General features: G+C 44.4%; 1 protein-coding gene, 4 non-coding genes and 1 pseudogene across 6 annotated transcripts; all 6 read left to right on the forward strand.

Annotated features, from left to right (window-relative positions):
* Positions 1 to 40,295: 40,295 nt before the first annotated feature.
* On the forward strand, positions 40,296 to 40,394 carry LOC125549725 (small nucleolar RNA R11/Z151). The gene has a single exon (XR_007301451.1). It is a non-coding gene; the product is annotated as a small nucleolar RNA R11/Z151 (small nucleolar RNA).
* A 55-nt stretch (positions 40,395 to 40,449) lies between these two features.
* On the forward strand, positions 40,450 to 40,543 carry LOC125549726 (small nucleolar RNA Z152/R70/R12). The gene has a single exon (XR_007301452.1). It is a non-coding gene; the product is annotated as a small nucleolar RNA Z152/R70/R12 (small nucleolar RNA).
* A 43-nt stretch (positions 40,544 to 40,586) lies between these two features.
* LOC125549717 (small nucleolar RNA Z112) lies at positions 40,587 to 40,766 on the forward strand. The gene has a single exon (XR_007301444.1). It is a non-coding gene; the product is annotated as a small nucleolar RNA Z112 (small nucleolar RNA).
* Positions 40,767 to 40,809: 43 nt separating this feature from the next.
* On the forward strand, positions 40,810 to 40,946 carry LOC125549773 (small nucleolar RNA snoR2/U65; annotated as a pseudogene).
* Positions 40,947 to 40,989: 43 nt separating this feature from the next.
* On the forward strand, positions 40,990 to 41,110 carry LOC125549800 (small nucleolar RNA SNORD14). The gene has a single exon (XR_007301514.2). It is a non-coding gene; the product is annotated as a small nucleolar RNA SNORD14 (small nucleolar RNA).
* Positions 41,111 to 50,617: 9,507 nt separating this feature from the next.
* On the forward strand, positions 50,618 to 54,029 carry LOC125542935 (uncharacterized). 2 transcript variants are annotated; one of them, XM_087546422.1, is made up of 4 exons: positions 50,618 to 50,979; positions 51,705 to 52,165; positions 52,275 to 52,401; positions 53,827 to 54,029. In XM_087546422.1, the coding sequence occupies exons 2-4, from the start codon at positions 52,087 to 52,089 to the stop codon at positions 54,020 to 54,022; spliced, it is 402 nt and encodes a 133-aa protein (XP_087402548.1). In that variant the 5' UTR covers positions 50,618 to 50,979; positions 51,705 to 52,086; the 3' UTR covers positions 54,023 to 54,029. The 2 variants fall into 2 exon arrangements, 1 of the variants encoding a protein (XP_087402548.1); XR_015618214.1 differs by lacking the exons at positions 52,275 to 52,401; positions 53,827 to 54,029 and having other exon boundaries at positions 51,705 to 51,869; positions 51,973 to 52,034.
* The last annotated feature ends 10,088 nt before the right edge of the window (positions 54,030 to 64,117 follow it).

Genomic DNA, 64,117 nt, shown 5'->3' on the forward strand with positions numbered 1-64,117 from the left:
CATCCGGCTGGTACATGCTGTTGGGGATCCATATCTTGCGCTTCTGCGAGGACGGGCCCGAAGATGAGCCCGTGTCACGGCTGCGCTTGTGAGAGCTCTGGTATTCCTGCAGACCAGTTTCGACGTTGATGGCTTTGTTCACCAAGGTGGCGAAATCAGTAAAGTCATGCACTAGAAGTGCGAGCTTGATGTCAGCTTGAAGGCCATCACGGAACTTCTCCTGTCTGCGTGCATCAGTTGCAATGTCCTCTTCAGCATAGCGGGACAAGTCCAGAAACTCCCGCTGATAAGCTTCCACAGTTTTGTTGCCTTGGGTGAGGTTGCGGAACTCACGCTTCTTCCGGTCCATAACTCCCTGAGGGATGAAGCGAGCACGGAAGGCAGCTTGGAAGTCTGGCCAGGTGATGATTGTTCCAGCTGGCAGAGTACGCCTGTGGCTGTCCCACCATTGAGCTGCGGGTCCCTTCAGGAAGAAGGAAGCAAAGGTGACATAGCTGGCAGGGGCTACATCAGCAGACTCCATCTCATAGGTGATGTCTCGGAGCCAGTCATCAGCATCCAGAGGCTGAGTTGAGCTGCGGTACACAGTTGGGTTCAGGCGCATGAAATCCTGCAGAGTTACTGGGGTTGGCTGCTGGTTCATATTGGGGCGAGGAAACTGAGCCATAATATTCTCCATGAACTGACGATTCAGCTCAAACTATTGCATCATCCCAGCCATGTACTCAGGTGGTGGTGGGGCGTTGCCACCACGACCACGACCACCTGGTCTAACCATCCTGCTAATATTTAACAGGGGTAGTTCAGCATTGAGGAATTGTAAAAACAAGAATCATTCATGACGAAACATGCACAACGAATGTAGCATGATAGATACTACATAGTAGTCGGCATATCTTACAAAAGAGATCAGCACAGAGTTCATTACACGGAGTTCGGTACATAGGCTAAGACATCATAGGCGGCACACAGGCTCGCGGCGAATGCAGCTAACACTAATAAGCAAGTCTACGTTAGTCCCATGCGGTACTGCGGAGGTAGGTGTAGCCCGACAGCTGGTAGTGACGCGAAGGGAAGACCTCCACGCGAGTAGCCTGGGGCCCACGGATACTCTGGTGCAGAACCTGACGCTCAAGTGTCAGAAGAGGACCAAGTGCGGGAGAGTAGCCTCCCACCTCTGGCCAACCGACACCCTGGGGCATCACGGTCCTGGCTGGGTAGATAGCAGAACACGACAGCTCCCCAGATCAGACGAAGGGGTGCAACATCGTCAGAACACGGTAGAGGTGCTGACGAGTGGTGTACAACTCGTGGCGAAGAGCTCGATTAGCTCGATCCAGCCCATCAGCATGCAGAACCAGGTTCTGATGGTAGAAGGGCTCTCGGGTGACAGTGGAGTAGGCAGCAGTGTAGTAACCCTCCGCACCAACATCGGATGCGATAGCAATGTGCCTGAAGGGGGAGGTGTCCAACTCCTGATACTCTCCACGAAGACGTGTCAGAGCAGCATAAGCAGCATCGTGGACCGCCATATCGATAGTCACTCCAACACCATGAGCAGTGTGCAGCACGGTAGTGGAGTCATACTCCCGAGAGTAGAGGTGGACGATGGCACGGTACTGCTCCTGGTTGAAGTCCTGATACTCCTCATAGACGGTGTACTCAGGGTGCCAGCGATAACCCAGATAGGTCATCATCTCAACCAACACAGCAGGTGATCCTGAGGCACCAATGGTCGTCGTGTGGCGCACGACCTGCCTCGTGGGTTCCATCTGAAAACAAAGATGTTTTCACAGGAGTCAAATGACAATGTGGATAATGTTCAATTACTACTCTAAAGAACAACTAGGGCTTATCCAACTTTGGGGTGAATGTCGTAACAGGACCCTAGTGTCAGAGTTAGTAAAATCGTTTAACCCGAGTAGGAGAGAGTTCATAGTCCCAGAGTAAAGGTCGAGGAGTAAATGATCCTAGTACCACCCGATGGCGACGTGGACCCGTAAGGTACACAGCCAAGTTAGTAAAACTTTTTACAATGTCTAGACTCGACTTCGGCCAAGGAGTGTGGAAGGGGAATTCCTACAGGCAGTCGGCTCTGATACCAACTTGTGACGCCCCCGATTTAATCGTACACTAATCATACACGCAAACGTGTACGATCAAGATCAGGGACTCACGGGAAGATATCACAACACAACTCTACAAATAAAATAAGTCATACGAGCATCATATTACAAGCCAGGGGCCTCGAGGGCTCGAATACAAGAGCTCGATCATAGACGAGTCAGCGGAAGCAACAATATCTGAGTACAGACATAAGTTAAACAAGTTTGCCTTAAGAAGGCTAGCACAAACTGGGATACAGATCGAAAGAGGCGCAGGCCTCCTGCCTGGGATCCTCCTAACTACTCCTGGTCGTCGTCAGCGGGCATCACGTAGTAGTAGGCACCTCCGGTGCAGTAGGAGTCGTCGTTGAAGGTGGCTTCTGGCTCCTGGGCTCCAACATCTGGTTGCGACAATCAGGTAGAAGGGATAGGGGGAAAAGAGGGAGAAAGCAACCGTGAGTACTCATCCAAAGTACTCGCAAGCAAGAAGCTACACTACATATGCATGGGTAAATGTGTAAAGGGCCATATCGGTGGACTGAACTGCAGAAAGCCAGAATAAGAGGGGGATAGCTAATCCTTTCGAAGACTACGCTTCTGGTAGCCTCCGTCTTGCAGCATGTAGAAGGGAGTAGACTGAAGTCCTCCAAGTATCATCGCATAGCATAATCCTAACCGATGATCCTCCCCTCGTCGCCCTGTGAGAGAGCGATCACCGGTTGTATCTGGCACTTGGAAGGGTGTGTTTTATTAAGTATCCGGTTCTAGTTGTCATAAGGTCAAGGTACAACTCCAAGTCGTCCTGTTACCGAAGATCACGGCTATTCGAATAGATTAACTTCCCTGCAGGGGTGCACCACATACCCCAACACGCTCGATCCCATTTGGCCGGACACACTTTCCTGGGTTATGCCCGGCCTCGGAAGATCAACACGTCGCAGCCCCACCTAGACCAACAGAGAGGTCAGCACGCCGGTCTAAACCTAAGCGCACAGGGGTCTGGGCCCATCGCCCTTAGCACACCTGCACGTTGCGTACGCGGCCGGAAGCAGAACTAGCCCCCTTAATACAAGAGCAGGCTTACGTTCCAATCCGGCGCGCGCCACTCAGTCGCTGACGTCACGAAGGCTTCGGCTGATACCACGACGCCGGGATACCCATAACTACTCCCGCGTAGATGGTTAGTGCGTATAGACCAAATGGCCAAACTCAGATCAAATACCCAGATCTCGTTAAGCGTGTTAAGTATCCGCGAACGTCGACCAGGGCCAGGCCCACCTCTCTCCTAGGTGGTCGGAACCTGCCCTGTCGCTCCGCCTCAAAGATCCACTCGCGGGTGCTCCTCAAGCCGACCCGTCTTTAGTCACCACATGTATTATGTATAAAGTATATAGTATATACCCGTGATCAACTCCCGAGTGATCACGGCCCGATAGTATAGCATGGCAGACGGACAAGGATGTAGGGCCACTGATGAAAAACTAGCATCCTATACTAAGCATTAGGATTGCAGGTAAGGTAACAACAGTAGTAGCAAGGACAGGCTATGCATCAGTATAGGATTAACGGGAAGCAGTAACATGCTACACTACTCTAATGCAAGCAGTATAGAGAAGAGTAGGCGATATCTGGTGATCAAAGGGGGGGCTTGCCTGGTTGCTCTGGCAAGAGAGAGGGATCGTCAACTCCGTAGTCGTACCGGGTAGCAGCGGCGTCGGTCTCGGTGTCTAGCGAGAGAAGAGGGGGAAGAAACAATAAATATTTAAGCAAACAGATGCATAGCGATGCATGACATGACAAGTAGCGGTGTTAGGGGTGCCCTATCGCGGTATGAGGTGATACCGGTGAAGGGGGGAAACATCCGGGAAAGTATCCCCGGTGTTTCGCGTTTTCGCATAGATGAAACAGAGGGGGAAAGTTGCGTGTTCGCTATGCTAGGGATGCGTGGCGGATAAACGGGCTGCGTATTCAAATTCGTCTCGTCGTTCTGAGCAACTTTCATGTACAAAGTTTTTCCATCCGAGCTACGGTTTATTTTATATTAATTTTAAAAGATTTAAATCATTTCTAGGATTTATTTATTTAATTTAATCAACGTTATCCAGAATAGTGTCTGCTGACGTCATCATGACGTCAGCATGACGTCAGCAGTTGACTTGGTCAACCTGACAGGTGGGTCCCGTTCGTCATACTCTGTTTTAATTAACTAACAGTTAATTAGGTTAATTAGTGATTAGGTTAATCTAATTATAATTAATTAACCTAATTAATTCCTTAATTAATTAATTAATTATTTTATTATTATATTTTTTAAAATTCTTTTTTTTTTATTAAAACGTTCTGGGGCGGTGGGGGCCCTCCTGTCAAAGGCCCATGGCCATAGTGGGTTCGGGCGATGGGTTACGGGCGCATTTTGAACGCCCGATAGGGCGTAGCGGGGCAAGGCCACCGCGGTGCAGCAGGGCGAGGCCAAAGGCGCATGCCGGCGGGAGGGCAGCTGCGGGCGCGGGCCCGGACTAGGGCGGATCCGAGCGCGGGCGGTGGCTGGCGATGCCGCACGGCGAGCAGCGGCTAACGGCGGACATGGGAGCCACCGGAGCCGTGTTGGGGCGGTGGCGCGCCAGCGGCGACGGGTTGGCCAGAGGAGGTTCGTGTCGATGACAACGACAAGCGGGGCGAGGCCCGGATCTCGGATGGGCGCGGGCGAGGTGCTGCGGTAGAGAGGCGACGCACGGGCGTGCGTGCGGCCATGTGAGCGCGTGCACGGGCACGGGACGGCGGTCACGGCGACGTCCAACACGGCGAGAGGGTAGAGGGAAGAGGCCGGAGCCTCACCGCGATTCGTAGGGACGGGGCAGCAGGGGTCGAGGAGGATGACGGAGACGACGCGTCGGGGAGGAGGCAGACCGGCAAGGAGGAGGAGGCACGCCGGCGAGGAGGTCCGGCGAGGTCCTCGGGCGACTGCGCGGGCTCCGGGCGGCGTCCGTGGAACTCCGGGCGGCGGTGAATCGAGGATGAGGCGGCGGCGAACGGCGGATCGGGCGCGGCGTCGGAGCTCCCGGATCGGGAGAGGGGGGAGGCGAGGAGGACGGCGGTGGGGGGGGTGCTGGCGGTGTTCGACGGGGGCGTGCGGCAGAGGGGTGGGATGGGGGCGCTCGTCGATGGGGGGAGGGGACGCTCGTCACTGATCCAGATCGGGACGAGGAGAGGAGAGATGTGGGAAGTGGGAGGAGTGGGTTAGGGTTCGGTGTCCCCTGGGGGGTTAGTAGGTGTGGTGGGGTGGGCCGGTCCGGCCGGGCCGGCCTGTAGCTAGCTGGGCCGAATGGCCCAGGGGGAGGTTTTGTTTCCTTTTTTTTATTTATTTGTTTTCTGTTTATTAGTTTTCTATTTATTTTCTAGATATTTTTGTTTTATAAAAAAATACAAGTAGTACCTAAATTAGTGTTACAAAATACCCCAATGCCACAAAAAGTCTGGTGACAAAATAAAATAGTTTAGTAATTTATTAATTGTAAAAGGCATTTAATTAATTGTTTTTGCTACTATTTAAATCCTTATAGTTCATTTAAGCATTTTATAAAAGCTTGGTTTCTCCACCATAATTGCTTACGATTTATTTGAAACAACCCGAACATTTTAGTTTTAATTTTAATTTTTTTTTTGAAAACTTTTGTTGTTTGCTTTTCTTTTGAATTTGAATTTGAATCGGTTTCGAACTAACGCAAGATTAGTAACCCAATAAGGTGACGTGGCATTATTAGCAGAGGTTACTGTAGCTTGATTATCCGGGCGTCACATCTCTTTACTCGTTCCGTAATACATCATGTCACAACTAACATATTAGTTGTAATGCTTGCAAGGCTTTATGTGATGTGCATTACCGAGAGGGCCCAGAGATACCTCTCCGACAATCGGAGTGACAAATCCTAATCTCGAAATACGCCAACCCAACATGTACCTTTGGAGACACCTGTAGTGCTCCTTTATAATCACCCAGTTACGTTGTGACGTTTGGTAGCACCCAAAGTGTTCCTCCGGTAAACGGGAGTTGCATAATCTCATAGTCATAGGAACATGTATAAGTCATGAAGAAAGCAATAGCAACATACTAAACGATCGGGTGCTAAGCTAATAGAATGGGTCATGTCAATCGGATCATTCAACTAATGATGTGACCTCGTTAATCAAATAACAACTCTTTTGTCCATGGTTAGGAAACATAACCATCTTTGATTAACGAGCTAGTCAAGTAGAGGCATACTAGTGACACTCTGTTTGTCTATGTATTCACACATGTATTATGTTTCCGGTTAATACAATTCTAGCATGAATAATAAACATTTATCATGATATAAGGAAATAAATAATAACTTTATTATTGCCTCTAGGGCATATTTCCTTCACCTCCATCACCAATTTCATGATGCTCACCGCCGTGCGTGAGTAATTCCATCGTAGGCTTGCTGGACGGTGATGATTTGGATGAGATTTATCATCTAATCGAGTTAGTTTTGTTAGGGTTTGATCCCTAGTATCCACTATGTTCTAAGTTTGATGTTGCTATGACTTTGCTATGCTTAATGCTTGTCACTAGGGCCCGAGTGCCATGATTTTAGATCTGAACCTATTATGTTTTCATCAATATATGAGAGTTCTTGGTCCTATCTTGCAAGTCTATAGTCACCTACTATGTGTTATGATCCGGCAACCCCGAAGTGACAATAATCAGGACCACTCCCGGTGATGACCGTAGTTTGAGGAGTTCACGTATTCACTATGTGTTAATGCTTTGGTCTGGTACTCTATTAAAAGGAGGCCTTAATATCCCTTAGTTTCTGCTAGGACCCCGCTGCCACGGGAGGGTAGGACAAAAGATGTCATGCAAGTTCTTTTCCATAAGCACGTATGACTATATTCGGAATACATGCCAACATTACATTGATGAATTGGAGCTAGTTCTGTGTCACCCTAGGTTATGATTGTTACATGATGAACCATATCCGGTATAATTATCTATCACCGATCCATTGCCTACGAGCTTTCCATATATTGTTCTCCGCTTATTTACTTTTCTGTTGCTACTGTTACAATCACTACAAAACACCAAAAAATATTACTTTTGCTATCGCTACCTTTTGCTACCATTACCACTACTATCATATTACTTTGCTACTAAATACTTTGCTACAGATATTAAGTTTCCAGTTGTGGTTGAATTGACAACTCAGCTACTAATACTTGAGAATATTCTTTGGCTCCCCTTGTGTCGAGTCAATAAATTTAGGTTGAATACTCTACCCTCGAAAACTGTTGCGATCCCCTATACTTGTGGGTTATCAAGACTATTTTCTGGCACCGTTGCCAGGGAGCATAGCTCTATTCTTTGAGTCACTTGGGATATATATCTGCTTATCATTATGAAGAACTTGAAAGATCCAAGAACCAAGATTTATCCCTCAACTACGAGGGGAGGTAAGGAACTGCCATCTAGCTCTGCACTTGATTCACCTTCTGTTTTGAGTAAGCTTGCGAGACCTAAACCTGCTTCTGCTATTAATTCTGATATGTTGCATATTATTGATGATGCCACTTCTGCTATGCATGATACTTATGATGAAACTACTTCTATGCTTGATACTACTGTGCCAATGGGTGAATTTCTTGATGAACAACTTGCTAGGGCTAGAGAGAATGAAATTATTGAAACTGATAATATTGATGAAAGTGATTATGAAGGCTCTCCTAATAAATATGAATTACCCGTTGTGCCTGAGGGCTATGTTATGGATGAAGAAACTAAAAGTGACTTTCTTGCTTGCAATGATAGGAGTGATCTTAAGAAATTATTAGCTAAGCTTAAACAAAAAACTCTGGATGCTAGAATGAAATATGATCCTGCTTATGATTACTGATAAGGATTATGAATTCTCTATTGATCCTGATATAATTACTTTGGTTGAATCTGATCCTTTTTATGGCTGTGAATCTGAAACTGTTGTGGCACATCTTACTAAATTAAATGATATAGCCACCCTGTTCACTAATGATGAAAGAACTCGCTACTTGTATATCCTTAAAATATTCCGTTCTCATTAAAGGGTGATGCTAAGATATGGTTTAATTCTCTTGATCATGGTTGTGTGCATAGTCCCCAGGATATGATTTATTACTTCTCTGCTAAATATTTCCCTGCTCATAAGAAACAAGCTGCCTTAAGGGATATATATAATTTTGTGCAAATTGAAGAAGAGAGTCTCACACAAGCTTGGGGGAGGCTTCTCCAATTACTTAATGCTTTGCCTGATCATCCTCTTAAGAAAAATGAAATACTCAATATCTTTTATAATGGACTAACCGATGCTTCCAGAGATTACCTGGATAGTTGTGCTTGTTCTGTTTTCAGGGAAAGAACACGGGATGAAGCTGAAATTATATTGAATAATATGTTGACAAATGAAAATAATTGGACACTTCTTGAGCCAGCTACTGAGCCTATTCCTAAACCAACTCCGAAGAAAAGAGGTGTTCTATTTCTCAGTCATGAAGATATGCAAGAGGCAAAGAAATCTATGAAAGAAAAAGGTATTAAAGCTGAAGATGTTAAGAATTTACCTCCTATTGAAGAAATACATGGTCTTAATTTACCGACTGTTGAAGAAATATATGGTCTTAATCCATCAACTATTGAAGAAACACATGGTCTTGATAATCCGACACAGGTAGTAAAGGTGAATTCTCTCTATAGATATGATAAAGCTTAAATCCCTCCAATTAAGTTTGCTAGCCAATGTTTGGATGAGCTTGATAACTTTATGGTCAAGCAAGAAGACTTCAATGCTTATTTTGGTAGACAATTAAAACGCAGTGTTGATATTCTTGATCACTTGGGTGATTATATGGCTAATGTTAAAGGTGAACTTAAACTTATTGGTAAGCATGCTTCTATGGTTACCACTCAAGTAGAACAAGTACTTAAAGCTCAAAATGATTTTCTCAATGAATTGAATAGTAAGAATAATGACTATGCTGTTAGAGTGGTTACTAGAACTGGTAGAATGACTCAGGAACCATTGTATCCTGAAGGCCACCCTAAGAGAATTGAGCAAGATTCTCAGAGAAATAATATAGATGCACCTAGTCCTTCTAAAAGGAAGAAAAAGAAAAATGATAGGACTTTGCATGCTTCTAGTGAACCTATTGCTGAAACACCTTAGAATCCCAATGATATTTCTATTTCTGATGCTGAAACACAATCTGGTAATGAACATGGACCTAATGAAAATATTAATGATAATGTTCATGTTGATGCTCAACCTAGTAATGATAATGATATAGAAATTGAACCTGTTGTTGATCTTGATAACCCACAATCAAAGAATCAATGTTATGATAAGAGTGACTTTGTTCAGAAACCCATGGCTTTTCCTCCCAAATCATCCCAGAAAAAGGATGATGAGGATTTTGAGCGCTTTGCTGAAATGATTAGACCTATCTTTTTGCGTATGCGATTAACTGTGAAGGAAATATGCCCTAGAGGCAATAATAAAGTTATTATTTATTTCCTTATTTCATGATAAATGTTTATTATTCATGCTAGAATTGTATTAACCGGAAACATAATACATGTGTGAATACATAGACAAATAGAGTGTCACTAGTATGCCTCTACTTGACTAGCTCGTAGATCAAAGATGGTTAAGTTTCCTAACCATAGACATGAGTTGTCATTTGATTAACGGGATCACATCATTAGGAGAATGATGTGATTGACTTGACCCATTCCGTTAGCTTAGCACTTGATCATTTAGTTTGTTGCTATTGCTTTCTTCATGACTTACACATGTTCCTATGACTATGAGATTATGCAACTCCCGTTTACCGGAGGAACACTTTGTTTGCCACCAAACGTCACAACGTAACTGGGTGATTATAAAGGTGCTCTACAGGTGTCTCCGAAGGTACTTGTTGGGTTGGCGTATTTCGAGATTAGGATTTGTCACTTCGACTGTCGGAGAGGTATCTCTAGGCCCACTCGGTAATGCACATCACTATAAGCCTTGCAAGCATTTCAACTAATGAGTTATTTGCGGGATGATGTATTACGGAACGAATAAAGAGACTTGGCGGTAACGAGATTGAACTAGGTATTGAGATACCCATAATCGAATCTCGGGCAAGTAACATACCGATGACAAAGGGAACGACGTATGTTGTTATGCGGTCTGACCGATAAAGATCTTCGTAGAATATGTAGGAGCCAATATGGGCATCCAGGTCCCGCTATTGGTTATTGACCAGAGAGGTGTCTCGGTCATGTCTACATAGTTCTCGAACCCATAGGGTCCGCACGCTTAAAGTTCGGTGACGATCGTAATTAGGGTTTTTGTGTTTTGATGTACCGAAGGTTGTTCGGAGACAGATATGGCCTCGGAACACTGAGACCGAAAGGTCAAGCGTGAATCATATAGTAGATATGATCAACATAGTGATGTTCACCATTGAAACTACTCCATCTCACGTGATGATCGGACATGGTTTAGTTGATATGGATCACGTGATCATTTAGAGGATTAGAGGGATGTCTATCTAAGTGGGAGTTCTTAAGTAATATGATTACTTGAACTTAAATTTATCATGAACTTAGTCCTGGTAGTATTAGCATATCTATGTTGTAGATCAATAGCTCGCGTTTAGCTCCTCTGCTTTATTTTTGATATGTTCCTAGAGAAAACTAAGTTGAAAGATGTTAGTAGCAATGACGCGGATTGGATTCGTGATCTGAGGATTATCCTCATTGCTGCACATAATAATTATGTCCTTGATGCACCGCTAGGTGACAGACCCATTGCAAGAGCAGATGCAGACGTTATGAACGTTTGGCTAGCTCAATATGATGACTACTTGATAGTTTAGTGCACCATGCTTAATAGCTTAGAATCGAGACTTCAAAGACATTTTGAACGTCATGGATCATATGAGATGTTCCAGGAGTTGAAGTTAATATTTCAAGCAAATACCCGAGTTGAGAGATATGAAGTCTCCAACAAGTTCTATAGCTAAAATATGGAGGAGAATAGCTCAAGCAGTGAGCATGTGCTCAGATTGTCTGGGTACTACAATCGCTTGAATCAAGTGGGAGTTAATCTTCTAGATAAAATAGTGATTAACATAATTCTCTACTCACCATCACCAAGTTAGTAGAACTTCGTGATGAACTATAGTATGCAAGGGATGACAAAAACGATTGATACGTCTCCAACGTATCTATAATTTTTTATCGTTCCATGCTATTATATTATCAACCTTCAATGTTTTATGTGCATTTATATGCTATTTTATATGATTTTTGGGACTAACCTATTAACCTAGATCCCAGTGCCAGTTTCTGTTTTTTTTGCCTATTTTAGGGTTTCGAAGAAAAGGAAAATCAAACGGAGTCCAATTGACCTGAAACTTCATGGAACTTATTTTTGGAAGGAAAGCAACCCGGGAGACTTGGAGTCCACGTCAAGGGAGCTTCGAGGAAGCCACGAGGTAGGGGGGCGCGCCCTCCACCCTCGTGGGCCCCTCGTGGCCCCCCTGATGTACTTCTTCCGCCTATATATCTCCATATACCCTAAAACTACCGGGGAACACAATAGATCGGGAGTTCCGCCGCCAGAAGCCTCTGTAGCCACCGAAAGCCAATCTAGACCCATTCCGGCACCCTGCCGGAGGGGGAATCCCTCTCCGGTGGCCATCTTCATCATCCCGGTGCTCTCCATGACGAGGAGGGAGTAGTTCTCCCTCGGGGCTGAGGGTATGTACCAGTAGCTATGTGTTTGATCTCTCTCTCTCTCGTGTTCTTGATTTGGCACGATCTTGATGTATCGCGAGCTTTGCTATTATAGTTGGATCTTATGTTTCTCCTCCCCCTCTACTCTCTTGTAATGGATTGAGTTTCCCCTTTGAAGTTATCTTATCGGATTGAGTCTTTAAAGATTTGAGAACACTTGATGTATGTCTTGCCGTGCGTATCTGTGGTGACAATGGGATATCACGTGATTCATTTGATGTATGTTTTGGTGATCAACTTGCGGGTTCCGCCCATGAACCTATGCATAGGGGTTGGCACACGTTTTCGTCGTGATTCTCCGGTAGAAACTTTGGGGCACTCTTTGAGGTTCTATGTGTTGGTTGAATAGATGAATCTGAGATTGTGTGATGCATATCGTATAATCATACCCACGGATACTTGAGGTGACATTGGAGTATCTAGGTGACATTAGGGTTTTGGTTGATTTGTGTCTTAAGGTGTTATTCTAGTACGAACTCTAGGGCTGTTTGTGACACTTATAGGAATAGCCCAACGGATTGATTGGAAAGAATAACTTTGAGGTGGTTTTGTACCCTACCATAATCTCTTCGTTCGTTCTCTGCTATTAGTTACTTTGGAGTGACTCTTTGTTGCATGTTGAGGGATAGTTATATGATCCAATTATGTTATTATTGTTGAGAGAACTTGCACCAGTGAAAGTATGAACCCTAGGCCTTGTTTCCTAGCATTGCAATACCGTTTGTGCTCACTTTTATCATTAGTTACCTTGCTGTTTTTATATTTTCATATTACAAAAACCATTATCTACTATCCATATTGCACTTGTATCAACATCTCTTCGCCGAACTAGTGCACCTATACAATTTACCATTGTATTGGGTGTGTTGGGGACACAAGAGACTCTTTGTTATTTGGTTGCAGGGTTCCTTGAGAGAGACCATTTTCATCCTGCGCCTCTTACGGATTGATAAACCTTAGGTCATCCACTTGGGGGAAATTTGCTACTGTCCTACAAACCTCTGCACTTGGAGGCCCAACAACGTCTACAAGAAGAAGGTTGTGTGGTAGACATCAACGATTCCCGAGCTTTTCATGATGATGAAATCGATGAAGGTAGAAATCAAGAAAAAGCATCAAGTGTTGATGGTTGACAAAACCACTAGTTTCAAGTAAAGGGACAAAGGGAAGAAAGGGGAACTTCAAGAAGAACGGCAAGCAAGTTGCTACTCAAGTGAAAAAACCCAAGTCTGGACCTAAGCCTGAAACTGAGTGCTTCTACTGCAAAGGGACTGGTCACTGGAAGCGGAACTACCCCAAGTAATTGGCGGATAAGAAGGATGGAAAAGTGAACATAGGTATATTTGATATACATGTTATTGATGTGTACTTTACTAGTGTTTATAGCAACCCCTCAGTATTTGATACTAGTTCAGTTGCTAAGAATAGTAACTCAAAACGGGAGTTGCAGAATGAACAGAGACTAGTTAAGGGTGAAGTGACGATGTGTATTGGAAATGGTTCCAAGATTGATATGATCATCATCGCACACTCCCTATACTTTCGGGATTAGTGTTAAACCTAAAATAAATGTTATATAGTGTTTGCGTTGAGCATGAATATGATTGGATCATGTTTATTGCAATACGGTTATTCATGTAAGTTAGAGAATAATTGTTGTTCTGTTTACATGAATAAAACCTTCTATGGTCATACACCCAATGAAAATGGTTTGTTGGATCTCGATCGTGGTGATACACATTTTCATAATATTGAAGCCAAAAGATGCAAAGTTGATAATGATAGTGCAACTTATTTGTGGCACTGCCGTTTAGGTCATATTGGTGTAAAGCGCATGAAGAAAATCCATGTTGATGGGCTTTTGGAATCACTTGATTATGAATCAGTTGATGCTTGCGAACCATGCCTCATGGGCAAGATGACTAAGATTCCGTTCTCCGGAACAATGGAGCGAGCAATAAATTTGTTGGAAATCATACATACTGATGTATGTGGTCCGATGAATATTGAAGCTCGCGGCAGGTATCATTATTTTCTGATCTTCACAGATGATTTGAGCAGATATGAGTATATCTACTTGATGAAACACAAATCTGAAACATTTAAAAAGTTCAAAGAATTTCAGAGTGAAGTGGAGAATCATCGTAACAAAAATAAAAGTTTCTACGATATGATCACAGAAGTAAAATATTTGAGTTACGAGTTTGGCCTTCAGTTAAAACAATGTGAAATAGTTTCACTACTCACGCCACCTGGAACACCACAGTGTAATGGTGTGTCCGAACGTCGTAACCGTACTTTATTAGATATGGTGCGACCTATGATGTCTCTTACCGATTTACCACTATCGTTTTGGGGTTATGCATTAGAGACAGCTACATTCACATTAAATAGGGCACCATCTAAATCCGTTGAGACGACACCGTATGAACTATGGTTTGGCAAGAAACCTAAGCTGTCGTTTCTTAAAGTTTGAGGTTGCAATGCTTATGTGAAAAAGTTTCAACCTGATCAGCTCAGACCCAAATCGGAGAAGTGCGTCTTCATAGGATACCCAAAAGAAAATGTTGGGTACACCTCCTATCACAGATCCGAAGGCAAGATATTCATTGCTGAGAATGGATCCTTTCTAGAGAAGGAGTTTCTCTCGAAAGAAGTGAGTGGGAGGAAAGTAGAACTTGATGAGGTAACTGTACCTGCTCCCTTATTGGAAAGTAGTTCATCACAGAAATCTGTTCCCGTGACTACTACACCAATTAGCGAGGAAGCTAATGATGATGATCATGTAACTTCAGATCAAGTTACCACCGAACCTCGTAGGTAAACCAGAGTGATCCGCACCAGAGTGGTATGGTAATCCTGTTCTGGAGGTCATGTTACTTGACCATGACGAACCTACGAACTATGAGGAAGCGACGATGAGCCCAGATTCCACGAAATGGCTTGAGGCCATGAAATCTGAGATGAGATCCATGTATGAGAACAAAGTATGGACTTTGATTGACTTTCCCAATGATCGGCGAGCCATTGAGATTAAATGGATCTTCAAGAGGAAGACGGACGATGATAGTAGTGTTACTATCTACAAAGCTAGAATTGTCGCAAAAAGGTTTTCGACAAGTTCAAGGTCTTGACTACGATGAGAGTTTCTCACTCGTATCTATGCTCAAGTCTGTCCGAATCATGTTAGCAATCGCCACATTTTATGAAATCTGGCAAATGGATAAACAAAATTGCATTCGTTAATGGATTTATTTAAGAAGAGTTGTATATGATGTGACCAGAAGGTTTTGTCAATCCTAAAGGTGCTAACAAAATATGCAAGCTCCAGCGATCCATCTATGGACTGGTGCAAGCATCTCGGAGTTGGAATATACGCTTTGATAAGTTGATCAAAGCATATAGTTTTATACAGACTTGCGGTGAAGCCTGTATTTACAAGAAAGTGAGTGGGAGCACTACAACATTTCTGATAAGTATATGTGAATGACATATTGTTGATCGGAGATAATGTAGAATTATTCTGCAAAGCATAAAGGAATGTTTGAAAGTAGTTTTTCAATGAAAGACCTCGGTGAAACTGCTTACATATTGAGCATCAAGATCTATAGAGATAGATCAAGACGCTTGATAAGTTTTCAATGAGTACATACCTTGACAAGATTTTGAAGTAGTTCAAAATGGAACAGTCAAAGAAAGAGTTCTTGCCTGTGTTACAAGGTGTGAAACCGAGTAAGACTCAAAGCCCGAACACGGCAGAACATAGAAAGAGAATGAAAGTCATTCCCTATGCCTTGGCCATAGGTTCTATAAAATATGCCATGTTATGTAGCAGATCTATTGTATACCCCACACTGATTTTGGCAAGGGAGTACAATAGTGATCTAGGAGTATATCACTGGACAGCGGTCAAAATTATCCTTAGTGAAATAAGGATATGTTTCTCGATTATGGAAGTGACAAAAAGGTTCGTCGTAAAAGGTTACGTCGATGCAAATTTTGACACTGATCCAGATGACTCTAAGTCTCAATCTGGATACATATTGAAAGTGGGAGCAATTAGCTAGAGTAGCTCCATGTAGAGCATTGTTGACATAGAAATTTGCAAAATACATACGGATCTGAATGTTGCAGACCCGTTAACTAAACTTCTCACACAATCAAAACATGATCACAGCTTACTACTCTTTGGGTGTTAATCACAGAGCGATGTGAACTAGATTATTGACTCTAGTAAACCCTTTGGGTGTTGGTCACATGACGATGTGAACTATGGGTGTTAATCACATGGTGATGTGAACTATTGATGTTAAATCACATGGCGATGTGATCTAGATTATTGACTCTAGTGCAAGTGGGAGACTGAAGGAAATATGCCCTAGAGGCAATAATAAAGTTATTATTTATTTCCTTATTTCATGATAAATGTTTATTATTCATGCTAGAATTGTATTAACCGGAAACATAATACATGTGTGAATACATAGACAAACAGAGTGTCACTAGTATGCCTCTACTTGACTAGCTCGTTGATCAAAGATGGTTAAGTTTCCTAACCATAGACATCAGTTGTCATTTGATTAACGGGACCACATCATTAGGAGAATGATGTGATTGACTTGACCCATTGCGTTAGCTTAGCACTTGATCGTTTAGTTAGTTGCTACTGCTTTCTTCATGACTTATACATGTTCCTATGACTATGAGATTATGCAACTCCCGTTTATTGGAGGAACACTTTGTGTGCCACCAAACGTCACAACGTAACTGGGTGATTATAAAGGTGCTCTACAGGTGTCTCCAAAGGTACTTGTTGTATTGGCGTATTTCGAGATTAGGATTTGTCACTCCGATTGTCGGAGAGGTATCTCTGGGCCCACTCGGTAATGCACATCACTATAAGCCTTGCAAGCATTGCAAATAATGAGTTAGTTTCGGGATGATGTATTACAGAACGAGTAAAGAGACTTGCCGGTAACGAGATTGAACTAGGTATTGAGATACCGACGATCGAATCTCGGGCAAGTAACATACTGATGACAAAGGGAACAACGTATGTTGTTATGCGGTCTGACCGATAAAGATCTTCGTAGAATATGTAGGAGCCAATATGGGCATCCAGGTCCCGCTATTGGTTACTGACCAGAGAGGTGTCTCGGTCATGTCTACATAGTTCTCGAACCCGCAGGGTCCGCACGCTTAACGTTCCTTGACGATATAGTACTATGAGTTATGTATGTTGGTGACCGAATGTTGTTCGGAGTTCCGGATAAGATCACGGACATGACGAGGAACTCCGGAATGGTCCGGAGTTAAAGATTGATATATGGGATAATAGTGTTTGGACTCCGGAAGGGTTCCGGAATTCACCGGAAGGGGTTCCGGATGTTTCCCGGAATGTTTGGGTACGAGAACACTTTATTTCTTCCAAAGGGGAAAGCCCACAGGGTTTTTGGAAAGCGCAAAAGGAAGTTTTGTGGAGTCCAGGGGCCAGACGCCAGGGTCCCTGGCGTCTGGGTCCAGACGCCGGGAACCCTGGCGTCTGGCCCTGGAGTCCGAGAAGGACTCTTGCCTTTCGGGTGAAACCGACTTTGTGGAGGCTTTTACTCCAAGTTTCGACCCCAATGCTCAACATATAAATAGAGGGGTAGGGCTAGCACCCAAGACAGATCAAGAAACACCAAGATGTGTGCCAGCTACCCCGTCCCCTCTAGCTTATCCTTCGTCATAGTTTTCGTAATGCTTAGGCGAAGCCCTACGGAGATTGTTCTTCACCAACACCGTCACCACGCTGTCGTGCTGCCGGAACTCATCTACTACTTCGCCCCTCTTGCTGGATCGAGAAGGAGAGGACATCATCGAGCTGAACGTGTGCTGAACGCGGAGGTGCCGTATGTTCGGTACTTGATCGGGACGGATCGTGAAGGTGTACGACTACATCAACCGCGTTGATAAACGCTTCCGCTTACGGTCTACGAGGGTATGTAGACAACACTCTCCTCTCTCGTTGCTATGCATCACCATGATCCTGCGTGTGCGTAGGAATTTTTTTGAAATTACTACGTTCCCCAACTAACTGATATGCTCAAAATGAATCCTTATGCTAAGTATATGAAAGAAATTGTTACAAATAAAAGAAAGATACCAGAAGCTGAAATTTCCACCATGCTTGCTAATTATACTTTTAAGGGTGAAATACCAAAGAAGTTAGGAGATCCAGGAGTACCCACTATACCATGCTCCATTGAAAGAAACTATGTTAAAACTGTTTTATGTGATCTTGGAGCCGGTGTTAGTGTTATGCCTCTCTCTTTATATCATAGACTTGACTTGAATAAGTTGACACCTACTGAAATATCTTTTTCAAATGGATGATAAATCAACTGCTACACCTATCGGTATTTGTGAGGATGTGCCTGTTGTGGTTGCAAATGTTACTATTTTAACGGACTTTGTTATTCTTGATATTCCCGAGGACGACAGTTTGTCTATTATTCTTGGAAGACCCTTTTTGAATACTGCAGGGGCTGTTATTGATTGCAACAAAGGCAATGTTACTTTTCATGTTAATGGTAATGAGCATACGGTACACTTTCCGAGGAAACAACCTCAAGTCCACATTATCAATTCTATTGGAAAAATTCCATCAATTATCCTTGGAGGCTTTGAATTTCCTCTACCTACTGTCAAGAAGAAATATGATATTCTTATTGTTGGGGATGTGCATATCCCCATTGAGGTAACATAGTGTTATTCGAAATTTCTCTGGTTCCATGTTATTCGAAATGAGTTTGTTAACAAGACTTGATCAACCTTGTTAGTGGATTCCTTTTGATGAGCATGATATGGATGAAGCTAGAAAGCACAACCTTCTATACCCTCCTTTTACTTTCTGTTATTTATATTAAATAAAGCAAAATATTAATTTATGTCTGTTTTCTCATTTATCCGTGCAATATAAAAAATACCCCGAAAATAGAAGTTCTCCAAATGCCCTGAAATTTAAATATGATTTTTTCTGTAATATTTGAGAATATTTGGCACTGAGAACACATCAGGGAGCTAGCACCTGCCCACGAGGGCCCAGGGTGCGCCCACCCCCTGGGCGCGCCCCTGCCTCATGGGCCCATAGTGGCTCCCCTCCACTTATTCCTGCACCCACACACTCCTTCTTCCTCCCACAAACACCATTAACCAGCTCAAGCACGAATTACTGGCATACACTTTCCTGTTCTATGTTACTTTGCTATATTTGCTAGTAAATGCTTAATTGGGCGCGGAAACTGTGGAAACCTGAGTGCCCCTGATGTTGTTATTTTGTGCCATGCCTTATTTCGTGATGATACATTCAGCATGGGTGCTATTATTGCAAAGCGGTTAAATCTTAACCGTACTAAGGGCCCCGTCTTTGGAGGCATCTTCGCCTCGCGCCTAGCTGCACATTTTAGCCTACCTATTAGGCATTATGAGAAGGAAGAAAGATTGTTGCCTCCTATTTATTTAGATTATAAGAGTATGGTAGCACATGATTTTATTGTTAAGAATAGGGAAAAGGCGCTTAAGTGCAAATTAACATTTGGTAAAAATCATCCTGAGATTATTACCTTGCCTGCTCCTTCCTTGTTTGATTTATTTGCAGGCAAGTGCCTTGTTCCATTGGAGACCATTCATGCCTACCAGAACCCTACAGCAGCTATAGAGCCAGAGCCGGAATCACAATTTGATCCTCCACGACAGTCTGATTGTCAGTGGGACCCAGAGGTGATTGCCAACCAGTGGCAATCCGAGGCTTCTTCGCAGTACGACCCCAGTTACAACTTTGGATATCCGCCAGGCCAGCCGTGGCAATAGACCAACTTAGGCCAAAAGCCTAAGCTTGGGGAGTACGTATTTCCCACTGACATTACATTTATGTTCACACACTCATTGCTAGATGTCGGTGCTCATACTTTTTCACTGTAATATCCATGCTTGTTTATTTCCTTTTTATGCTTTCTTCTTGTGTGCTTGATAAACCTTAAGAAAAACAAAAAAAATAGTTGTAGCTTTTAGCTAGTTTACTTTCCATGCTTGTAGTAGTAATTAAAAAGAAAACCCAAAAATATTTCCTATTCTTCTTTTGCTTGTTGGGAGCCTTCACGTGTAAATAGTTTCATTTCTTTCCTTTCCTTTGGGGGTCGATAGGAGAAGACCATAATTAAATTGTTAAAGTGGCTCTTATATGCATTGTTGTTGATCTGACAAAAGAGCCCATATAGCCTTGTCTTCTCCTGTTTATTGAATGCTTGCAGATTCCAGCTTAGTCCAATGCACGTGCACTATTATCATTATTCACATTGTTCGGTCGTGCAAGTGAAAGGCAATTATGACGATATATGATGGACTGATTGAGATGGGAGAAGCTGGTATGAACTCGACCTCTCTTGTTTTTGTAAATATGATTAGTTCATCATTCCTGATTCAGCCTATTATGAATAAACATGTTTGCAATGACAATTAGAGATCATAGTTTCTTATGCCATGCTTAATTAGCTAGGAGCTTATAATGATTTACCTTGCGTGCCAACATGTTATTAAAATGGTTGTGATGTGGTATGATAGGGTGGTATCCTCTTATGAATGATTTAAGTGACTTGACTTGGCACATGTTCACACATGTAGTTGAAACAAAATCAACATAGCCTTCACGATATTTATGTTCATGGTGGATTATACCCTACTCATGCTTGTTGTCGGTGTCAAACCGGCGGATCTCGGGTAGGGTGTCCCGAACTGTACGTCTAAGGCGGATGGTAACAGGAGGCAGGGGACACGATGTTTACCCAGGTTCGGGCCCTCTTGATGGAGGTAATACCGTACGTCCTGCTTGATTGTTCTTGATGATATGAGTATTACAAGAGTTGATCTACAACGAGATCGTAGAGGCTAAACCCTAGAAGCTAGCCTATGGTGTGATTCTATGTTGTCCTACGGACTAAAACCCTCCGGTTTATATAGACATCAGAGGGGGCTAGGGTTACACAAGGTCGGTTACAAGGGAGGAGATATACATATCCGTATTGCCTAGCTTGCCTTCCACGCCAAGGAGAGTCCCATCCAGACACGAGACGAAGTCTTCAATCTTGTATCTTCATAGTCCAACAGTCCGGCCAAAGGATATAGTCCGGCTATCCGGAGACCCCCTAATCCAGGACTCCCTCAGTAGCCCCTGAACCAGGCTTCAATGACGATGATTCTGGCGCGCAATATTGTCTTCGGCATTGCAAGGCGGGTTCCTCCTCCGAATACTCCATGGAAGAGCTTGAACACAAGGATAGTGTCCGGTCCTGCAAAACAAGTTCCACACACCACCGTAGAGAGAATAATATTTCCACAAATCTAATCCGCTGACACGTTTTGACAACATGACATCACGCCACGACCCGGTCATTATTCGAACCGTTTTTCTCAACCAGCACTGCACATAACGCGAGGTGGTTTTCTTGATACGTCTTGTCAAAGCACAGATCGTGTTCCCCTTATCACGGGATTCTCATCAATACGAACGTGGGTAACCCAACCGTGCCTGTTGGTATGACTCCTAGATCTTAGGTAAGTCCCAAACGGCCACAAGGAGGACGCTTGATATTCACCCTCTTTATAAAGGGGATGAGGCTTTTTCTTTTTTCCCTCCCGTGCTCAATCAAATCCTTCCCCCGCCTCGAGTTCTAACACCCAAAGCTCAGGTTAGGCGCTTCGGACCTTCAACTATGTCCGGATCCAACCTTCGAGGTCGGTGGATGCCTTCCTCTATCACAGAGGAGGACATCACGAAGTTGAGAGAGGCCAGATATCTGACCGCTGAAATTTCGCATAGGCTGCCTGCCCGAGGGCAGGTCATCCCTACTCCCGAACCCACCGAGAGTGTCATGTTCATCTCCCACTTCCTCCAAGGACTAGTCCTCGCTCTGGATCCCTTCGTTAGGGGTCTTATGTTCTATTATGGGCTGGATTTCCATGATCTGGCCCCGGATTCCCTTCTTCACATCTCGTCATTTATTGTCGTATGTGAGGCCTTCCTCCGCATTACCCCTCACTTTGGCTTGTGGCTCAAGACCTTCGATGTGAAGCCGAAGATGATCGAGGGGCGGCACGCAAAGTGCGGAGGTGCCTTAATAAGAAAAATCGCTGATGCTCCATGGCCAGAGGGTTCCTTCCCAGAGGTGTTCAGATTGTGGCAGCGGGAGTGGTTTTACATCATAGCTCCCCGAAGTGCCAAGTGGGTAGCCGCCCCCACCTTTTACTCGGGCCCCCCATCGCAACTGATGCCATGGATCAGCAGGGGGCTGAGCTAGAGCCCAGCAAAGGACGTGCCAATACTGCAGAGCCGTATCCGAGATCTCTTTGAGAGAGATTTTAGTCTGGTTATGGTAATGCAAGTTATGCTAGTTCGTCGAGTCCAGCCTTGCAAACGCCGGCCCCTCCGTATGTGGGAATTCAACCCGGAAGGACCGCGAGCTATTCAGCATTTCCTCGGCATGACGCTCAAAGAGATGTACAAATCGTTCTTAGGACCCCAAATAGAGTGTCCGGACACCACCGAGGACATGTGTTTGAGCTGCAACCGCCCTGCTGCCTAAGTAAGTAATTCCATGGCCGAACCCGCTGTCCTTTTATTTATCATGGCATCATTCTAAAAAGTCGCTCTTTGACCAGGACTGGATAACAAAGGCGAAGATGATCAGGTGTTCGGCCCCCCTTCCCGAGGGCTTGGGCAATCCGGTGCTGGACAAGATGCTCGAGTCGGCGCCTTATCTAGTGCCCTCAAAGGAAGATGAAGGGGGGAATAGAGAGGGCGAAAGCGGGCCTCACTCGCTACTTATTCCAACCGGGGGAATGAGCGCCTCCGCGAGGGAGGATAACCAAGGGGAAGAATCTGACATTCTCTCTCCCCGGGGAAGGAAGAGGACTACCTCTGAAGATCCGGAAACTAAGGTTTCCAAACGGGAGAAGAAATCTTCGTCAGAGGGTCCTGCCTCGGAGGGTATTCTTGCCGCACAATGTCCGCGCGGGGATCAGCCCTCTACCAAGCTGTAAGTAATTGAAAAGTACTCAATAGTGAAAATATCCTACCTTACTTCCAAAGACAATAACCGATGCTTATAAATTGTAGTCCGGATCGTAGCCCTTCTCGACAGAGTTCATCTTCGGGGGATCTCCTTCCGGAGATGATGGAGAGCGAAACTCCTCCCCCTGACACCCCGTCTCATGAGGCGGGCGACCTTGAAGTGTCGTCACGAAGGGTATCTCTGGATCCGCCAAGGCCAGAGGATAACCCTTTGGCTACCTGGAATCACCAGTATCCGGCTCCTAAGGAGAGCGGCAGCAAAGGTCTAGAACCGTACAGTATGCGATCGGACGCGCTGAAGGATCTTCTGGGGAAAGCGGCCGTCTCGGAAGCGCATCATACGCTAATGGGTACGGTAATTGAAAGGATTTCATCCGCTAAAAGCGGTTTGCACAAAGCCTTTATGAGTGTGCTGAAGGGCTTTGAGGTACGTGAAATAGTGTATGTTTTTGATAGTACCGCACATGTTAGGTGTGCCCTATGCAGATAGTAGCCCCTGAGACTCTGGTTGTCGTCGAGAACGGCGGCAACCCGAGGATCATATTCCCAGGTAATAACCCGACTGCCTTTATGTGCAGGTGGCTGAGGCAACGGTGGCTAGACGAACTGATGGGTTTACCGAGCTAAGGCGGCAACTTGATGCGGCCGATGCCGATATGGTGCTTGTCAACCAGCGGCTTGACGAGGCACAGGGTGAGTGATTTCTCTGGTGATCGTCACACAATAAGAGGAGCATGATGCCAGTATCTTTAATATGTTGTGACTGCGGATGGAGCTGCCACCGTGGAGACCCTTCGGGCGGAGCTTGCCCGAGCCAAGGAGCAAGCAAGGAGTAGCAATGCGGTCGCTTTAAAGGCGGCCGAAGAGTTGAGGGCCGAACAGGCCGCGCATTGCGAGAGCAAGGAAAGAATAGCCAAAATGGCTGTAGAGTTAAAAGATGCCGCTGACCGTTACCAACTTCTTGAAGAAGAAAACCGGGCGAAGGCGACGGACCTAGAGAAGGCCCTAGTGGCTGCCAAGGAAGCCCGCTCCAAAATTAGAGCGACGAAGGAGGAGCTGAATCAAGCTGCATATATCGTGTCTGGGAAGCCCTTCTTGTTGCGGACTAAGTTCGGAGATCCGAAGTATGCTCCTCTGGACCGACTATGGAGTTCTGCGGACGCCTACGTGGATTTGGCTGCAAGTGCTGCTGATGCGGCCGAGTAATTCAAGGATCAGAAAGGTCCCGAAGTGGAAAAGCTGTTCTGGTCACAGTTTCACGCTCCAGTCCGTCCGCTGCTGTTGAATGAGCGAATGGCCGAGTGGGTCGAGATCCATAGGTTGTCCGGACTTGCCATGAGGTCCGTTGTGGATCACCTGTGGCCGGGAGGGCCAAGGCCGAATAGCTACTTTAGTTTAGTGCAACAATTCCTTGGTGTTGTGCCATGCATCGATGCTGTAAAGAGATCGGCGTGCATAGAGGGTGCGCGGATGGCCTTTGCCCGTGTCAAGACATACTGGGCGGAGATGGAGGCCACCACTATTGCGACACAGGGTTCGGCCGTAGGCCGAGTGGCTGCCGAGCACTACTTTGAAGAAGTTCTTGAAGGCGCTCGTTCGATAGAGGCTCAGTGCTCGAAGAATATTATGTTCTAGTGACATGTATTCCCATTGTAAAAACAATGTTTTATTGAATTATCAAGGCTGTATTTATAATTTTGCCCGAAAGTACTATGATGCCTCATGTGCGGCCGTTTATGTATATATGTATATAACCTGAAAGTTTGCAGTCGTCGGCTTCCGCCCCCACGCATATAATGCGGGGGTGTTTGCAGAAAACGCATATCCATACTTGATCCAACGTCTTGGTCCGTTAAGGAGGTGATAGCGCAGCGAACGAGGCAATCGGACTATATTGCTTTAACACTTTCACTTAGCCATAGGAGTTTGACGGTGGGGCTACTATATAGCCCGTGGTACTTCTGCGCTCGCCCATATACGGGGCGCGTGCATACCTGACCGGGAAACGGCCCTTCGTTAATGCGGAGGAATCCCGAAGATTCCGCTGAGTCATCGAGTGGTTGACCAGTCTCTCGCTATATCATGACAGTCAGTTTTCGGCTTTCTCTACTGAGGTGCTCATCCGGATGAACCAGGCACAATCGCAGTAGTTCTCCCAGTGCTACCTTAGCCGATATAACGGAACATAAGGTACCAAAATGTGGGAGCCGGGCAAACCCAATATTTGACCAAAGACATGATTCGGAGCTGATGCATATAGGGCCAAACTCGCGACGCCGAACACTCCCTAAGGTGTTCGGTCTTTATAATATATACCGGGCTAAACAATGCCCTTAATAATAAACCTCATGTGTCCAGGTACGTGCAATATCCTGACGTGGCCACATGCCAATAACGCCAGCATCCTTCTCGGTTGTGTGGAGTATCCGGAGGATGTGAGCAACAAGATACAGTAAAAAAGGTTTACGCAGGGTCTTAATCTAAAAAGAAACCTTTGGGCGGGTCCCTGCTGCACGTCTGTGCCTATGTCTCCGTTGTGCCGTGTCCTGGACGGGTGTAGCACGATTGTCATCTGTAAAAGGAAAGAACTTAGGTGAAAGTTGTCGTGCCAAAAAGAATTGGTTATTATCAATGAACTATCAAATTTCAAGAGGAGTCAGCTTGAGCCGGGGTGGCCCTGATTACACGTGCGAAGCCTTGTCTAGGAGGGTTTGATCATCAAACCGATCTCATGTATATGTAATGGAACGCCGGACTCGTCTAACCGTGTCCGTGGTCTTGACGACCTGCCATTTTTTTTGGTTGGTGAGGTCGTCTAGTTCACGGCTGTTAGAGCCGCTGCATTCTCTTCCGTACGTAGAAAACGTTCGGTATTTCCGCTAACTGTGATGATGCCACGTGGACCGGGCATCTTGAGCTTGAGAAAAGCATAATGCAGTATTGCGTTAAAACGAGCGAAAGCCGTTCTTCCGAGTAGTGCTTGATAACCACTTCGGAATGGAGCGACGTGGAAAGTTAACCTTTCGCTTCGGAAGTTATCGGGAGAACCGAATACCACCTCTAGCAGTAGAGAGCCCGTACAGCGGGCCTCTTGGCCTGGTATTACTCCCTTGAAGGTAGCATTACTGTGGCTTATTTGTGTCGGGTCTATCCCCATTTTGCGGACTGTGTCCTGATATATCAGATTTAGATCGCTGCCGCCGTCCATGAGGACTCGTGTGAAATGGTACCCGTTTATTATTGGGTCTAACACCAAGGCCACCAATTCTTCGTGCCGGATATTTGTCACGTGATCCCTATGATCAAAAGTGATCGGGCAGGCCAACCAGGGGTTGAACCTAGGGGTGACGGGCTCTATGCCGCGTGTGTCTTGGAGTGCATGCTTGCTTCTCCTCTTCGTCACATGGATCACGTTTACCGTTTTAACTTCTGGTGGGAACTTTTTCTGTCCTCCGGTGCTTTGCTGGTGAGGTTCATCCTCGTCTTTGCTTGGTGTCTCTTCCCCTTTGTGTTCGGCGTTTAGCTTACCGGCTTGCTTGAAGACCCAACATTCTCTGTGGGTATGATTTGCAGGTTTGTCGGGGGTGCCGTGAATCTGACAGAGCTTGTCAAGAATTTTGTTTAGGCCAGATTGTCCTTCTCTGCTGCCTTTGAAAGGCTTTTTCTGCTGACCTGGTCGAGAGCCCCTGAATCCGGCGTTTACCGCCATGTTATCTGGGCTACCTTCTTTATTTCGACGCTTGTTTTTGTTGCGCCGTGGTTTTCCATTGCCATCCCTGACTTCGGATGTGCTTGGGTCGCTGGTGCTGCTACGGGCCAACCAGCTGTCCTCGCCCGCACAAAAGCGGGTCATGAGGCTTGTTAGGGCTGCCATTGTTCTCGGTTTTTCTTGACCGAGGTGTCTGGCGAGCCATTCGTCTCGGACGCTGTGTTTAAAAGCCGCTAAGGCTTCGGCGTTCGGATAGTTGATGATTTGGTTCTTCTTGGTGAGGAACCTGTTCCAAAGCTTTCGCGCGGACTCTCCGGACTATTGGATTATATGACTTAAATCATCTGCATCCGGAGGTCGGACATAAGTCCCTTGAAAATTAGCCCGAAAAGCGTCCTCGACCTCCTCCCAACTTCCAATTGAGTTTTCAGGGAGGCTTTTCAGTCAGTGCTGAGCTGGCCCTTTAAGCTTGAGGGGCAAGTATTTAATGGCATGGAGATCGTCTCCACGAGCCATATGAATATGGAGGATAAAGTCCTCGATCCGGACTCCAGGGTCGATGGTCCCGTCATACGCCTCTATGTTCACCGGTTTGAATCCTTCTGGGAATTCGTGATCCAGCACCTCATCAGTGAAACATAAGGGGTGTGTGGCACCCCTGTATTTGGATGTGCCATGGTGTTCGGATGGTTGTAGTATTCGGTTTTGGTTTTGTACCGGAGCGCGCTTCCTAGATCCATAGAAGGATCTGGTCGCGCCGGATTTTTGGCGCAAGTTCTCACATAGATCATGTGTTGACTTATGTGCAACTTCGTTAGCCGCTCTATCTCGTTCACAAGGTGGTGGATCCGGCCGGTTGGCCGTATCATTCTTCGGCTGTGTGGGCTCTAAGGCCTCATCGTAGAATTCCGGTAATAGCTTGCGCTTTGGATAGCTATTTGTGTGGTAACTTCCACCATAATTTGTTTCCTTGTCGAGCACTTTGTTCCACCTGCTGTTGAGCGTATCTTGTGCGGCCTTAAGCCTTTGCTTCTGTTTCTTCAGGCTCCTCGTTGTGGCAATAAGCCTTATGTGGAGGTTCTCTTGCTCTAAGTGCGTTTCCGGGATGATGTGTACATCTTTGTCCGGACTGTTTTCCTCCCCCGACGGGGTTTGATGAGGTTTATCCTTGGCGTCGCCGTGTTTGGACGTCGGATCCGTACTATGTTCGCAGTTTGCATCTTGATCGTGCTCTGCCACCGGGGTGGTGCAGTCGTCGTTTCTTCTAGAGTTGACTGGACTATTGCCATTTTTGCTATGGCGGGACTTAGAGCGGCGCCGCTGACGTCGGCGCTTGGGTTGCTTGGAGGGGGCATCCTCCGCTGTCTCTTCACCATTGCCCTCTTTGGGTGTATCCACCATGTATGTCATGTGATGAAGTGGTGGTCCGGTGCCCTATGGGTGGTGGTTCCTATTCATCTCCTGCATCGTCGTCCATACCGTCGATGTCTTCAAAGTTGAAGTCGAGCATGTCGGTTAAGTCGTCGACAGTGGCTACTAAGTGGGTGGTGGGTGGGCAGCGAAATTCTTCGTCGTCCGCATCCCATTCTAGCCGGACATAGTTCGGCCAAGGTTCTCCTGACAGGGAGAGAGACCTTAATGAATTTAGCACATCTACTAAAGGTGAGTGCTGAAAGATATCCGCGGAGGTGAACTCGCTGGCGGCTCAGAGCCCGTGGCCAGAGAAGAATCCAGTGGTTCGGCGACGCGGCTCTTGTAAGGGGTAAAGTCAGTATCCGGCTCTATCGCCACTGAGAGTGCGGCCTCCATGGCGGGGTCTATCCCTACGCTCTCGGATGGCGCAATTTCCTCCGAATCGATGGTCGGAGTAGTTGCAGATGCGATCTCCCGAACATTGTCCGATGGCAGAGTAACATCATGCTCGTCGCGACTGTGCGGTGCGTCCGACATGGGCTCGAATCCGTCGAAGATCAAGTCCCCGCGAATGTCGGTCGTGTAGTTTAGGTTTCCAAATCTGACCTGATGGCCAGGGGCGTAGCTCTCGATCTGCTCCAGATGGCCAAGCGAATTGGACCGCAGTGCGAAGCCGCCGAGATCTGTCCGGGGAGGAAAACCTCACCCTGGACCGCATCGTTGCCGATGATCGAAGGAGCCATCGAGCCTTATGGTGACGGCATAGTGGAACTCTCAGTGAAAGCAACAATGTCGGTGTCAAAACCGGCAGATCTCGGGTAGGGGGTCCCGAACTGTGCGTCTAAGGCGGATGGTAACAGGAGGTAGGGGACACGATGTTTACCCAGGTTCGGGCCCTCATGATGGTGGTAATACCCTACGTCCTGCTTGATTGTTCTTGATGATATGAGTATTACAAGAGTTGATCTACCACGAGATCGTAGAGGCTAAACCCTAAAAGCTAGCCCATGGTATGATTGTATGTTGTCCTACGGACTAAAACCCTCCAGTTTATATAGACACCGGAGGGGGCTAGGGTTACACAAGGTCGGTTACAAGGGAGGAGATATACATATCTGTATTGCCTAGCTTGCCTTCCATGCCAAGGAGAGTCCCATCCAGACACGAGACGAAGTCTTCAATCTTGTATCTTCATAGTCCAATAGTCCGGGCAAAGGATATAGTCCGGCTGTCCGGAGACCCCCCTAATCCAGGACTCCCTCACTTGCACTCAATGTTCAATGACTTTAATGCATGTTCATGGCTGTTGTCGCTCTCTAGCTGGTCGCTTCCCAGTCTTTTGCTAGCCTTCACTTGTACTAAGCGGAAATACTGCTTGTGCATCCAATTCCTTAAACCCCAAAGTTATGCCATATGAGTCCACTATACCTTCCTATATACGGTATCTACCTGCCGTTCCAAGTAAATTTGTACGTGCCAAACTCTAAACCTTCAAATAAATATCATGTTTTGTATGCTCGAATAGCTCATGTATCAACTAGGGTTGTTCGTATCTTCCATGTTAGGCGGGTTATTCTCAAGAGGAGTGGACTCCGCTCCTCACTCACGAGAAAATGGCTGGTCACCGGGATGCCCAGTCCCATGCTTTATGCAATCAAATCAAAATAATTGCAAACAAAACTCCCCCTGGGACTGTTGTTAGTTGGAGGCACTCGTTGTTTCGAGCAAGCCATGGATTGATGCTTGTTGGTGGAGGGGGAGAATAAACTTTACCATTCTGTTTGGGAACCACCTATAATGTGTGTAGCATGGAAGATATCGCCATCTCTTGGTTGTTATGTTGACAATGAAAGTATACCTCTCAAAATATTATTCATATCTATTTTAAAATCGAGCTCTGGCACCTCTACAAATCCCTGCTTCCCTCTGCGAAGGGCCTATCTATTTACTTTTATGTTGAGTCATCACCTTCTTATTAAAAAGCACCCGCTGGTAAGCACCTCTGTCATTTGCATTCATTACTGATTAGTTTACATTGAGTATGACTTGAATGGATCTCTTTTACCATGAATTACAATGTCTAGTCAGTCCTTGATCTTTAAAGGTGCTCTGCATTTATATTTTGCGGTCTCAGAAAGGGCTAGCGAGATACCATCTGGTTATATCATATTATGATTGTTTTGAGAAAGTGTTGTCATCCGAGATTTATTATTATTGCTCGCTAGTTGATTATGCCATTGATATGAGTAAACATGAGACCTAAGCGTTATTGTGAATATGGTTAGTTCATAATCTTTGCTGAAAACTTGAATGCTGGCTTTACATATCTACAACAACAAGAGCAAACAGAGTTTGTAAAAGTTTTTCTTTATCACTTTCAGTTTACCAACTGAATTGCTTGAGGACAAGCAAAGGTTTAAGCTTGGGGGAGTTGATACATCTCCGTCGTATCTACTTTTCCAAACACTTTTGCCCTTGTTTTGGACTCTAACTTGCATGATTTGAATGGAACTAACCCGGACTAACGCTGTTTTCAGCAGAATTGCCATGGTGTTATTTATGTGCAGAAACAAAAGTTCTCGGAATGACCTGAAACTCCACGCAGATTATTTTTGGAAATAATAAGAAATACTGGCAAAGAATCAAGGCCAGGGGCCCACACCCTAGCCACGAGGGTGGGGGGCGCGCCCCCTGCCTCGTGGGCCCCCTGGAGCCGCCTCCAACTCTATATATTCACTTTCGGGGAGAAAAAAATCAAGGAGAAAGATTCATCGCTTTTTATGATACTGAGCCGCCGCCAAGCCCTAAACTCTCTCGGGAGGGCTGATCTGGAGTCTGTTCGGGGCTCCAGAGAGGGGAATCCGTCGCCATCGTCATCATCAACCATCCTCCATCACCAATTTCATGATGCTCTCGGCCGTGCGTGAGTAATTCCATCGTAGGCTTGCTGGACGGTGATGGTTTGGATGAGATTTATCATGTAATCGAGTTAGTTTTGTTAGGGTTTGATCCCTAGTATCCACTATATTCTGAGATTGATGTTGCTATGACTTTGCTATGCTTAATGCTTGTCACTAGGGCCCAAGTTCCATGATTTCAGATCTGAACCTATTATGTTTTCATCAATATATGAGAGTTCTTGATCCTATCTTGCAAGTCTATAGTCACCTACTATGTGTTATGATCCGGCAACCCCGAAGTGACAATAATCAGGACCACTCCCGGTGATGACCGTAGTTTGAGGAGTTCACGTATTCACTATGTGTTAATGCTTTGGTCTGGTACTCTATTAAAAGGAGGCCTTAATATCCCTTAGTTTCCGCTAGGACCCCGCTGCCACGGGAGGGTAGGACAAAAGATGTCATGCAAGTTCTTTTCCATAAGCACGTATGACTATATTCGGAATACATGCCTACATTACATTGATGAATGGGAGCTAGTTATGTGTCAGCCTAGGTTATGACTGTTACATGATGAACCACATCCGGCATAATTATCTATCACTGATCCATTGCCTACGAGCTTTCCATATATTGTTCTCCGCTTATTTACTTTTCCGTTGCTACTGTTACAATCACTACAAAACACCAAAAATATTACTTTTGCTATCATTACCTTTTGCTACCGTTACCACTACTATCATATTACTTTGCTAGTAAATACTTTGCTGCAGATATTAAGTTTCCAGGTGTGGTTGAATTGACAACTCAGCTGCTAATACTTGAGAATATTCTTTGGCTCCCCTTGTGTCGAATCAATAAATTTGGGTTGAATAATCTACCCTCGAAAACTGTTGCGTTCCCCTATACTTGTGGGTTATCAGGGGTATGAACCATAGAGAAGTTGGAATACAGTAGGTTTAACACCAATATAAATAAAGAATGAGTTCATTACAGTACCTTGAAGTGGTGGTTTTTTTTTCTTATACTAACAGAGCTCATGAGATTTTCTGTTGAGTTTTGTGTTGTGAAGTTTTCAAGTTTTGGTAAAGATTTGATGAATTTTGGAATAAGGAGTGGCAAGAGCCTAAGCTTGGGGATGCCCAAGGCACCCCAAGGTAAAATTCAAGGACAACTGAAAGCCTAAGCTTGGGGATGCCCCGGAAGGCATCCCCTCTTTCGTCTTCTTCTATCGGTGACTTTACTTAAGGCTATATTTTTATTCACCACATGATATGTGTTTTGCTTGGAGCGTCTTGTATGATTTGAGTCTTTGCTTTTTAGTTTACCACAATCATCCTTGCTGTACACACCTTTTGGGAGAGACACACATGAATCGGAATTTATTAGAATACTCTATGTGCTTCACTTATATCTTTTGAGTTAGATAATTTTGCTCTAGTGCTTCACTTATATCTTTTTTAGAGAACGGGGGTGGTTTTATTTTATAGAAATTATTGATCTCTCATGCTTCACTTATATTATTTTGAGAGTCTTATAAAACAGCATGGTAATTTTCTTTGGCTATAAAATTAGTCCTAATATGATAGGCATCCAAGATGGGTATAATAAAAACTATCATAAAAAGATCGTTGAATACTATGAGAAGTTTGATACTTGATGATTGTTTTGAGATATGAAGATGGTGATATTAGAGTCATGCTAGTTGAGTAGTTGTAAATTTGAGAAATACTTCTGTTAAAGTTTGTGATTCTCGTAGCATGCACGTATGTGAACTGTTATGTGACGAAGTCGGAGCATGATTTATTTATTGATTGTCTTCCTTATGAGTGGCGGTCGGGGACAAGCGATGGTCTTTTCCTACCAATCTATCCCCCTAGGAGCATGCGCGTAGTACTTTGTTTCGATAACTAATAGATTTTTGCAATAAGTATGTGAGTTCTTATGACTAATGTTGAGTCCATGGATTATACGCACTCTCATCCTTCCACCATTGCTAGCCTCTCTAGTACCGCGCAACTTTCACCGGTACCGTACACCCACCTTATACCTTCCTCAAAACAGCCACCATACCTACCTATTATAGCATTTCCATAGCCATTTCGAGATATATTGCCATGCAACTTACCATTATTCCGTTTATTATGACACGCTTCATCATTGTCATATTGCTTTGCATGATCATGTAGTTGACATGGTATTTGTGGCAAAGCCACCCTTCGTAATTCATTCATACATGTCACTCTTGATTCATTGCACATCCCGGTACACCGCCGGAGGCATTCACATAGAGTCATATTCTGTTCTAGTATCGAGTTGTAATTTTTGAGTTGTAAGTAAATAAAAGTGTGATGATCATCATTATTAGAGCATTGTCCAAGTGAGGAAAGGATGATGGAGACTATGATTCCCCCACAAGTCGGGATGAGACTCCGGACGAAAATAAAAAAAGAAAAAAGGGGAAAGGCATAAGAAAGAGAAGGCCCCCAAAAAAGAGAAAAAAAGAGAAAAAAAGAGAAGGGACAATGCTACTATCCTTTTACCACACTTGTGCTTCAAAGTAGCACCATGATCTTCATGATAGAGAGTCTCCTATGTTGTCACTTCCATATACTAGTGGGAATTTTACATTATAGAACTTGTCTTGTATATTCCCATGATGGGCTTCCTCAAAATTCCCTAGGTTTTCGTGAGCAAGCGAGTTGGATGCACACCCACTTAGTTTCTTTTTGAGCTTTCATACACTTATAGCTCTAGTGCATCCGTCGCATGGCAATCCCTACTCACTCACATTGATATCTATTGATGGGCATCTCCATAGCCCGTTGATACGCCTAGTTGATGTGAGACTATCATCTCCTTTTGTCTTCTCCACAACCACCATTCTATTCCACCTATAGTGTTATATCCATGGCTCACGCTCATGTATTGCGTGAAGATTGAAAAAGTTTGAGAACACCAAAAGTATGAAACAATTGCTTGGCTTGTCATCGGGGTTGTGCATGATGAGAGCATTCTTGTGTGACAAAAATGGAGCATTACCAAACTATATGATTTTGTAGGGATGAACATTCTTTTGCCATGTTATTTTGAGAAGACATAATTGCTTAGTTAGTATGCTTGAAGTATTATTATTTTTATGTCAATATTAGACTTTTGTCTTGAATATTTCAGATATGAACATTCATGCCACCATAAAAAAAATTACATTGAGAATTATGCTAGGCAGCATTCCACATCAAAAATTCTGTTTTTATCATTTACCTACTCGAGGACGAGCACGAATTAAGCTTGGGGATGCTTGATACGTCTCCAACGTATCTATAATTTTTGATTGTTCCATGCTATTATATTATCTTTCTTGGATGTTTAATGGGCTTTAATTTACCTTTTTATATTATTTTTGGGACTAACCTACTAACCAAAGGGCTAGTGCAAATTCCTGTTTTTTGCCTATTTCAGTGTTTCGCAGAAAACGAATATCAAACGGAATCCAAACGGAATGAAACCTTCGGGAGAGTTATTTTTGGAACAAACGTGATCCAGGAGACTTGGAGTGGGCGTCAAGAAAGAAGCGAGGAGGCCACGAGGCAGGGAGGCGCGCCCCCACCCTCGTGGCTCCACCGACATACTTCTTCCTCCTATATATACCCATATACACCGAAAACATCCAGGAGCACCACGAAACCCTATTTCCACCGCCGCAACCTTCTCTACCCACGAGATCCCATCTTGAGGCCTTTTCCGACGCTCTGCCGGAGGGGGAATCGATCACGGAGGGCTTCTGCATCAACGCCATAGCCTCTCCGATGATGTGTGAGTAATTTACCACAGACCTTCGGGTGCATAGTTATTAGCTAGATGGCTTCTTCTCTCTCTTTGGATCTCAATACAAAGTTCTACTCAATTCTCTTAGAGATCTATTCGATGTAATTCTTTTTACGGTGTGTTTGTCGAGATCTGATGAATTGTGGGTTTATGATCAAGATTATCTATGAACAATATTTCTGCATGATTTAAATATATTTGCAAGTCTCTTCGAATTATCAGTTTGGTTTGGCCTACTAGATTGATCTTTCTTGCAATGGGAGAAGTGCTTAGCTTTGGGTTCAATCTTGCGGTGTCCTTTCCCAGTGACAACAGGGGCAGCAAGGCACGTATTGTATTGTTTCCATCGAGGATAAAAAGATGGGGTTTATATCATATTGCTTGAGTTTATCCCTCTACATCATGTCATATTGCCTAATGCGTTACTCTGTTCTTATGAACTTAATACTCTAGATGCATGCTGGATAGCGGTCGATGTGTGGAGTAATAGTAGTAGATGCAGAATCGTTTCGGTTTACTTGTCGCAGACGTGATCCCTATATACATGATCATGCCTAGATATTCTCATAATTATTCGCTTTTCTATCAATTGCTCGTCAGTAATTTGTTCACCCACCGTAGAATTTGCTATCTTGAGAGAAGTCACTAGTGAAACCTATGGCCCCCGGGTCTATCTTCCATCATATTATTTTCATATCAATTTGCTATTTCTATTACCGTTTATTTTGCAATCTTTACTTTCCAATCTATATCATAAAAATACCAAAAATATTTATCTTATTATATCTATCAGATCTCACTTTCGTAAGTGACCGTGAAGGGATTGACAACCCCTTTATCGCATTGGTTGCGAGGTTCTTGTTTGTTTGTGCAGGTACTAGGTGACTTGTGTGTTACCTCCTACTGGATTAATACCTTAGTTCTCAAAAACTGAGGGAAATACTTACGCTACTTTGTTGCATCACCCTTTCCTCTTCAAGGGAAAACCAACGCATGCTCAAGAGGTAGCAGAGTACATAGACAAACAGAGTGTTAATCAAAGATGGTTAAGTTTCCTAGCGATGGACATGTGTTCTCATTTGATGAACGGGATCACATCATTAGAGAATGATGTGATGGACTAGACCCATCCGTTAGCTTAGCACTATGATCGTTTAGTTTATTGCTATTGCTTTCTTCATGACTTATACATGTTCCTATGACTATGAGAACACCGAAGGTACACTTAGTGTGCTATCAAACGTCACAACGTAACTGGGTGATTATAAAGATGCTCTACAGGTGTCTCCGGTGGTGTTTGTTGAGTTGGCATAGATCGAGATTAGGATTTGTCACTCCGATTGTCGGAGAGGTATCTCTGGGCCCTCTCGGTAATGCACATCACTATAAGCCTTGCAAGCAATGTGACTAATGATTTAGTTGCGGGATGATGCATTATGAAACGAGTAAAGAGACTTGTCGATGATGAGATTGAACTAGGTATGATGATACCGACGATCGAATCTCGGGCAAGTAACATACCGATGACAAAGGGAACAACGTATGTTGTTATGCGGTTTGACCGATAAAGATATTCGTAGAATATGTAGGGACCAATATGAGCATCTAGGTTCCGCTATTGGTTATTGACCAGAGATGTGTCTCGGTCATGTCTACATAGTTCTCGAACCCGTAGGGTCCGCACGCATAACGTTCGATTACGGTTCGTATTATGAGTTATGTGATTTGATGTACTGAAGGTTGTTCAGAGTCCCGGATGAAATCATGGACATGATGAGGAGTCTCAAAATGGTCGAGACATAAAGATTGATATATTGGACCATGTTATTCGGACACCGAAAGTGTTCCGGATGGTTTCGGATAAAACCGGAGTGCCGGAGGGGTTACCGGAACCCCCCGGGGAAGTAATGGGCCTTAGTGGGCCTTAGGGGAGAGAGAGGGCAGCAACCAGGAGGTGGCCCCCCCAAGGTGTGTCCGAATAGGACTTGGGGAGGGGGGCGCGGCCCCCGCGGCCTCTCTTTCCCTCTCCCTCTCCCTGTCCTTCCTTCTTCTCCTACTTGGACTAGGAAGGGGGGGACCGATTCCTACTTGGAGTAGGATTCCCCCCCTTGGGCGCGCCCCTTGTGGCCGGCCGACCTCCTCCTCCCCTCCTTTATATACGGGGGAGGGGGGCACCCCATAGACACACAAGTTGATCTTTAGCCGTGTGCGGTGCCCCCCTCCACAGTTTTACACCTCGGTCATATTGTTGTAGTGCTTAGGCGAAGCCCTACGACGGTAACTTCATCATCACCATCAACACGCCGTCGTGCTGACGGTGCTCATTCTCAACCTCAGTTGGATCAAGAGTACGAGGGACGTCACCGACCTGAACGTGTGCAGATCGCGGAGGTGCCGTGCGTTCGGTACTTGATCAGTTGGATCGCGAAGACGTTCGACTACATCAACCGCGTTACTAAACGCTTCCGCTTTCGGTCTACGAGGGTATGTATACACACTCTCCCCTCTCGTTGCTATGCATCTCCTGGATAGATCTTGCGTGATCGTAGGAATTTTTTTGAAATACTGCATTCCCCAATAGGGGGTCACTGACCGGTCACGAAATTTTGACCCAGACTAGCTCCTTAAATGCCCGGGCTGACTGGCACCCCTCCAGCCTAAATATGAGGCGGATATGGGGATGCCCGGGCACGCCCGTCACATCGGACTCGACAACACGCCCCCACCGCAAATTGCACAAAATCCATCAAACCCTCCTCCTCCTCCCGCCGCTCTCCAACCTTTCCCGCGCCCGAGCCCTTGCCGTCCTCCTCCCTTGCTCCCATCCTCACCACCGCCGGAGATGTTGTCCAGCCCGTCCCCGGCCGCCTCGACGGAGACACGGTCTGCCTCATCCGTCGGCCTCCCTTCGTCGGCTCTGTCTTGCAAGGCGGAGAACGACCATAGAGAGTACGAGGCAGCGAGGGCGACAATGGATCATGCAGCCATGATGCAGGTGGAGGAGGCCACCCAGAACTTGGATGCAGGCGGAGCATGCAACCCGGATGCAGGCGTAGCGGGACGCATTCCGCTCGGAGCAGGCGCCCAACCAGTGACCCGAAGCCATTCGTCACGCTCGGACATTGATTTCATTTTGGCTTGTTAGGTTTGTTGAACTATGATTTCTTTGCTTTGTTTTGAACTGTTGAATTAAGACAATTTGTATTGTATTATCGACGTGCATGAATTGCATGGATTTGATGATCGCCTTTTGACGTATGTGAATGAGCGACGCATCATATGAGGGGCCGGGCGCTAGCCACGAACGCGCCCGAACACGCCGGCGGGTGATAGAGGGGCGGATTTGTCAAGTCCGACTGTAGATGCTCTAACTTAACACCCCATGTTCTCGTTCCCTCACGACTTTTCCTTAGCGCTAGGGCCGACCCTGGGTCATGGACAGAAGTGCGACCACCTATGTGCTATCTCAAAATAAAGGCTTGGTACATACACACACATAAATACATTACCAGAAGTATTGTTTGCTAGAAATACCACCAACATCAAGAAATTAGAATGGCTTTGCTAGTGGATACCTCCTATACTAACCAATCGACGATTTGTTGAAGTAGGATCAAAGGTTTTTCATATCCTATATTATATCTAAAAGAGTCGTCTTCACTAACTTATTTATCTCAACATGCAACCAAGCCACCTTACCATACAATTATGAATGAGATAATACCCATCTCAACACACAATCATGCATGGGAAAAGACCTACCACAACATGCATGCATTGGAAAATCATTTCCATTCAACTATTCTACTTATATTCAGTAAATATTGTTACAACTATACATAATCAAATATAATAAGTCGTATGTATTTTAATTTTTGTTCTCATGTTATCAACCAAAATTTTCATCAACCAACCCCGCAGCAACGCGCATGGTATCCCCTAGTTTTATGATATGGCAGGTGGATCTAGCCCCCTCCCCACCACACACACCAACTATTTTTTTGTATAGTTATTTGCGTTTGAGTACATGTATTTTCTATAATTATTATTTACATCGTATAATCACATATACACGATGCATTAAGACTATATATTTGATAATGAAAAATAATAGATTTTTGATAATTATGCATTTAAAATGATTTTCATCGGATGTAATACATACACAAGGAAGCACTTTCTTTACTATATTATAGATATTGTGCACACTATTCGCACTAGATCTCAATGTCCAGTACAAACGAATGGCCGTTTAACTCACTACAGAACTCGGAATGGTACAAAGCACTACAAACTTATAACTCGATGGTAGAAAAGATTGTGTTTTTATGGAGCGGGACGACATAAAGCTACCCCATTTTGCTTGTGTTTTTTTAGAGCAGAACTGGATTGTAGGGAGTGGGGCAATAATAAAAAGGCTCTTACATTAGTTACTACTACTATTCAAAGTTGAATTTGCTTATTCTTGTGTTCTCGATCTGTATTATAAAATTGATTCAAATAGTTTTACACTTAATTACTATTATCATCTATGTGTTGCATTATTTCCAGATCTCTGCAAAACTGCTACATAATTTTAAACAATCTAAAAAACTCACAACTTTTTTGAGGGGTTCTTAAAAACTCACCTTTTGTTTTTAGACAAACTTGGGAATTATTATTTTTGAGAATCATTTGAGAATGGAATTGCTTAAAAACTCACAATATTCCCCCGGTCGAAGCCCGATTCAGGCTTCACACCTGGGCCGAACTGGGTCCGGTCACGTTCCCCATCTCATGGCCCAGGTCAGCCCGGCGGAAGCCGAAACCCTAACAACGAACCCTGCGGGGGCGGTGGCTATATATAACCAGACCCTCGCACAACATAATCCCATCCATCGTGGGCGCACCGCCTCCTCACCGCCGCCGCAGCTTGCTCAATCCCCTCTTTGGCGCTCGTCGATCTTCTTTCGATTTCTTTCTCGCTGCGTAGTTTTTCTCGATTTGATTTATGTTTTTTCGGTTGTGCGGTTTTGCAAGGTCAGCTTCTTGTCTGGATCTCGTTACCCACGGTCCCAGCCAATCGGCAAATCGTCCTGCCATCTTGCTAGATCGAACACCAAGCCGGCTTTCAACTCACCTGGATCTGATTACTCAATGATTTTCCGGGCCCTTTCCGTCGGCACAGTGTGTAAATTTCTGCCAGTTCTATGTGTAAGAAAAGCAAACTCACTCTGTCCCAAAGCTTTTCCGTGTTTTGAGGCAATTTCTTCGTTTGCGAGATGGATTTAACCCGAACATCTCCTCCGCGAGGGAGGTGCTCTTGTGATCTCGTGGAGGTGTTTTGGAGACATTTCCTTCTCGACTGCAAGTAGTTTTAGTTATTTCGTTCGTTCGTGTGAAGAGGATTGGATTTGGTTGGCTGGTGATGATTCAGGTCCGAAAGGATCTTAGCGGATTTCGGTGAGGCGGATTCGTCCGCCGTTGATCGATTATGTTGTTACACACACTGAAGCCTTTACCTTTCCATCATCTTCTGTCGATTTTGTTGCTGTTTCCTCTTGTGTTCTTGTGATGCGATGATGATTCATATAGGTTTTTGGCAGTGGTGGCATCTGTCACCGTGAGCCTCCAAACCAAAAACGACTTCTCTTTCCACTGAGCATTGCCTAATTTTGCTGTTCTTTAGTTTTTTTCAATATATCATCTTGTCTCGGTGAAGATCTCAGACCAGGAAGTGCCGTATGACACTGTAAACAGCAGCTGCTTCTGTGCTGCTGCAAGTGTCCATCCCTGTTGCATAACCTCTGTGGTTTGCTCTGGTGTGGAATACCATTTGCACCGGCTTGATTCAGCTGTGTGCGTGATTTGAAATGGGTCTCTGAGGGACTTGGCTATGATGTCAGTTCTCTTGCAATTTTTTTGTTTTCTTGGGCCCGATGCCACGTCTCAGGTAGCCACAAGCCTTGACCGGAGATGCTACATTGCGCCAACAAAGATTTTCACATTTGATAGGAACCTGTGGCTGTGATTCAGTCGGTACACAGAGCCGTTTTTTGTGATTACACTTCTGCTTCATTGTAATATTTTTTGTAGTTTCTTTGGGAAATCAATGGCGATGATGATAGAACTAAGGCTTGTTTCTCAAAACATTCGCAGACGCCGCCTAAGAGCTTTCGCCCTGCCAGGCTTGAGAGCTAATGCTGCTAATTCCTTCCTCGGATGTCTGAGCCATGCTTATTTCCCAGTTTTTATCTTATTTTTGCCGCCTCTTTACTTTTCTCTCCTTTGACGTTTTTCATTCTCTTAGTAGATTAGGTTGTACGGTGCTAAAGCTGATTGAAAGATGGGTGCATTCAAGATTTAATTTAGTTGTGCCCATAGGTAGTGAAAACAGTCAAACAATTCAGATCTTCAGAATGTACAATCATCAAGGTGGTGATTCCTTTTGTTCCATACTGACATTGCTTGAAATATGAGGTTCATTTTATAAAAAATTAATATGAAGCTCTTATAAACCATGAAAGGAAAGAAACGATGAAGATATCATCTACTGAAGCAACAATTTTTTTGCCAATGCAGCATGAGGAGATCAGTTACTAAGCCAGTGAACCATAATAACTTATTAAGCAAAAGACGATCAAATATTGAACAAAGGGGACTCACAACGCATAAGTGACTAACCCATCAAAACATCAAGGCTGGCATGTGTATTATCAATGTATTGCGAAAATTCGAATCTGAGCCCGAGCTCATCTGCACCGCTCACGAAAAAAATCAAAATAAATACTAGAAAAATTCAAAAAATTTCAAAACAAACGATTTGTCTTTTTTGCTGAGAGCTGCACAGAAGTCCAAATGTTTTGAAAATTGGAGTGTACCTCATGCATCAGATTGTCTACCACCCTAATTTTTTTTGGAAATTTTTGAATTTTTCTGAAGTTTTTACGAATTTGTTTTGCGGGGTGCAGATGCACCCGGGCACCGAAACGCCGCTCTGGTCCTTTCATAAATATTGATCTGTTTTCAGCACACGGAACTTATTTATGAAACAATACAACACAACTGCAAGAGGATCCAACCAATAGCAAGCTAGAATAATTTTGAAAGAGGCCAGCAGTAAACATGGTACCTTTTTTTACCAATATGTTGCCGAGGAGAAAGGAGAGGCAGACCTAGCAATAGCGCACCAAACTATAATCATATACATGATATCAGGTAAACATGGTCCCTAAATAAAGTTGAAGTCCCTACATGATATCAGGTAGACCTAAGCTTTGAACATGAACACAATCATATATTAACAAATAAAGCTAAAGTACCTACACACCATCTGACAAAACTAACTTTGAACAGGAAGGCTTCTCCAAGTTCAATCTCAAACGAGAAGAAAAACTGAGAATCAACACATATTTTTAACATAGAAACTTAAATCTAACTAAGTTTTAACGGATAGATTATTATTAAAGCATGTACTGTAATATTTCAAATAGCTGACCAAATTAAATTCAAGGAGTAATCTTACTCAATAAAGTTATCATATTCGACACTTTGGTCATGCCCCCAGTCCTGTCGAATTTAGAAGCTGAATAACCCAGACTGAGAAGAGCACAGCGCAGCTCTGATTTATCAATTTTACCAATTCAGTCATTGGCAAAGCTCTGAAATATAATATAAGAATGTTCTTGACACTATATTAGTGTCAAAACCACTCTTATAATACGGGACGGAGGGAGTACTTCATTAGATCAAATGACTAATCCTGACAAATAAGTAAAGGAAACTTAAGCCATAGCCGTTCACCCTCTGTAACGCATGTGTTGTTGCTTCTTTGACATCGTAAATTGGTTGAAGAACCTAATACAGCAGATTAAGTACATCAAGGAATGTTCTAAAGGACTCAAACAAACTGCTAGTGCATGCAATAATGTTTTGCAATTTGGTTCCAACAAAAGAGTATGCACCTGCACCTGTTTAGGATCTGAAGCATTGTTTGGGAGCATATTTTCATTCTCATATTTTCCGTCATCCAAAGCGAATGAACTGCACATACCATAAAGGGTGGTGTATTAATAAAATGTATCATGTCTATAACGGTAGAACCGAACCAAAACATGGAGGCATCTAAGCAACAGAATAAAATGTTAAACCTAACTACACACACTCACTTGATTCAGAAACAGAGGTAACAAAATTAGGTGCACAAAAAATGATAGTTCGGTAGATGATATATCAACTAAACCTTTGGCAGGAGAAAAGGCGGCCTTTCCGGTTGTTTATTTATCCACTTAAATAAACACGCTGCTTCTTCCATCTTAAATCAAGCATCACTGCATGCCAATGCACACCACTGCTTGATGAACTAATAGATTAGCAGTACAACACTTCAGTTCAGTACATTATTTGGTTTCTGGCAGAAATGGGAATTAAAATAAATGAAAAGAGAGACTAATCTTTCATGTCAGAAGAACCTCCTGTATTTCTAGCTTTCAGGTTTGTAGTAACTAACAGGACAACTATGAACTGCAGATACACATCGATACTTCTAGGTTATCTCACCATAAAGCAACAGAATTGCAAGGATATCTCCTTTTAACATGCTTAGTTGTTTAGCTTCAGCAAACTGATGAATATTATGAGATTTCATGAGACGTATATAGTACAGACCATGATGCCTCCTGGTGCGAGAGCCCTTCTATACCCCGATTATGTGATGCCTGCACACAGCCACACGTAAGATGGATCCCAGGGAACCAATCACGGACAACAACCTGCGAGAACAATAGGGTGAGACCGCATGTCAGACGGTCATGGAAGAAGCGATGCTGGCTGAGCGTAGTCAGAAGAGGCAGATTGAAGAGAGAGGAAAACACACAAAATGGATGAGTGCATCAGGGAGGACCAATGGATCAGAAAGTCACCTCATCCACCTTCAAACCTAGTAATGGCCATCACATCCAGGTTGTACCCGACAAGAGATTCACTGCATCCTTGCTGCACGGCCATTGTCGGAGGCATGTTGACCTTGCCGTATATGTGCACCTCCTTCGTTCACCACTGTGTCGCCGTGTTGAGAGGGATGTCCGCCCACCCCCTTCGTTGCCGGACTAGGAAGGGCAGAGGATCGCGTCAGCGAGCTGGATCCCGGACGCCATGGCTGGATCTCACCACCTTAACTTGCACGGAGCATGTACGAGGGACAGGAGGAGGAGGAGGCTGAGGCAAGTCAGCGATTGAGAGGAGAATACATGGGATGGGAAGGATGGTCGACGGTAGAGGCGGATGCAGGGTGGCGGCGCGAGCGACGGGAGGAAGCGAGAGAGAAGAGAGGGGGAGTTAGGGTTCTCACCAATCGGGAGCCCTCCAGTCCTCACCCTTGTCTGTCCCCTAGCCATCCAAGGCAAGCCACGGAAGGCCAACCAAGTGAAATCCTTGAACTACCCTCGACGACCACCGAAAATTACAGGCGGTGGCACGCCTCCCGCGCTCAAAAGAACCAGCACTGGTCACGCTCACCTCCACTATCGCTGACAACAACGGCCCACCCTGACTGGGCCCCGCCTATCATGGAGTGAGGGTGACATAAAGGGGGTAAAACTTCAGGCACTATTCATTGATTGTCACATCAAGTTTGATCCGACGGCCAGGATCGCCTCATTAAGAAATTGCACGGCTGAAAGTATTTTGGACGCGCGATCGAACGGTCCAGAGTGTACATGCCCTGAGAAGGCTTCATACATGCTCAGAATGTAACAATGGGATTGAGTTGTTGCAGTTTGTAAGACTGTTTTCTCCATTGATGCTTGCAGATGGTAGTTGTTAGATCTTGGCTTGGAATCAAGGGAAGCAGGTGATGTCTACATCAGAACCATGTACTCCGATTTTGGGATGGAGGGTTAGTATAAAGTTGAGACGCTAATTTTGGGATGGAGGGAGTAATTGGTACGGTACCAAGTAGGGCATATTGGAAGTTGAAGATGAACAGAATCTCTGACTGTTTTCTGTTTGGTGACTGCTATTTTTGGCTCATTAGCGCCGTGTTGGATACAACCGCTCTCACCGTCTCCTGCTATCACTTCGCCGGAAGTCATTCATTGATGCACTCGCTGGTTGCAAATCTTGCTCGCCTTCCCTGGTAGAAAATTTTGTTGTTGATTGTAGTGAAACAGAGACAACAGTTGCAACGAGAAAGCCTGTGGTTGTATCTTGCTGTTTTAGGTTGCAACATTTTGTGTCTAAAATGGATGTAGCAAAATTTATTGCCGGACCTAGCAAAATCTACTACGGTTGCAGCAAAAAAAGATCAGCGTCATCGTTGTGGGTCACAGGTTAGAAAAATGAAAACGATTGAAGCCAAAAGCAACATTTTTTGTTGTACCAAATATGTGGCGCTCGTTGTAGCTTTCTGCTATGCGATTGCAGCAAACAAAGTTTGGCGTCTCTTCGCATCGGTGCCATGGTTGTAGCAAATCGCAACTTCCATTGTAGCTTTTCCCTATGTTGGTGCAGCAAAAACAGTGCCACCGTAGTCTGCCCTTCGCACCCGATCCATAATTGTAGCATAACCCAACGCCCGTTGTAGCAGGGCACTGACGGGTTGCAGCGTTTGTGAAGGCTGGTTGCGGCTTTAGCTTGGTCTCGCGGAACAACCTACAGCAGGTTGCAACTCCCGCACCCCCGACGACACTATCGGAGAGGAGGGCGTGTGCGGGCAGCCATGGAGCATTAACGAAGGGAAAAGTGGAGGTCAGTGAGGATGAGTTCATGAAGGGAGCAATTGGGGAAGAACAGGTAAAAGAGAATGAGAGGACTAGGGAGAGAGGTAGAGGATAAAATTGCCAAGGAGACAAGGGTATCGGAGAGGAGGGCGTGTGCGGGCAGCCATGGAGCATTAACGAAGGGAAAAGTGGAGGTCAGTGAGGATGAGTTCATGAAGGGAGCAATTGGGGAAGAACAGGTAAAAGAGAATGAGAGGACTAGGGAGAGAGGTAGAGGATAAAATTGCCAAGGAGACAAGGGAGAGACAGAGGATAAGGTTGGCTAACAGAAAAAAAAACTGCCTGCAAGGGCCGCCTATTTGTTTCCATCCAGCTTTGTTTTCCTTTTTGTTTTCTAAGCCAAAACGAATATGTAGTACACCTTTTTACTCCCATGTTTGATTGGCTGCCGATGATGCATAAAAATGCATGTAATATCGGATTGTCCGATGACGATCATTTCTTAGTTGATAGTAGGAATTTATATACTCCCTCAGGTTGGTTGGTCATCAACAACAGGATTTGGACGGTCGATAGACTGCAACGTTGTGGATGGCCCAACTGCCACTTATGCCCGCAATGCAAGCAAGTACAGGAATCGGCGGCCCACCTCCATTTCCAATGCAGGTACATCGTAAGGGTTTGGGGCATGCTTAAGAGTTGGCTTGGGCTACACGATGTCCAACCAACGGATTGGATAGCAATGGTGTTAGTTAAGGTTTGGTGGAGACGTAATGCTACACATGACCCAATCACGTCGACCACTTATATCTTTGATGTTGCTTGTCTCTTGGAAAATTTGAAAGGAGCAAAACGCCCGGGTTTTTCGTAACAGCACGGTTCTGTTGGGAGTGTTGGTCGCCAAGATAAAGGATGAATGCTCACTTTGAAGCCTGGCGGGCGCAAAGCATTTGTAATTTGGTCTTGGGCCACGAACTCTAAATTCCTCTCTTAATGAAAATGACAAATCTTTTGCCTAGTTTCAAAAATAAAAATACTCTATCGGATGGAATCGGTTCAATTTCTTTCTATGAATTTTTTAACGCAGGACCTGAAAGGATCATGCCGCCGGAAACTGCCCATGCAAGCGATTAGGTGAAAGATGCAAGTATTCAATATTTAATGAAGTTTTGTCCACGATGGGGCCAACTGTCATGGATTAGTCACTACACATATCCTAGCGTGAGGACTTAGTCATGAGGCCAACGAATCTACATAGTAGCTTGAGAGGGGTTGAGTGGGACGAGAGACACGATCTTTTTACCCAGGTTCGGCCCTTCACAGCCGAAGTAAAAGCCTACATCCTGCTTCATTGATATTAATCATGGTGATGCTCACGATTATAAGGGTGCTCTTTCGCTACCTCTACCTCGAGAGCTACTGACTTGTTTGTCTTAACTTGTTTATCTGCCTGAAAACTTGTCAAACTTGTCCCTCTTGGGATGCCCTGCCCCTCCTTATATAAGTTGGAGGAGTGGGTTACATATGGAGTCCTAGTAGGATTAGGACTAGTCTATTACAAGTGGAATCCTAGTCTTGCTTCTTGCTTCCCTTGTAAGATAAATATTCCTTACGCCTTTTCTCTTAAGCCGGCTCACAATAACATGAGTCGGCCCTCCCCATGAGCCGCCTTCTGGGCCACTGGGTCTTGTCGCTCCTTTGACCCGCCTGCCGGGTCACCAATGAGTCACCAGGCCTGACCGGGTCATCAGTGAGTCGCCAATCTTAAGGCGGGTTATCGATGAAACGCCAAGTCCCAGCCGGATCATATCTCTGGTCGGGTCATACCGCGGGGTATATCCCCGACACCATGTAGAATCATCTCTCGATTGTCCGGGTAGTGCTACCATCTCAAAGGATTCTCCTCCAAAAAATTCTTCATGAAATCTTCGATGAGAACCTGAAATATAAACTCACAAAGAGACAGCATAATGTGATGTCTTGAACAAATATATCTCAAGAAGAGACCCCCCCCCCCCCCCCGAAACCTGCAAGTCCTTAAGTCGTCACATACCAATCCATGAACATATTTTTAGAATGTAGAATTTGGTAGAGACTTGGTAAATAATCAACAAGATTGTCGCGTGATTTAACTTGCAAGATGTTTATTTCCTGCTTTTCTGAAGATTGGGGGGGGGGGGGCACTTAGGAGAAATATGTTTAGTGATATTACTCTTTATATCTTGTTTGCATTTGTGCAACACAGGCCGCATTATCCTCGTACATAATGGTGGGCGACTCTATCGAACCAATTCCACATGACTGTTGTATGTGGTTTATCATTCTGCGAAGTCATACACATTCACCTGATGCTTCAAATAATGAAATTATTTCGAAATAATTGGTAAATGTTGCCACCAGAGTCTGTTTTGAAGACTTTCATGATATAACAGTACCACCTAGGAATCACCTAAGTGCACAAATACATCATATGAAAGAAACTAAGTGGCGGTCATCTAGGCAATAGTAAGCATCCTTTTTGCGGAGCTTTATTTTGCAGTATATTTTTTGGAACTCAAAGAGAATTGTGCGTCGTTGCATTGAGAGAAAGGAGAACCAAAGTACAGTATGGTTACACCGAAGGCATCCAATATCACGGAGCATCTACTTAATACACCTACAACTCGCATGATAGGAGTACCATTGTCGTGCTTGAGCCGCTAGGCGAACAACCCAAGGCGCCATTCTCCCTTGATGATGTTTGCGACCACGCTGACAAGAGCAGCGATCGCATTGAAGATCTCCTATTTCGTGCAATGTGAGGATGATTAGAGAGTTGATTGCTTTGTGATCGGGGTTGTGGCTGAAGAAGTTGCCACTGTCCAGCATTCTACCAACATGGCATGTTGTTCTGGGCAGTGGCACTCCAATGCATTTGATCGAAGAACTTCAAACAAACAGACCTCACGAACGAGCATTGTAGGAGTAGATGACCAGTGCATTTGGGCTCTTGCAAGCAAAGTGGATAGCAGGGCTGATGAGGCAGCCCCCTTCGACGCAGCATGTCAGAGGTCCAACAACGGTTGCAAAGAACAAGCCAGCCAAAGAACTTGACGCCCCCTTCCGCGTAAAACTTGACTACACACTGGATCCACCTCTCATAGTCTATGTCGTGGACAAACTTCTTGGCAATCTTCTCCATGACCGCATTTGCGTGATCTTGGAAATGATAAGCACAAGTAAGGACATTCTACAATTGTGCATACATGTGCAAGTATAATATTTTTTTTTGCAGGTGAACAAGTACAATAATTTGACTAATGCAAAGAAACTTGCCAAAAAGAAATGGGAAATGTGCTGGTGATGATCTAATTGCCACTTGCACAATCCGGGAGGAAAAATGGATGATGTTAGTTTTGCTAGGTCTTCTTTAAAAAAAAACTTCCGTTAGGTAGCTCCGTAGCTGTGCTTGTGTTTTTTTTCTTTCTTCCACATCAGCTGTGCTTTACACCGATGGGCACGCGGGATAACGTACGCGTGAAAAACTCGGAAAAGAAAACAATCCGTTACGTCGCCATATTGGATTCGACATCTCTATTCCTAATGTCTCAGTTGGTAGGTCGCGTTTCGGGTTTAATTTTCGTCCCACATCACCCGGTCTTTTTTGATACTTCTTTGATACTTCCTCCCACCTCACACTGAGCCGCCATGAACCAAAAAAACCTCGTACTGAGGCTCCCACCCGCCCCCACGCACCCATCTACAAAGCAAAGGAAAAAAACCTACGAAAATTAACCAATGAAAAAAACCTACGAAAATTAACCAGCAAAAAAACCTAAACCAATCGCACGCACGACTCTCCTGCCCTCCACTCGCACGCCCGACTCTCCTGCCCTCCACTCACACCCGACTCACTGCCCTCGTTCGCAGCCGCCCTCCATCCCTTCGCCGCCGCTAAGACCCCGCTGGATCTCACCGCCGCCGATCTCCTCGAGAAGACCCTGTCGGATCTCACCGTCGCCGATCTCCTAGAGAAGACCCTGCCGGATCTCACCGCCGTCGATCTCCTTGCGAAGATCCCACCGGATCTCGCTGCTGCCGTAACTCCATAAAGCCGCCGCCGCCGATCCCCTCCAGAAAACCCCGTCGATCCCCTCCGGAAGACCCCGCCGGATCTTGCGTCGGGGCCACGGTTCTGGATCTCCGTCGCAGGGCGGTTTCAACCAGAGGTATGGATAGGAGAAAACTCAAACGCAGGGCTGTTTCAATCATAAGTATAGCATAGCGGTTTCAACCCCATGTATTAACATTGTGATGGATCTAGCCGGCGGCCTTGAGGAGAGGAGCTCGACGAGCGGGCAGGGTGACCCCATGCCTTGGAGACGGCGACCCTCAACCCCTTGCTGCTATGGTGCACTGGGCACATCTGTGACGAGGAGGAGGCGAGCCACAATTCATCACCTTCCTCGTCTCTCTCATGGCTGTGCACAAGGTAAACCTCATTTGCCCCCCATCTTCTACTCCAGATCAATGGGCAAGCCTGGGCACGTCTGAACTGTGCACACCTTTTGTGAATTTTTACTAGGCCTCTATATGTGCTTCAGATTATGTAGTTTGCAGTCTTGACTCCTCTGCATTAACGTTTTTTATGGTCTTCTCATCATTGTCAGGATGTCCGCACCCCGAGCCGAGCTCTGTTTGACCGGAGGACAAGCAGAGGAAAGGCGAACAGGGGTGATGACGTGGCTCCTGAGCAAGGTGAACATCGGTCATTTCTTACAACCGCACTTCATTTCTTACATTGTTTGCTCCTCTTATCAAGGGCACATCGGTCAGATGCATCCTTGAAAAAAGGGTACATTGATCAAGTAGTCTCCTGATGTTTGCACTCGCTGCTTTATAGCGTATTTTTTTCATATGATTTTGGATATTTTGTTTCCGTACTGTACCTTAGTTTGGAATTCATTTTGTAGGCACCTTATCTTGGGCCCCTACAATAAGTAAACTCAACATGCGTGATTCTGATTAGAGGCAACCCGATCGTTATTGAACATATTGATGATTCCTGTTGTGTATTCTCAAGGAATGGTCAGGTTTAGTACTGTAACTATTTTCTTATCAAATATATTTGGGTGGTGCTCAAAATGCAGAGCTGAAAAGCAAGAAACGTAAAGCCACCTCTGAAGATAAGTTCACCATGCCTCCCAGAGTGTCACCCCGCTTCGTTGAACTTAATGGAATAAGATCAGATCAGAATAACCTTTGTAAACTAGGCAACTGAATCATTTCATTGTTGCTTGTCCATGTAACGAAGAACTATCATTTGGGTACCAAGTTCCACTTCAGGCCAGGAAAATTTCTTATAACTTCAAAACGGCAAGGGATGCACCATTGTCTTCAGGTCTGGTATGTATATTTAATCAATCAAAACAAAAGTTTTTGATAATAATCAAGAATGATGAAATTTTGGACTTTAGACTATATCAGTGACAATTTTCATGATAAATTACAGAAAGTTTGTATCTAGGGGATATCTTCATGTCGACTTACGTTTAATATTAGGATATGTCCCCTCATGTGCCAGTTTTGAGATATCTTAGAAGTTCACGATCTGGTTTTAGTTCCTGCATCTTTTTCCACCTTTCTGTAGAGATTTGAGTAAAACTTAAATGTCTAGATGCATATAAGCTTGTGAGTTAATTAATGCTAACTTGATGGTCCAAACTAAATTCTGCAAATATGACCATGACAGAAAGATAAATGGAGGTTTAGAGGCAGAGTGGATGCCTGCACCAACTTTATAGGTTGAACTACGTTTTGCTAGATGACTCAAATTTCAGAACGCGAGCATTATTTTTTGGGAATGCAGTTAACAACAGAATCAAGTCAAGATGAAAAATGGAGAACTATTCAATATTGAGTTTAATTCCTTTCTTGCAGAGCACCAGAGATGAGTGAGGAGATTATTAAATATTGAATATAATTCCTTTCTTGTATCCATGGTCGATCTATTGTACTCTGTCGTTTTCCTTAGTGAGAACGACACTGCTCTATCGCTTGCTTATTTAAGATCATGGTAATCATTTTTGCTAGCCTATGTGTATTCTAATTTTCTCCCCTTACTGTTGCAGCCTTGCAGGTTGGAGTGCAGCTTTCAGATATCTTTCTTTCCTTGGGATAGTTGGAATGGAATACTATGACTAGATATACAATGGTAGTGTTATCAGTGTTCGGCCTTCAATGATTTCGGTGCAGCATGTCTAGACCATCAACGGCAATTTGAGCTCCTTAGTGAAGTAGGTTTGTAAGGCGTTGCTTCAACTCAAGAAAATCAATGGCCACAATCGGGAAGTTGACTGACAATCCAAAGAGAGTGCCAATTTTCAATCTCGTGTTTAGGTGCTTACATCAATCTCGTGCATAGTCTCGATCACCACCACCGGGGCAGCTACTTCTGCTGGAGGGGCTGGGCGCCGCCGTGCGGATGCTATCACCCATGCGCGCAGTGATGGCATGGTGGCCGAAGAAGGCCGTCTTCTGGGGAGCCGCGCGCTGGCCGCCATCTCCACCCGCGGCCACACCAACAAGACAGGTGATTTTAGGGTTGGTTCTGTCTGAAACCAAGCTGGCAGGTGAGCCAAATCAATCATTTCACGGTTCTTAAACAGTACATAACATAATGCTAATTGTGTGTTTTTCAGTAATATGCAGAGAAGGTTCGCCTGACATAATGACCAACGAGAGCAAGTTGTTTTTTCTTGATGAAAATGATAGCTACCACTTGATGAGATTTAGCAATACAAGCATTTCCTCTAATTTTATTTGTAGGTAATCCTTTAAGCTCCAAGGAAATAGCTGAATGTCACTACCAAATTAAATTACATTTGTACAAAAAATACGTGGAGTTATGTGATCTGCAAGTGAGCAGCTCTCTCACCAACGAGTTAATAACATTAAAATAGGTAGCAGTACCAATTTTTCCCAGTAAAAGTGATTTTTTGTTTTCTTCATTCAATTAACCATCGTTTTGATCGATGATGCATAATAGAAATATGCATTCCTTTACTGTTTTTTCTCCATAAGATCCTTTTATCACTCATTAAAATTTTGCAAGTTCTTGCCATACCCGAAGCTTCCATTATCGCTGACTTCGCCGGAATGCCTGCACCCATGTTCCAGGTGCCAATAATGAATCCTGTGTTTAGGTGCTTCTACATAAATCCCGTGCATAGTCTCGATCACCACCACTGGGGCAGCTACTTCTGCTGGCAGTAGCACTTCCCTCTGACATGTGTTTTTTTGTCGTTGTGTGCTTCTACATTAATCTTGGGTCGTTGTATTTAGGTTCTCTAAGGCCTAAACTGTGACTTTTCTTAATTGTATGTGTTACAACTCGTTTTACTGTACTAATTTATTCAGTTGCACCAATACAAGGTGTGGAGAGTTTGGGTTCGGAAGGTAGTTAGCCTACAAGAGAAGGGGGTTTAGTATTTTCTTGATGGCACATGTTGGAAGGTGCCATCTTTATTTCTCTTATCTTATGGGTTTCCTCACAATTGTTTTCTTACAATGTGCACAATTTTGCAACAATAAACATTGGCTGGGTATATACACTTGAATAGATGATCTGGTTACATAGCATGCACCCCGAGGAGTTTCAGGAATTATGATGTGTTGGTTTTATTTGGTTGAAACCATTAATGGTTGTCCGAGTTACTTGACTAGGACTGTTTGGGCATGAAGTGTGTGCTCTATAACTCCTTCCTATTGGATATTTTTGCTCTCCTTATTGCACATGTTCCTGAGAAAAGTGAAGTACTTATGTCGATAAGATGTTGATTCTCAAAACTCTTAACATCTTATAGTGTATCGGTAGTGTTAAAACAAAAATAGCGATTACTTTTCTCGTGTTATCATCTATTGTGTTTCTTCTGTCCTTGATTCCAAAGGAACTGTAGTAATTACTTTGCCTAAAGTTTGTGTTATTTCCATTTACGATGTGTTCAACTCAATTGTGTTACTAAAATACTTTTATCGGCGGATATTTATCAAGAACTAACATGTCACCACTTTGATAACAACCTTAGTTTTACATGCATTAGTTTTCTAATTAAATGTTGTCGTTGTAAGCATCAAAACTATCTTCTAGATTCACAACTTATGCTTATGCCTCCGTTTAAAAAAACTAGCTTCTACAGTCACAGCCTTGCTGGGAGCCAGGGTGAGAAACTAAATGCCAACATGGTTGTGCAGGTCTGCAGGAGGTGCCTTTGAGAACTTGATCAGCTACTCGAGCTTCATTGTCAGCGAAGTCTCCACTGGGTTGCCCAGATCTGTCCTGAATTGCTTCATTGATGACAATTTGGAGAAGGCTCCGCTGACACTTACAAAGGATGTTTTCCTTTGTTGGAAAGACGAGGATACGCTGGAGATAGACATGGGGTGGTAAGAAAATGATGAGTTACTGATGATATTATGCTTGCTGGTCTAAACCTGCATGTATTATGTCAGTTTGTTGTTAAGAGTATCTTGAAAATATAAAGCCACTGGATGGCCAGGCATTCTATACTATCGTCTTTCCAAGAGCCCACATTTCTGCATGTATATATTTGTTGTACAGCCTATGCTGGTTTGCCTACAATAATTATCAGAAGGTAATATGCAGCAGCCAAATTCTCTCGGTCGACGTTGATTTTGTCATGTTCTTAAGCAAACCCTGCGTACCATATTCCTCAAAAGGTGAAGAGGACGGGAAGACACATGTGCTAAAGCAAAAAAACAGTATATTTAGGATCTACCCCTTAGCTTAATTTACAAGTTGTGTGAGCCTGCTCATATATCGATATTGATTCAGCAATTCTCAGGATAGCATGAAATCTATTCTTTTATTCTGCTAGAATTGACTAACCAGCATTAAAATTCGTAATTGTAACCAAATTACGTATGTGTTCCTATAAAAAAAGAGAGAGAACAATGCATTTCAGCATGTATGTCTCGGCTCCTATAAAAAAGAGAGAGAACAATGCATTTCAGCATGTATGTCTCAGTGTGGCGTGCTGTAGCGGATCACAATATTCTTCTAGGTACGTATGATAAGTTGCACAAGCATCTCTGTACTGCTTTTCGCATATATCTTCATTTTCTTCTACTGTAATGTCGTCGGTAGCTGTTTGCTCTATTTCTTTCCTATCTGTAGCGCGCTTCTCTTTTGATTTCATGCTTCAATCAAATCAAATCGACGGCATTAGGGGATTGCATGCTGATTTTTTGTTTTTCTTTCTTGGAAGTAATTAGGGGATTGTGATACAGTCTCCAATCTCACGACTGATACTCTCAGTCGATGCTATATTAGTGTAGTGGTGGTTGTGCGGTGGAGGTGGGGCTTCGTCCTTCAGGCAAATCGTGCAACATGGATCTGGTCTGATCCAGACAGATCTGGCGCTGGCAGCCCGTCCGGCGGCGAGGGCTGAGGCCAATAGGGGCCGTGTGCGGCCGGCGCTGGCGTGGATCGGTGGGCAGTGCTGGTGGCGTGGCTGAGGTGGTGGAGGTGCGTGCACGTCCTGGAGTCCGGTTGGGCCTTCCTCCCCGGCTTCTGGACGACAGCGTGCAGCGCGGGCGGGCTTCTCTTGTGCCCATCTTTGATGGTGATGGCGGTGGATCTGAAGGAAATATGCCCTAGAGGCAATAATAAAGTTATTATTTATTTCCTTATATCATGATAAATGTTTATTATTCATGCTAGAATTGTATTAACCGGAAACATAATACATGTGTGAATACATAGACAAACAGAGTGTCACTAGTATGCCTCTACTTGACTAGCTCGTTAATCAAAGATGGTTATGTTTCCTAACCATAGACAAAGAGTTGTTATTTGATTAACGGGATCATATCATTAGGTGAATGATCTGATTAACATGACCCATTCCATTAGCTTAGCACCCGATCGTTTAGTATGTTGCTATTGCTTTCTTCATGACTTATACATGTTCCTATGACTATGAGATTATGCAACTCCCGTTTACCGAAGGAACACTTTGGGTACTACCAAACGTCACAACGTAACTGGGTGATTATAAAGGAGTACTACAGGTGTCTCCAAAGGTACATGTTGGGTTGGCGTATTTCGAGATTAGGTTTTGTCACTTCGATTGTCGGAGAGGTATCTCTGGGCCCTCTCGGTAATGCACATCACTTAAGCCTTGCAAGCATTGCAACTAAATGAGTTAGTTGCGGGATGATGTATTACAGAACGAGTAAAGAGACTTGCCAGCAACGAGATTGAACTAGGTATTAGAATACCGACGATCGAATCTCGGGCAAGTAACATACCGATGACAAAGGGAACGACGTATGTTGTTATACGGTCTGACCGATAAATATCTTCGTAGAACATGTAGGAGCCAATATGGGCATCCAGGTCCCGCTATTGGTTATTGACCGGAGACGTGTCTCGGTCATGTCTACATTGTTCTCGAACCCATAGGGTCCGGACGCTTAAGGTTACGATGACTGTTATATTATGAGTTTATGCATTTTGATGTACCGAAGGTTGTTCGGAGTCCCGGATGTGATCACGGACATGACGAGGAGTCTCGAAATGGTCGAGACATAAAGATTGATATATTGGAAGCCTATGTTTGGATACCGGAAGTGTTCCGGGTGAAATCGGGATTTTACCGGAGTACCGGGAGGTTACCGGAACCCCCCGGGAGCTATATGGGCCATGATGGGCCTTAGTGGAAAAGAGAAGAGGCAGCCCTACATGGGCCGCGCGCCCCTCCCCTCCCTTGGTCCGAATAGGACAAGGAGAGGGGGCCGACCCCTCTCTCTCTTTTCCCCCCTCCGCGAATCCTATTCCAACTAGGATTGGGGGGGGGGGGGATCCTACTCCCAGAGGGAGTAGGACTCTCCTGGCGCGCCCTCCTTGGCCGGCCAGCCTCCCCCCTCTAGTCCTTTATATACGGAGGCAGGAGCACCCCAGAGACACACAAGTTGATCCATGTGATCTATTCCTTAGCCGTGTGCGGCGCCCCCAGCCACCATAGTCCTCGATAATATTGTAGCGGTGCTTAGGCGAAGCCCTGCAGCAGTAGTACGTCAAGATCGTCACCACGCCGTCGTGCTGACGGAACTCCTCCCCGATGCTTTGCTGGATCGGAGCCCGGGGATCGTCATCGAGCTGAACGTGTGCCAAGAACTCGGAGGTGCCGGAGTAACGGTGCTTGGATCGGTTGGATCGGGAAGACGTACGACTACTTCCTCTACGTTGCGTCAACGCTTTCGCTTCGGTCTACGAGGGTACGTAGACAACACTCTCCCCTCTCGTTGCTATGCATCACTATGATCTTGCGTGTGCGTAGGAAATTTTTTGAAATTACTACGAAACCCAACAGTGGCATCCGAGCCTAGGTTTTATGTGTTGATGTTATATGCACGAGTAGAACACAAGTGAGTTGTGGGCGATATAAGTCATACTGCTTACCAACATGTCATACTTTGGTTCGGCGGTATTGTTGGACGAAGCGGCCCGGACCGACATTACGCGTACGCTTACGCGAGACCGGTTCTCCCGACGTGCTTTGCACATAGGTGGCTTGCGGGTGACAGTTTCTCCAACTTTAGTTGAACCGAGTGTGGCTACGCCCGGTCCTTGCGAAGGTTAAAACAGCACCAACTTGACAAACTATCGTTGTGGTTTTGATGCGTAGGTAAGATTGGTTCTTGCTTAAGCCCGTAGCAGCCACGTAAAACTTCCAACAACAAAGTAGAGGACGTCTAACTTGTTTTTGCAGGGCATGTTGTGATGTGATATGGTCAAGACATGATGCTAAATTTTATTGTATGAGATGATCATGTTTTGTAACCGAGTTATCGGCAACTGGCAGGAGCCATATGGTTGTCGCTTTATTGTATGCAATGCAATCGCGCTGTAATGCTTTACTTTATCACTAAGCGGTAGCGATAGTCGTGGAAGCATAAGATTGGCGAGACGACAACGATGCTACGATGGAGATCAAGGTGTCGCGCCGATGACGATGGTGATCACGACGGTGCTTCGGAGATGGAGATCACAAGCACAAGATGATGGCCATATCATATGATTTATATTGATTGCATGTGATGTTTATCTTTTATGCATCTTATCTTGCTTTGATTGACGGTAGCATTATAAGATGATCTCTCACTAATTATCAAGAAGTGTTCTCCCTGAGTATGCACCGTTGCGAAAGTTCTTCGTGCTGAGACACCACGTGATGATCGGGTGTGATAGGCTCTACGTTCAAATACAACGGGTGCAAAACAGTTGCACACGCGGAATACTCAGGTTATACTTGACGAGCCAAGCATATACAGATATGGCCTCGGAACACAGAGACCGAAAGGTCGAGCGTGAATCATATAGTAAATATGATCAACATAGTGATGTTCACCAATGAAACTACTCCATCTCACGTGATGATCGGACATGGTTTAGTTGATTTGGATCACGTAATCACTTAGAGGATTAGAGGGATGTCTATCTAAGTGGGAGTTCTTAAGTAATATGATTAATTGAACTTAAATTTATCATGAACTTAGTCCTGGTAGTATTTTGCAAATTATGTTGTAGATCAATAGCTCGCGTTGTTGCTTCCCTGTGTTTATTTTGATATGTTCCTAGAGAAAATTGTGTTGAAAGATGTTAGTAGCAATGATGCGGATTGGATCCGTGATCTGAGGTTTATCCTCATTGCTGCACAGAAGAATTATGTCCTTGATGCACCGCTAGGTGACGGACCTATTGCAGGAGCAGATGCAGACGTTATGAACGTTTGGCTAGCTCAATATGATGACTACTTGATAGTTTAGTGCACCATGCTTAATGGCTTAGAATCGGGACTTCAAAGACGTTTTGAACGTCATGGAGCATATGAGATGTTCCAGGAGTTGAAGTTAATATTTCAAGCAAATACCCGAGTTGAGAGATATGAAGTCTCCAACAAGTTCTATAACTAAAAGATGGAGGAGAATCGCTCAACTAGTGAGCATGTGCCCAGATTGTCTGAGTACTACAATCGCTTGAATCAAGTGGAAGTTAATCTTCCAGATAAGATAGTGATTGACAGAATTCTCTAGTCACCATCACCAAGTTAGTAGAACTTCGTGATGAACTATGATATGCAAGGGATAACGGAAACGATTCCCAAGCTCTTCGTAATGCGGAAATTGATGAGGTAGAAATCGAGAAAAACATCAAGTGTTGATGGTAGACAAGACCACTAGTTTCAATAAAAGGGCAGAGGGAAAAAGGGGAACTTCAAAAAGAACAGCAAGCAAGTTGCTGCTCAAGTGAAGAAGCCCAAGTCTGATCCTAAGCCTGAGACTAAGTGCTTCTACTGCAAAGGGACTGGTCACTGGAAGCGGAACTACCCCAAGTGATTGGCAGATAAGAAGGATGGCAAAGTGAACATAAGTATATTTGATATACATGTTATTGATGTGTACTTTACTAGTGTTTATAGCAACCCCTCAGTATTTGATACTAGTTCAGTTGCTAAGATTAGTAACTCGAAACGGGAGTTGCAGAATAAACAGAGACTAGTTAAGGATGAAGTGACGATGTGTGTTGGAAGTGGTTCCAAGATTGATATGATCATCATCGCACACTCCCTATACTTTCGGGATTAGTGTTGAACCTGAATAAGTGTTATTTGGTGTTTGCGTTAAGCATGAATATGATTTGATCATGTTTATTGTAATAAGGTTATTCATTTAAGTAAGAGAATAAATTATTGTTCTGTTTACATGAATAAAACCTTATATGGTTACACACCCAATGAAAATAGTTCGTTGGATCTCGATCGTAGTGATACACATAATCATAATATTGAAACCAAAAGATGCAAAGTTAATAATGATAGTGCAACTTATTTGTAGCACTGCCGTTTAGGTCATATTGGTGTAAAGAGCATGAAGAAACTCCATGCTGATGGGCTTTTGGAATCACTTGATTATGAATCAGTTGATGCTTGCGAACCATGCCTCATGGGCAAGATGACTAAGACTCTGTTCTTCGGAACAATGGAGCGAGCAACAGATTTGTTGGAAATCATACATACTGATGTATGTGGTCCGATGAATATTGAGGCTCGCGATAGGTATCATTATTTTCTGATCTTCACAGATGATTTGAGCAGATATGAGTATATCTACTTGATGAAACGAAGGTCTGAAACATTTGAAAAGTTCAAAGAATTTCAGAGTGAAGTGGAAAATCATCATAACAAAAATGAAAGTTTCTATATGATCGCAGAAGTAAAATATTTGAGTTACGAGTTTGGTCTTCAATTAAAACAATGTGGAATAGTTTCACAAACTCATGCCACCTGGAACACCACAGCATAATGGTGTGTCCGAATGTCATAACCATACTTTATTAGATATGGTGCGATCTATGATGTCTCTTACCGATCTACCACTATCGTTTTGGGGTTATGCATTAGAGACAGTTGCATTCACGTTAAATAGGGCACCATCTAAGTCCGTAGAGACGACACAATCTGAACTGTGGTTTGACAAGAAACCAAAGTTGTCGTTTCTTAAAGTTTGGGGTTGTGATGCTTATATGAAAAAGTTTCATCCTAATAAGCTCAAACCCAAATCGGAGAAATATGTCTTCATAGGATACCTAAAGGAGACTGTTGGGTACACCTTCTATCACAAATCTGAAGGCAAGACTTTTGTTGCTAAATTCGGAGTTTTTCTAGAGAAGGAGTTTCTCTCGAAAGAAGTGAGTGGGAGGAAAGTAGAACTTGATGAGGTAACTGTACCTGCTCCCTTATTGGAAAGTAGTTCATCACAGAAATCTGTTCCTGTGACTACTACACCAATTAGTGAGGAAGCTAGTGATGATGATCATGTAACTTCAGATCAAGTTACTACCAAATCTCGTAGGTAAACTAGAGTGAGATCCGCACCAGAGTGGTACGGTAATCCTATTCTGGAAGTCATGTTACTAGACCATGACGAACTTGTGAACTATGAAGAAGCGATGGTGAGCCCAGATTCCGCAAAATGGCTTGAGGCCATGAAATCTGAGATGAGATCCATGTATAAGAACAAAGTATAGACTTTGGTTGACTTGCCAGATGATCGGCAAGCCATAGAAAATAAATGGATTTTCAAGAGGAAGACGGACGCTGATAGTAGTGTTACTATCTACAAAGATAGAATTGTCGCAAAAGGTTTTCGACAAGTTCAAGGTGTTGACTACGATGAGAGTTTCTCACTCGTATCTATGCTTAAGTCTGTCCGAATCATTTTAGCAATTTCCGCATTTTATGAAATCTGGTAAATGGATAAACAAAACTGCATTCCTTAATAGATTTATTAAAGAAGAGTTGTATATGATACAACCAGAAGGTTTTGTCAATCCTAAAGGTGCTAACAAAATATGCAAGCTCCAGCGATCCATCTATGGACTGGTGCAAGAATCTCGGAGTTGGAATATACGCTTTGATAAGTTGATCAAAGCATATAGTTTTATACAGACTTGGGTGAAGCCTGTATTTACAAGAAAGTGAGTGGGAGCACTACATCATTTCTGATAAGTATATGTGTATGACATATTGTTGATCGGAAATAATGTAGAATTATTCTGCAAAGCATAAAGGAGTGTTTGAAAGGAGTTTTTCAAAAAAAGACCTCGGTAAAGCTGCTTACATATTAAGCATCAAAATCTATAGAGATAGATCAAGACGTTTGATAAGTTTTTCAATGAGTACATACCTTGACAATATTTTGAAGTAGTTCAAAAATGGAACAGTCAAAGAAAAAGTTTCTTGCCTGTGTTACAAGGTGTGAAATTGAGTAAGACTCAAAGCCCGACCACGGCAGAAGATAGAAAGAGAATGAAAGTCATTCCCTATGCCTCAGCCATAGGTTCTATAAAGTATGCCATGATGTGTGCCAGATCTATTGTATACCCTACACCGTGTTGAGCAAGGGAGTACAATAATGATCTAAGAGTAGATCACTGGACATTGGTCAAAATTATCCTTAGTGAAATAAGGAAATATTTCTCGATTATGGAGGTGACAAAAGGTTCGTCGTAAAAAGTTACGTCGATGCATGTTTTGACACAGATCTGGATGACTCTAAGTCTCAATCTAGATACATATTGAAAGTGGGAGCAATTAGCTAGAGTAGCTCCGTGCAGAGCATTGTAGACATAGAATTCGCAAAATACTTACGGATCTGTATGTGACAGACCCGTTGATTAAAATTATCTCACAAGCAAAAAATGATCACACCTTAGTACTCTTTGGGTGTTAATCACATAGCGATGTGAACTAGATTACTGAATCTAGTAAACCCTTTGGGTGTTGGTCACATGGCGATGTGAACTATGGGTGTTAATCACATGATGATGTGAACTATCGATGTTAATCACATGGTGATGTGAACTCTTAGTGTTGAATCACATGGCGATGTGAACTAGATTATTGACTCTAGTGCAAGTGGGAGACTGAAGGAAATATGCCCTAGAGGCAATAATAAAGTTATTATTTATTTCCTTATATCATGATAAATGTTTATTATTCATGCTAGAATTGTATTAACCGGAAACATAATACATGTGTGAATACATAGACAAACAGAGTGTTACTAGTATGCCTCTACTTGACTAGCTCGTTAATCAAAGATGGTTATGTTTCCTAACCATAGACAAAGAGTTGTTATTTGATTAACGGGATCACATCATTAGATGAATTATCTGATTAACATGACCCATTCCATTAGCTTAGCACCCGATCGTTTAGTATGTTGCTATTGCTTTCTTCATGACTTATACATGTTCCTATGACTATGAGATTATGCAACTCCCGTTTACCGAGGAACACTTTGGGTACTACCAAACGTCACAACGTAACTGGGTGATTATAAAGGAGTACTACAGGTGTCTCCAAAGGTACATGTTGGGTTGGCATATTTCGAGATTAGGTTTTGTCACTCCGATTGTCGGAGAGGTATCTCTGGGCCCTCTCGGTAATGCACATCACTTAAGCCTTGCAAGCATTGCAACTAAATGAGTTAGTTGCGGGATGATGTATTACAGAACGAGTAAAGAGACTTGCCGGCAACGAGATTGAACTAGGTATTAGAATACCGACGATCGAATCTCGGGCAAGTAACATACCGATGACAAAGGGAACGACGTATGTTGTTATGCGGTCTGACCGATAAAGATCTTCGTAGAATATGTAGGAGCCAATATGGGCATCCAGGTCCCGCTATTGGTTATTGATCGGAGATGTGTCTCGGTCATGTCTACATTGTTCTCGAACCCGTAGGGTCCGCACGCTTAAGGTTACGATGACTGTTATATTATGAGTTTATGCATTTTGATGTACCGAAGGTTGTTCGGTGTCCCGGATGTGATCACGGACATGACGAGGAGTCTCGAATGGTCGAGACATAAAGATTGATATATTGGAAGCCTATGTTTGGATACCGGAAGTGTTCCGGGTGAAATCGGGATTTTATCGGAGTACCGGGAGGTTACGGGAACCCCCCGGGAGCTATATGGGCCATGATGGGCCTTAGTGGAAAAGAGAAGAGGCAGCCCTACATGGGCCGCGCGCCCCTCCCCTCCCTTGGTCCGAATAGGACAAGGAGAGGGGGCCGGCCCCTCTCTCTCTTTTCCCCCCTCCGCAAATCCTATTCCAACTAGGATTGGGGGGGGGGGATCCTACTCCCAGAGGGAGTAGGACTCTCCTGGTGCGCCCTCCTTGGCCGGCCAGCCTCCCCCCTCTAGTCCTTTATATACGGAGGCAGGAGCACCCCAGAGACACACAAGTTGATCCACGTGATCTATTCCTTAGCCGTGTGCGGCGCCCCCAGCCACCATAGTCCTCGATAATATTGTAGCGGTGCTTAGGCGAAGCCCTGCAGCAGTAGTACGTCAAGATCGTCACCACGCCGTCGTGCTGACGGAACTCCTCCCCGATGCTTTGCTGGATCGGAGCCCGGGGATCGTCATCGAGCTGAACGTGTGCCAAGAACTCGGAGGTGCCGGAGTAACGGTGCTTGGATCGGTCGGATCGGGAAGACGTACGACTACTTCCTCTACGTTGCGTCAACGCTTCCGCTTCGGTCTACGAGGGTACGTAGACAACACTCTCCCCTCTTGTTGCTATGCATCACCATGATCTTGCGTGTGCGTAGGAATTTTTTTGAAATTACTACGAAACCCAACAGGATCTACCCCCTCTTCGGCGAACATGTGGCTGTTGGTGGCCTCTTGCCAGTCCGCGCCAGTAGCCGTGGTGGGGCGAAGCAGGGGTGCTTCGGGGGGAGGGGAAAGTCGGTAGGAGGGATGGGGCTCTGCTGTTGTTGAGTCGCCTGTCGCCGACGTAGGGGGTGCCGGTCATGGTCGTGTGCCGGTCCTTCCCCTTCCCCTTTTCGTCAGCCTGGTGCTTTCTGGCGATGCTTGAGGTTGGACGGTCGTTGTCGGTTCCGGCGGTGGTTGGATTTGGAGAAGCTATTGAAAGCCACCCCC

Source organism: Triticum urartu, chromosome 3A, assembly GCF_056163025.1.
Source record: "Triticum urartu cultivar PI428250 chromosome 3A, HENAU_Tu73, whole genome shotgun sequence".
Lineage (NCBI taxonomy): Eukaryota > Viridiplantae > Streptophyta > Magnoliopsida > Poales > Poaceae > Triticum > Triticum urartu.

Bases quoted from the DNA above. Each gene is read 5' to 3' on its own strand.
- LOC125542935 (XM_087546422.1), top strand. From the start codon at position 52,087: ATGGTGGCCGAAGAAGGCCGTCTTCTGGGGAGCCGCGCGCTGGCCGCC. The intron at 52,166-52,274 runs GTGATTTTAGGG...TGTGTTTTTCAG, and splicing joins CGGCCACACCAACAAGACAG to TAATATGCAGAGAAGGTTCG. The intron at 52,402-53,826 runs GTAATCCTTTAA...ATGGTTGTGCAG, and splicing joins TCCTCTAATTTTATTTGTAG to GTCTGCAGGAGGTGCCTTTG.